Here is a 72,089-nt window from a genome sequence, read left to right as displayed (position 1 = left end):
CTAGCACAAAAGGCCATGGAAAGAAGGTCTACGTGAGCCCAAAACCCATGCGCAGACTCATATGCCACGCGGCCTGATGTTCAGACCTAAGCCATGAAGCCAGCATAACACAGCGCAGCAAGCCCATAATCCAAGCTCCAAAAGGCGCGGGCCCAGCCTCTGGCAAGAGCATACCTCGTCCATGCGCAAGCAGCCTAGCTACAATCAGCGGGTCAAGGTGACTCGGATCCGCGCCTGCGCGCCTATGATCCAAATCCGTGACCCCAAGCGCCCATACAAGCCTATTTTTGGGCTATTCAATTCCATTTTTGGTTGATCCGACCCACTTTTTAAATATTTTGGACCTATTTTATGTAGGTTTAGCGTATTTTAGCTCAAATCTCTCACATCTAAGGTTTTTTATTTTCTTGTCCCTTTGTAGATGTTTTGTACATTCTTATTCTTAGAATTTTTTATTTGCAAAATTTCTTTGATACAATGTAAAAGGAAAGTACAATGGCTAGAAATTTAGAAACTTCAACGAACAAAAATTCCCATGTTCAAGAGATGAGACCACAGCGATCCACAAGGCTAAACCTGATAATAAGTGAAGTGGCATCACCACCACAAATGCCCTCACCGTGGTGGTTGCCATGTTGGAGCCTTGTTGCCACTACCACAGGCCAAGTCGTGTCATCCAAGCTTGCCATGTCATCCAAGGCCCACGACACCAAGACCACGACCCAAGCTATGTCACTTCAAGCCCAATGCGAACCCAACGCGTTGCCAAGCCTAGCCCTAGCCTCGTACCCACGTGCGCTACACACCGAGCAGTCCACTCCTGTTAGGCCTGGCAAACGGGTCGTGTATATCGTGTTCGTGTCGTTTTCGTGTAACACCTGTTATCTTAACGGGTCGTGTCGTGTCACACCCGTTATCTTAACGGGTCCTTAACAGGTCGTGTCACTTTACCCAACGGGTAAAGTGACCCGACCCGTTATGACCTGTTAAGAAAAAAATATATTTTTTTTAAATTTGCACATACCACACATTGCCACGTAAATATTACTTCAAAACATTAAAACATTTCTCGTTCAAGTACTATGTCTACACTAAAAAATAAAAGCCTAATAAAAAAATAATACATACACTACTAATCTATTACAAATATTAAATGTGCAAGGATAAAGAGTTTTTGTTTTTAAGATTGTAAGTCTTTCTCAAAAGTTTACACCTTCATTTACAAAATCTTCAATTTACATCGATCATCATGAAATTGTATTAGAACTTTGGCTTGATTTATTGCCTTCAAGAGTAATGTTGAAGATGAGTTAATGAGAGTGTTGATTACCTACACAATGGACGGCTGAGATTAAATCTCAGCCGATCCAATGGTTATCAATTTTTCAAATTTAATAAAATATATATATATATAATTATGAAATGGACGGCTGAGATTTAATCTCAGCCGATCCAATGGTCATCAATTTTTAAATTTAATTTAATATATATAATTATTATAGTTTTTACTTTTTAGGGGATATAAAATTATTAAATTAATGTATATAATTATTAATATTATAGTTGATTCATACTTTTATTAAGTATATAAATTATAACATAAGATTTTGTGATATCCACATCCACTAGTGTAAATATTCTAAATTGAAGATCGAATTCATTCATTGTATTCATATAGGGTCAAGGAGTGTAGTTATAAAAAATCATCAAAATCGGAGTTAAAATAACCGTTAAATCGTGATTTTTCGTTTATAACCGTCGAAAAGCTTTGTCCCGTTACTTGATCTCTGAATGTTTTTTTTTTTGTGATTTTTTGCTGAAGTGATCTCCAAGCATATACAAACAATTTTGACGGTTTGGATCGTTGAAATTAGTTTTGGAGAATTCGTAAAACGATAGATTGACTAACACTTAGAGTTTATTTATACTTTCATTAAGTATAACATAAGATTTTGTGGTATCCACTTGTGTAAATATTTTAAATTGAAGATCGAATTCATTCATTGTATTCATATAGGGTCAATGAATGTAGTTATAAAAAATCATCAAAATCGGAGTTAAAATAACCGTTAAATCGTGATTTTTCGTTTATAACCGTTGAAAAGCTTTGTCCCGTTACTTGATCTCTGAATGTTGTTTTTTTGTGATTTTTTGCTGAAGTGATCTCCAAGCATATACAAACAATTTTGGCGGTTTGGATCGTTGAAATTAGTTTTGAAGAATTTGTAAAACGATAGATTGACTAATTCCCTCACTTTTCGTAAAATGATAGTTAATAACTTAAAAAAAAAAAAAATTCTCACCACTTCTATTAATTTTCATTTTTCCCTCTCTTTTTTGTTACCTTTTCAACTTTTTCTTATCATTTTCACTTTTTCCTCCAACATCTTTCCCTAATTCCCTCACTTTTTTGTTTTATTTTCAACTTTTCTTAACATTTTCATTTTCCCTCCATTTTTTTTTTCAAAAAGGGCGGCAAAGTTGGCAAATGGCAATGGCAAAAAATTGATTATTGAAATTTGAATGGAAACAAATCACATCTGAGTCTGACGCATCAAATTTCAATGGATGCAAAATCATGCAAATATGCAATGCATGATCATGCATATTAAATTATTAATTAATAATTATTACAGTTTTTATAAAATTTAATATATATATATATATATAATTATTATAGATGGACTTAATATTTTGGGGGTATAATTATTATAGTATATATAATTATTATAAATTTATAATTATTATAAATTTTATAGTTAATTATTTATATATATATTTATTATAATTTTTAGGGGTATAAAATTGTAAAATTAATGTATATAATTATTACAGTATTTTTTTAGGGTTATAAAATTATAAAAATAATATTCTGCTTATCGTGTTTCGTGTTACCCACGTGTATACCCGAACCAACCCGTTATCTTAACAGGTGCTTATCGGGTTACCTGATAAGACCCGATTCGTTATCGTGTCGACTCAAACACCTGTTAATTTCGTGTCGTGTCGGGTTGGGTTATTGGGTCGTGTCAGAAATTGCCAGGCCTAACTCCTGTAGCCCAGCCTGCTCTCACCGAGCAGCTTACTCTCGTGGCTCAGCCTACTCCCACAGTCCAACTTACTCCTATGGCCCAACCTGTTCCCGCAGCCTAGTCTGCTCCCGTGGCCTTCCTAGCACCCCAAATTGATCCAAGATTAGTTCAACAGTCCCAACTCCAAATTTCTGGACCGACGATCAAATTGGGAGCATTTTCACCATATTTTTCTGCGGATTTGATATTTCCCAACTTAAATCTCGCACCCGGAGTCTACCACACTTCAAGGAGACATATTCCTTCCAAGCTATTCCAACCCAAATGGAGAACAACACTTGTCTCAACAAGTTATAGAGTTGATGAACGCCCTCACACAGCAGACGACCTTGGTGAACTAGCTCTTGTAGTGTACCGAGATGCAATGTGCCCCAGATGAGGTGTCCCAAAGTAGGACAAAGGCAGACAAAAAACCTCTCTAGTGGCGTCCCGGCAAACAGCCATTCGACCAGCCAGGAACCGAGCATTCAGGCAGTGTACACTCCCGATTGGGCTCCCGATATAGTGTATACTTCCGTCTTAACGCACGGAGGAGCGTGCATTCTCGACTAGGCCCACGGACGAGCATACATTCACGGTTGGGGTCACACTCCGATAATAAACATGAGAAACTTTTTAGGCGAAGTGTTTATTCGCGACTAAGCCCACAAAGAGCATCATTCACCTCATATCAAAGTAGGCAGCATGACGGGCGGAGAGAAATAGTCACTTAATCCAGCTCAAGTTCAATCGGTAGCCTGCAAAGAACTCGCTCGCCTGCTAGGAACGCGCCATACGTACCGCATCCGCAACATAAATGAGCCAAACACATGGAAGAACAGCCTATACCAGCAAGTTATGGCTGGGGGCAACCGAGAGCTCCGTTGCCCCCAACAAAGGCAAATTCAGGAAGAAGTAGAGAGACTCTTGACCAAGCGATTGTGCAATTTCCAACTCAACGAGGTCACTGAAAAGGCACTACAACGGAACATGACTAACATAAGCAGGTCACCTTTCACAGATGAGATTGAGCAAGTAGAGCCTCCACTCCAGTTCAACATGCCATATTTCACATTTTCAAAGGGGATAAAACCCGAAAAGACACTTAAAGCACTACCGAATTGCAATGATGTTTTATCAAAACAACAACGATCTCATGTGCAAGATATTCACCACCACTCTACAAGGCGAAGCGCAAGATTGGTTCTACAGCCTACCACCGTAATCCATTTGGAGTTTCGATGAACTTTCTTTGGTTTTCACCAAAGAATATTCTTCATCTCGCTCGATCAAGAAGAAGTTTGACCATTTGTTCAATGTTAAGAAAAACCCAAAAGAGTCGTTTGTGACTATGTGAAGAGGTTCAAAGCAAAGAAGGCAAGGATAATCGGATACAATAACTCGATAGCTAGATCAGCATTCCAAAAAAGACTTTTAGTAGACTACCCGCTATTCGAAAAATTGATCATGAAAGAAGATCTAACTCTGGCAGACTCTTTCGCTCTAGCAAAGAAACATGCACTTTGGGACGAGGCTCGCCAATGCACATTCAAAGACTTGAAGAAGTACCCAACATCACTTCCCTACTATCCAAACCGAAAGTAGCGGAGGACTTATTCACATGTTTGACGGTATCTAGAGCATCAATAAGCTCACCATTATATGAGAATAGCTGGGAGCCCGACTACCTGTATTCTATAATTCAAAAGCTCTCCTCGATGCTATCAGAAATTCAAAAGCTAACTTTGGCGATAGTTGTTGCAACCCGAAAACTCAATTTTTACCTTTAAACGCACGCAATCATCCTCATGACGAATTATTCTGCCCAATCCAGATGTGCACAATAAAGGCATAGACCTTGAAAGATGCAAAGTTTTCTAACGAACGCAACAACTCAGTCCAAAAGACAAGCCAAGGGCAGATGAACACTGGAAGGGCACACTCAGAAGCAACTTTTGTCCTCGTTGCCCTAAAAGATTCTACATAGGAGCAACATGTACCGGTAATTAAGCACTACTCATGTTGTCCGTCACATGGCCCTAGTCGACCCTTGCTCCATAATTTAGCTCTAGAATGGTCCAATACCTGCAGTTAAGCATCTCCTGCTACGTGTAACATGGCCCCAGTTCCATGACTCTCTACCATGCATTCACAATGCAATAAAGCAGCCTAACGACGCCCCGAAGGTAGCCGAGCAGGCCCTAGCCGCGCCTACTCTACTCGATGAAGACTTCTGGCATTTATATGTCGACGACTTATCCAACTACAAAGGTTCGAGAGCAAGTGTAGTCCTTGTAACCCAAGATGATTCGATACACGAACAGGCGATTACTCTAGGCTTCAAAGCAGTGTTCTAAAAAAAGCCTTAGGCACCTTAGAACCGAGACGATTTTTTGCAAAACGGCTGGAAAAATTAGGGTGGCTCTAGGCGGCATTAGGCGAGCTAGGCGGTGTTAGTCGGTTGGGTGGTTTTTTTTTTTTTTTTTCGTGAAATTTGTTTTAAGTCTAAATTCTAATTATACCTTGAAATTTTGTTAATTTTATAGAATAGGTGTGTTGTATATCAACTTAAATTTCGAGATGCTAAAGATAAGTATCTTACATTACTAAATTTCCTTATTTTCCTCCTATTTTCCATTGTATGTTGTTTTAAATTGTGAACTTGTTGTACATGTGTCATCCTACAATACTCCTCACTATGGTTATATGGCATATATGCTTAATGTGTTTTTAAATTTTGGACTTGTTGGATACTCTTTTTGCATTTTATCATTCTTTTATTATCTTATCCATGGATTTCATGCAAGTATAATTTTTTGTAAGTGTTAATATGCACTTATTTACAAGATATACAAGAAATTTTCCTAAATCTGCCTAGGCGGCCTAGGCGCTAGCCCACCGCCCGACTACCGCCTAGCGTTTTTTAGAATCTTGCTTCAAAGTACCCAACAACGAAACAGAGTACGAGACCCTACTAGCAGACCTCTAAATGGCAAAAGACTTGATAGCAGAACAACGTTCACGTGGATGCACTAGCCGGCCTAGGCTCTGCCTTCGACCATCAACTCAAATGCTCTATCTCGGAGGAATATCTAGACAAGCCAAGCATAGGGGCGAAGCCAGTAGTCGAGGTGTCACAGGTTAGTACAACTCTAAACTGGCAAAATTCCATTGTAGACTACCTGGTCAATGGTACATTCATCACCGAAAGATTGGAGTCTAGGAAGCTCCAAATTAAGGCATCACGCTACTACAAGTGGAACAACATTCTTATCCGAAGATCCTACACTGGACCATATCTCCACTGTTTAGCACCTCCCGATGACTTGAAAGTTTTATGCTCAATCCACGAAGGTGTTTGTAGAAATCACTCCGGAGGTCGATCCTTAGCACATAAGGCTTTTAACACAGGCTATTATTGTCCCACTATGCACTAAGATGCTAAGAAGTTAGTATAAAAGTGCGACCGCTGCCAAGGCTACAAGTCGATACCAGAACTGTCTGCCAGCAAGCTACACCTGCATATGAGTCCTTGGCCGTTCATGCAGTGGGAAATCGACCTGGTAGAACTTATGCCGCCTGCTACTGGGGGCAGAGGTATGATGATCGTGGCAATTGACTATTTCACCAAATGGGTAGAAGTAGAGCCCAAGATGACCACGACTCAAATGGATATAGAGCACTTCATATGGAGGAACATCATTTGCCGATTTGGCATCCCTCGGTCCATCGTTACCGACAACGGCCCTTGATTTGTGGGCAAAGATGTGGCAAAATTCTTCCAAAAGTATGGCATTAAGCAGCATATGTCCACGCTAGGATATCTATAAGTCTATAGGCGGGCCGAAGCATCCAATAAGATGGTCTTCGACTACCTCAAGAAATCCCTCACCAAGAAGAAGAGAAAATGGCCAGATGAACTCCCCGGATGTCTATGGACATATCGCACCATTAAAGGACGAACAACCGGTGATACTCCTTTCTTTTTGGCATTTGGCTCATAAGCAATCATTCATCCCAATGTCATCAAGCCAAGTATCATCGCTCTACTACCAAGCATTGAGCAAAACAATAAGGAGATGGCCACAAACTTAGATCTGGCAGAGGATAAGCGCGATCAAACTATCACCTGCATGGTAGCCTACCAGCAGCAGCTCCTCTTCAACTACAACAAAAGGGCCAAGATCCTGCAATTCTAGCCCGAAGATTTAGTCCTAAGAAAATGCTTCATCACTGGCCGTAGAGAAGGCTCCAAAAAGATAGATCCCATCTGGGAAGGTCTGTACAAGATCAGCAGAGTAGGCGGCAAGAGTAATTACATCTTAGCCACCATGAAACGACAAAAAGATCAAAAAACAGTGTAGTGCCTACAATATGAAGAAGTACCATGTGTGACCTCTCATTACATCGAAGCCTGAAGACTCAAACAGCTCGATGGGCACCACCTCACAAGCCGAGGACTATCCAGTTATTATGCAGTTTCTACCTTACAATTAAGTTCTCGTTCATTTCACTTGTTTTTAAATAAGGATTTCAGAAGTAATCACAACTTGGCTCGGCTACATGCTTACAACAACTGATCACTCCTGCACTTCAAAAGAAGACCGCGCCATTCTTAGGGACTAACCATGCTCTCTAGTGCAAGAGGGTAAACCAATTCTCTAACACCCACATGGGTTAGCTCTCTAAGATAAGAGGTTAAACTCTACACTCCAAATATTCAAACGTGGATGAGCCTGGTTGCTCTAGTATAACTAGATGCACGATGGCTTGCGTAGGGATTCCTAGAAGTTGCCACAATGGTCTTTTTCAAGGCTGAGCTAACTGAAGGATTTTGGGTTTCTTGGCCTAATTCGTAGGGAATCAGGCCCTAGAGATGGAGGGGGCACATTACATAGTACATCCGATGGATGGCTGCCCCAGAACCCTAAAGCTGCTACCGAGTACACTACGGTAGCCTACGGTTTCCAGAAAACTGCCTACATCTTACCCTTCAAGCAGTAAAGCCATACTAGACTAATACAACTCACATTCTTGTGAAAGGTTAAACAAGCTAGCATGTAGATACGAAGCTTTATCCACTGCTAACATGCTACGTAGTCGATAAGCTTCACCTCTGCCAAGCATGGAACAACTTGCACTAAGTCCTAAAGTGTTGTGATACTTGCTACACAACCTACGGAATTAGAGAAAGCCAAGGTTAACAGCCTAATGGTTACGTAGACTTGTCTGCTTTTGTAAGTAACTGCACCCTATGGCTAACAACTTTGCAAAGTTCTACACCAACACCTATGGCTGCATAGGCTACGCAGGCCTGTCTGCTTATAAAAAAGTAGCATGCCTGCCACTGGTCTGTAAAGTCTAAAGGTTAGGGCATAAAAAAAGAAGCGAAGATGAAGAAAAACAAAGGAAACATGTTTATAAACAACTAGCAAAGGCCGAAGGAGTTCAAGAAAAACAAGAACTACAAGGAAAAACAAAGAAAATCCTACAGGCTACCTAGAAGACTACACTTCAGCAGCTTGGACATCCCACAACTACTCGGTCACCACACCTTCAACAGCAGTGACGCTCTTAACAGCGACATTATCTAGCGCTTCACCCCCGGCTGCCCTAGCCTGGGCACTAACTACTTCACCAATGGAAGCCTCAAAAGTAAAAGCAAGCAAGTCTTCCGAAAAAATAGAGAATGTCTCGAAACCTCGAGCCCATCCTTCTTACCTTTCAACTACTCATTCTCCTCGAGCAGGCCAACACGGACGCGCTGCAGCTCATCCACTTCCTTCTTCAGACTTTTGTTGATCTTCAGTACACCTTGAAGTTCCAACACTTGGGGTTCAAGCCTATCGATGATTCTCTTGAAGTGAATCACTTGATTATAAGCAATAATCAACTCTTCATCCTTTGCATAAAGCAGCGAAATGAAGCTTAGAAACTGCAAACTCAAGATCTTGAATCTGAGGTATGTAACATCCAATATCCTTCTCTGCACTTTCATACTTAACTTAGATCACGTCAAGCCTAGTCTTCAAGTTAACAATCTCTTAGCGAACGGTCTCAAGCTGCAGAGAAGTGGGTGCAAAAATATTAGACCCCTTCAAAGCAACGAGCCCAGAGTCCAACCTTTTAATCTCCTCGGTCGAGGAATAAGCTTCAGCTGCCATAGTCTTCACCACCTCCTTGGCAGTCTTGCTATATATGCATCATAGCAAGCAGAGCAGTCCTTCTATATTGGGTCTTATGCTTCACAAAGGAACTTGGGTAAACAAACCTTTCTAATGCCATCAACAAACTTAGCACAAGCGTCCATGTCTTCAAGTAGATCTAGTTTCAAGAGCACATAAATCTCAACAACTTCCCTAGAAGTAGGCTTAATGGATTTCTCATAGCTGCCCACGAGAGCAGTCTCATCATTCCTAGCAGGCGAATTAGTATTAGCAGCAGATGGAGTGAGCCTTAGCACCACTTTAGCAGCATAGTAGACCTTATCGCTCTTCATAATAACAAGTTTTTCTGAATGAGAACCAGACTTAGCTCCTAACGAACGTCTTGGCACAGACTTCGACATTGGGGGCATGACAAGACCTCTACACTGAGCAATACTATCAGTAATCGAATTAGCCATTCTCGACATAGCATGCACACATGCTCAGATCTAGCAGCCTCATTTTTCTTCCCATTAGAAGAAGTCATGTCAATCATAGGCTTTTTGACAACAGGCGAACCTTCACGAGTAGTAGAGAAAATCTTTAGTTTTTTCTTAACCAGCATCTCTTGAGCAAACGGGGAAGATGTCTTCTTTCCACCTTTATTCATAGTAGGTTCCAGGACAGCGATCAGACGAGCCAAAGTATCTGCCTTAATCCAATTTACCTTTTCTCTCGGGAGCAACCCACATTTTTCCCAGCTAAGAGAATTAAACAGCCAACGCTATTCACAGTAATCAGTAGGGGAACTCAACCCATACTGGCTTTTTCCTCATTTTTTCTCTCAAACCAGTAGGCAGGAGGCCTGCATGCCCAACATTCCAGCAGCCCATGAGGCCCGCGACCTTCTCATCTCTCTCAATTGCCGACCTGGCCTCTGTCAAGTTCAAGAGCCTAAAGGACATAAGCTATACGGCTCGCCTAGCACTGCGCCTCAGCGGCTTAATCCGCGACCCCAGCCGTGCAAGTTGCCTTTGGCTCTAGCCAAGCCGAGCAGCCCAAGCAGTGGTCTCTGCCACAACACCTCATTGGCCCATGCCGAGACGACTTCTAGCCCCTGCCAGCCGACGTGCCGCACCATTCCAGCGGCTGCCCCGCAACAACACTATCCAAGAAAAAGACAAGGAAAATTAATTTTTTTCTTACCTTGGTATGGTGCAGAGAAGACGAAGAAAGCAACGAAAGACAATCTTGTACATGGGCAAAATGTAGAAGATTGCTAGAGAAGGGGGAACAAATATCCTCTAAACTTTCTTTCTTTCTCTCTCTCTCTCTCTCTCTTGTAGGGTAGAATAAATCACTCTCCAAAGTTGATTTAATAACCCACTTAAGGTGGACTTAAATGGGCTTTGAGAGAAATTTATTTCCCTTTTCTAGAAGGATCTAATTTCCTATTAAAGAGGGAATCAACATCAAAATAGGAAACAATCCTACGTTTCCTAAAGCAAGAAGATCTCTACACCTGCTGCCCTTTTCTACGAGCAGCTTAAAGGTGTGGAGGCCTTTGTGGAGCCAAAAATAATCAAGAGGCGACACGTGAATTTTTGGGCTAAAAAGACAAAATTACCCTTGAGGAGTACCGGAATTCCTACGTGCAAGCAGTGGACAAACATCCCACAATCAAGTCAAAAATGCCCAAATAGGTATTTATTTTCAAACCTATTTCATCCATCCTCATTAGATCTTCTCCACAAGGTAACCCCCAAAACATTCCATTTAAAATTATGTTCATTGGTCAATTAATAAATTTATTACCTAATTAATCTATTAATTGTCAAGTAAACTACCAATTACACCTAAAAAACTCCCAAGAGGCTGATTACCTTCTCTCCCAAAGGGGGTCGGTCACCTCCTCTCCCAGAGGGGGCTGGCCATGCACTATATATTCAACCTCATTTCCTCTAAAAACCTAGGTCTTGACTCTTGGTAAACACTCAAAAATTACCCAAACACTTTTGTCTCAAAACTCTAACTTTGGCACCGAAGGTTCTTCGGCCAAAGCCCCCCCCCCCCCAAATTTCATTGTGGGTGCGTGAGGCTCTTGGCCTTGACCAAAGATGTTATTTGTTTTGTAGGTGCAATTTTGTCCAAGATCAAGGAGGAAAAAATTTGCATCCACATATGTTACTTGGTACCTACACACTATCTACTTGTTCTATACATTTGAATGAATAAATGATTTTCAATTAAAATTTGCATGATTGATCTCCTCCCCCCTCCCAAATTTCATCGCGGTTGCGTGAGGCTCTTGGCCTTTACCAAAGATGTTATTTGTTTTGTAGGTGCAATTTTGTCCAAGATCAAGGAGGAAGAAATTTGCATCCACATATGTTACTTGGTACCTACACACTATCTACTTGTTCTATACATTTGAACGAATACATGATTTTTGCATGATTGATCTTGCCCACCCCCCCCCCCCCCCAAAAAAAAATCATCGTGGGTGCGTGAGGCTCTTGGCCTTAACCAAAGATGTTATTTGTTTTGTAGGTGAAATTTTGTCCAAGATCAAGGAGGAATAAATTTGCATCCACATATGTTACTTGGTACCTACACACTATCTACTTGTTCTATACATTTGAATGAATAAATGATTTTCAATTGAAATGATTTTGTATGATTGATCTCCAAATGAAGATTAAGAAATCGATCAAGATACAAAATTCGCAAATGAAGATATGTGCATCTCGTATGAGGGCCCAACTTGTTTAATAAAGTGTAACTTCCCTTATATAGCAAGGAAATACATGTTCTGGTCCCAATGTTGGCCCACTGAGGAATGGTGGAGAGTGAGAAAAGTGGCAAAAAAGACAATAATCTTTATATACACTGGTGCAGGTTCGATTCTCATTAATTCTGTTCCTTTTAACATTAATCATTTAACCCACAAACACTATTATTTGTCAAAATAGAAAACTAATGCACTAGTTGTTGTGTTTTTTTTTTATTGAAAAATACTAATAATAATAATACTAAGCTCATTGTAGTTTCCAATAACTTACAGAGATAACCACATGCAGCATACAATTTATATTAGTACTTAATTATAAGGGTGATGCTAGAGAGAACATTACTTAAATCATATTTTATAGACTATATAATGTGTCGGTTGATGACCTTTTTAGCATTTTCCTAATTATAATATTTGTAGAGAAACCATATTCTTTAAATGACACACCCCGATCCAAAAATTGGGGCGTGCTGACCATGACATGAGGTGATGTAGCCAAGTGCACAATGCGGAAGTAATAAAGTGAAAAAAAACGAGAAAAATAAAGTCGACGAGATAATTTACAATAAAAAGATCAGTGAGTGATAGTGACAAACATGGAAGGAGAAATGCAAAGTAAAAGTTCAAGTATCCTAGGTGCAGTCCAAAATAAACAATACTACATAAGTGATAACTAGAAAATCCTACATGGAGGGTGCTCTGTCAGAACTACCTCGACGCCTTGTTCATCACCCACGTCCTTGCTACCTAAAAACTGAAGGGGCGCAAAACAGAAAACGTGAGTGGGCAAAAACAAAGTTTTCCAAACCATTTCAATATCAAGTAATAACCCCTCTATGTAAAACCCATATACTTTCCAGAAAATATTATACGTGCTCGTATATCAAATCATGCTAAAAATGATAAAGCTCAAATATGCCATGCCATAATATACCGTGTCAGAATATCCAATCAAACAGTATAAGCATCAAGCAGGTGAGATAAAACAAATCATAATATGCCGGTAATATCAGTACGTCAGCCGAAGTCACGTAAAGTGACCTGTATGGCTGAATCTATAGCTCCTTAACCACTATCCTGCACACGAGTCGGAACCACCTATAGTGGTCTATACGACAGGCTGATGTATATTAGTGCTACGATCACATGAAGGCTATGCGATGTATCGTGAGTCACCTATGAGTCGGAACCACCTATAATGGTCTGTACGACAAGCTTGCCACCTGCCTTGGATCCAAAGTGAGCGTACAGTGCGGGAGGTGAACAATCACGTGAAGGCTAAGCCTACTCTGGCGGAGCACAAACACCGAGGTGCAGGAATATAAGCTATAACTTAATCTCATCATCACCACATCTATCACTAACAAACATACTCACCTGACTTACCTGAGCGTCCGTGGTACCAAAGCATAACCAACATAAACACAATAATAATATCGACGATATTCGACATGGCATTTCAATTATAAACCATTTCGATTATAAAATCATTAAAATGTAATTTTTGGAAAGATACCAATCATAATATATATATATATATATATATATATATATACTGAAAACAAAAGCCCACTGACTAATACGTAGAAGGGTCATAAGCCCCGAGCCTCGTGTGGCTGCGCTCGTCCTCTGGATAGTCCTCACCTATATGTGAAACAACTATAAAACCGTCAATTTAACGCATATAACCAACCTTAGGTAATAACTTCTCATACATTGCTCAATTAGGGTGTTTAAATATACCAACATGCTCTACTCAAACCCACGAACACTCCTATATTTTTAGAAAAATTTTCTGAAGCCTCACGTGCCGGCTAAGGCACTGCCACATGCCCATCCCACGGTCAAGCACGTGCTTGGCGCATGGACGGAATCCCTAACGCCATTAGGGAATATTCTGTCAATTTACCAGAATATTCCGTTAACTTTAACCCGACATCAGTTAGTCTCTGTTAGGAATATTCCGTCAACTTTGACGGAATATTCCATCGTCCCTCACCTCAGGTCGCCAAAATCTGGCGCCGGCCGCCGCTGCATCGCCGGATTCTGGAAAAACTTTAAACTAACTTTTCTCACTCAATTCTCAACCAAACTTCACAAAATTTATGTCAAAATGAAGCTTAGGATAAGGAGAAGAAGTTTATACCATTTTGAAGCACCAAAAGGCCAGAATCTCGTCGAAGAAATTCCACAAAATCCGGCCAACCTTAGAACTTGTTATCCTGACGTCCAAAATCCTTCAAACTTGCTCTCTAAGCTTCGTGAGAAAGTTTTAAGACTCCCCGTGATCTTAAAACTCGACAAAACCTCCACGATCATGAGTATGTGAATAGTACCATCGACGGAGTCCACGAATTCAACGGGTTTTTGAGGGTTCCAAGCCAAACCAAGGGTATGAGTGTGTTGGTTAGGCTACAATGAGCATGAAGAAGGAATTTGGAACCTCTATCCGTGCCAAAACTAGGAGAGGTGAAGCTGTCCGTACAAATGGAAGAAAATGGAATAAGTGTCGAGAAGGAGAGAGACAGAACCAGAAAAGAAAGAAGAAGGTGCATGTGTGCATGTGTGGACATGTGTGTGTATGTTTAAAATAATCCCAAAAGCCAACCCAAAACGTAGTCCATTCATGCACACGCAACCACTAACGAGTCAGGGCAAAAACGTCATTCTCGCGCTAACGGTAAATTATTTCGAACGGGTTGTCACATTAAAATCATTAAAGAAATAATCTAACTATGAACTGCTACATCATATAGTTTACAAAATATAGTCTCTCTAGTTTTTTTTTTTTAATTATAATACTTGCATTATTTTTGCAGTAACATCATTGTTAGATTTCTTTTATTTATCAAACCAATGATTTTACATGCAGGATTTATAATTTATCCAAGTTAAATACTTTTATTAAAGTTGAAGAAGAAATAGTGGACTAGGGCCTCATGTGGTTTCATGAGATTTTATGTGCAATGTGTTGCCTGAAAATGTACATAAATAATTTTCTTTTTAATTGATTTTGTTTAAACCTAATTATTGCTTATTGACATTCATGATTAACAAAAATAGCAAAAGACACCGAAGTCTTAAAACGAGAGTAAAAATTAGGACAAGGGTTTTGAGAAAATAATTAGAATAAATTAGAGGTATGATAATAAAATAAGTGATGGGATCCTCAAATTAGAGCATGACTAATAATTCGTTTGAGATTGCTTGTATAGGAAGCACTAATGAGCAGAAGTGCTTTCATTCAGGACACATTGAAATTTTTATTAAAAATTCAAGAGCTTTTAAAGAAAAAGCATTTGATATGTGATTTACATGAAAGTGCTTCTATGGTCTATAATTACTTTTAGTTGTCTTCCAAACACACTATAAGTAGTTTCAGTTATTAGAAAGTATTTTAACCTTTTTCATAAGACGTTCCAAAAAAAAAACCCTAATACAAAATTAACACAAAAGGTTTTTCATTCTTCCAACAGCTTATTAAATTAATATAATTAGTTGAGAGCATTCAAGCGCTAATAAATTAGTAACTTACTACGATGTTAATTATTATCTTGAGCCCAATCCAACAAGTAATCACACCACCTCCTTCCGGTGTCTTTATTGGCACCTATGCTAGTGGGTTTCTTCCCACGGGTTTCTTTCGTTGCGTGGCAGGTGAGCGATAGAGGTGGGCAAACGGGCCCTAGGCCCATAGGGCTGGCCGGTTTCATGCAGTTCGGGATGGGTACGAGGATGGTCTGAAATTTGTAAAGACAAAACGGGGTAGGCCAGGACAGGTTCACAAAATTATCAAGGCGGGGCAGGTGCAAAATCCTAAGGAAACAAGGCCCCCGCTGGATTCGTTTCTCCCAATTCTCACAAAATTATCATAATATCTGTTATGGTTAAAGTGGTATTACACTAGTAGTACTACATTTGGTTTCTCGAGTGGTAGTACATTTGTACTGCATTGTTTTCTTTCTTTATTTCAGTTTGTTCTATTTTTTTATTTTTTATTTTTTTCCATTCTTGAATCCAGTCTTGTTTTCCAACGTGTACGTCACTTTCCATCACAACTCTCTCTCTCTCTCTCTCTCTCTCTCTCTCTCACTTCTTCCTCATTAGAAAGAAATCAAACTGGCGTGTTTCAAAAACCTGAGTTTTAATCCAAATTTCTCAAAAATCCAAAAAAAATGAGCAATCTGAGCTCGAATCTCATTGTCAGCCCTACCCGCGCGTCTTGAGTTTCTTATGGAGCAGGCCACTTTCCTTCTCCCTAACTTGTCTTCTCCTCTCTCCTTGACACGTATTTTTTGGGTTTTTTTTTTTTTATGGTTTTGATTTTGGGTTGGTTGGATGAGTTTTATGGTTCTAGATCGATGAAGATGACGACTAAGGAAGACGACTTGAATGGTCTGAGCTGTATCTAGGTTGACGATTGGGAAATGGTTGCTCGACGATTGAGAAGATGACTTGAACATACGCCGTCCCTTCTGTGTTGACGGAAAAAAAATGCAATAGGAACCATGGACCTGCCCTGAACCGGCCTGTTTCAAACGGGCCGGGATATGTCCGGTTCCAAAACTCAAAAGCCTTTTACCTGACCCGCCCCATTACATTTTAAAACGGGTAAGGTTCAGGTCCTCCAAATTTGTGCCCGGCCCAGCCCGCTCCTAGCCCTAGAATGATGTTGTGCTCTCAGATGAAATTTGGAGTCTTATTCTCATCCATGTATGGGGCTGTGTATGGCTGGATTTTAGAGGTTTTCAGGGGATGTTAGTTTATATTAGGTGGAAAGTGGTATACCAACGATAACGTTGGTTGGAAGCTGTTAGGTTGTTTCGGTGTTTTGTTTGGGCTCAAAAGTCTGTTTTTGGGCTTCTCTTTTTCCTTTGGTGGTCCATATTTTGAATGTGTGTATATTGTAGTTGGACCTCCCTTCTTGTAAATTGTAATTATGTGTTGTTGGAAATGAATTTACCCTTCTTCCAAAAAAAAAAAAATCCAACAAGTAATCTTATCAACCAAACTCTTTATTTTTAGGTCATCTTGGTAAAATTCACTTAAATAACTAAATGATTTTTTTAATATTATTGTAAACATTTCATTGTTTACTAACCATACTGTTTGTCTTTTTAGCAAGTCATAACCACTGTTCTAAAAATCTCCGCCTAGGCGCTAGGCGCCTAGTCACCGTCCCGATTAATGCCTAGGTGTTTGAAAATTAAGAAAGGGCCCACAGACCTACTGAGGCGCCTGCCTACACCGCCTAAGCACCCGCCCAAACCCGTCTAGGCACCCGTCCGAACCCGCCTAGGCATCGACTCACTTAGGCAAAAAATAGATAACTTTCATTTTGCATTTTATTTTATTTTCAATAAATTGTAAGAGATTTGTCGAATACTTAAATAAGCACACATTATATGTTTGTTCCCCATGTTTTCATTATGTACCAATATTTCATAATATATATATATATATGTCATTCTATTTTGTAGTTTATGATGAAATTATATATATTTTAAGTATAAACATACACTTATTTACATGAAATATAATGGAATTAGTTAAATCCGTCTGGTCCGCCTAGGCGCTTGCCTAGCCCCGCCTAGCCGTTTAAGCGCTAGGCTCCAGCTCGCTGCCCAACTAGTGCCTAACGTTTTTTAAAATCTTGGTCATAACAGTTAAATAAGTAAATGATTTTCAATTTTAGTGAGTTTTTATATGGTTGATTTTCTAATGACAACCTTAAAAAATATGAATTTAAATTATAATAATCTACAATTATTATAATTTAAGTATAAACAATTGTCGTATTAAATTACCTACTAATTAGCCCTTAACGCCGTTTAAAGTATTACTTTATGAGTTTTTATATGGTTGATCTTCTAATGATGATCCAAAAAAAGATGAATTTAGATTATAGCATAAACAACAATCGTCGTTGTAAACGACTAACTGATTAGCTCTTGGCGCTGTTTAAAGTACTGGTTTTTTACTTTTGTAGGTGACACGCGAGGCTGGGGCCCAGAGGGTTGGTTGTGGTTGGTCAGAGACTCGCAAAGAAAAAGGAACAAAGATTGCGTTTATAAGGAGTTCCGACTAGCTAGCCTCGGAAGGCGCGGACACACCTCCACGAGAAGCGGCGCCGAATCTCCTCCTACTCACGACGCAACCATGCCTCCTCGTCCTGCGCTCATTTCCTCTGTCAGTCTCTCTCTCTCTCTCTCTCTCTCAAATGCAAACATATTGATTTAGAACAGAAACGAAAAGCATGAGTTTTGTGGGAATACTTTGTTTTTTTATAATCTCCTGTCCAAATTTTGCCATTTTTTAAAAAGAAAATGGAGAAGAACAAGGAGAATAATGGGCTATCTGGTTTTATTTGCTGCTTTGTGGGAAGGCAAATGTGGTTATTGAGTTCATAATTTACCCTCTTTTAAACATTGAAACATGGTTGTTGTTACCTGCTTAACTCAATTGCAAAAGTATGCTGTCGGCTATAGGCTAGGATTTGAAAGAGAAGTAATTGGTTTTGGAAATGTCATTAATTCGTATACTTAAAGACGGACTACCCGATTTCTAAATTTTTTGAGGGAAAGTTTTCCTTGGAATCAGCTTTTGCTCATACACCTTAAGGATGATAAATTGTTATGATACTGTAAGAATCAATACAAAAGAAGAAGATTATTTGATCAAATTCTCTCAAATGAATATATATAACCCAAGGAGAGGTCCAATGTAAATCTATAACTCCGCACTTATCATTTCTGCATTCTACACATAATTAGAAAATTGGGTTTGCATGTTCGTCTTAAACTGGGGAGTTTAACTTGGTTGAGGGATTGTTTACAGAAAAGAAAAAAGAAAAAGGGAACTACACAATTGGATCGGGGGTAGGTGATAATCGACAAGGCTGTGTTACCGTGGCTTGTATGAGATATGGAAAGATATTTTTCTTTGGCCCATCGTTACACAGCCTAATGTGTTCTGTGAGCTTGTCACATGATTTTATTTCTTTTAGTACCGTAACTTAAAATTTATTTTGTTTTTCAGGGATGATGCTCCCTGATGAATGCCTATTCACACACTCACCTGAAGTGTGATCTATTTGGTGTTTCACACTTCCATGACCGAAGTCATTGCTTGTTTAACAATAGAACATGGAGCGCAAGTCACGTGCCAGATATTATAGGCACAAGTCATCTCAATAGACGTGGTAAGTTTATTTCCAGGCAAACTGGATGTTCAGAATTTCTCATATTACATATAATCTAAGATCAATGATTTTGACAAGTTAAGCTGAAACGCTGTGATTTGGAGGTTCCTCAACTCAGATCATGTGTGATAATCCCAATCTATGGGTGAAATCTCGGAATTGGATACCCTTAGTTGTTTTGTCATCCGTTAAAAATTTACAACCTCATTGTTTGAAAAGTCCTATTTCTGCAGGATTGAAGAGACTTGAGTTGATTTTCTTTCCTGGCTTATTGTTTAGGTAATACATCTACAACAATATCATATCAAGTTATGGAACATATGCAAACCAATGTGGTTGCCAAGGAGTACTCAGATGACTTACCTATTACATCTTCATATGAATCTGCCATGGAAGCACTTTCCTCCCTGATTACACATAAAAAGCGCGGAGATACATTATCCGTAGGTGGTAAATATGGGAAATTGGAAAGGATGTCGATATATCTCAAGGTAGCATACTGACACAATACATTTAGACCAGCATAGTCCGAGTAATTATAACATAAATTAGACTTACATGACTGGGAGTGTTGGTGGTATATCAGTAGCATCTTTGTAGTGACATGTATTGCTCTTAAATTTTTAATTTCATGCTTATGGATTGAAATGCAGAATTCTTGGTTTCTTTACAGATATTAGGCTTGGAGGAAAAGATAGATGGACTCAGGATAATTCATGTAGCTGGAACGAAGGGCAAGGTGTTTTCCTTTTAAACAATGATCCATATATTCTCGATAAATCAGACTAAAGCTTTTAGAAGCTTCTCAACTTCTAATTAATTAATTATGATATCAACCTAGTATTGTCAATGAGCCCAATGTCACTTGCTAATAAGGTCCTTCAAGAAGAACATGTTTTATTACTTGTCAGGATCAGATATGAACAGCCGAGATGCATCAACCATGTCTGATCCAAAGATTGAAAAACATATTAATGAAGGCCTCACCAGATGTGCATATTTGTATACTTCGAAATGCAGTATAATATGTCTAAGGTTATTGAAGAACACACAATAGCTCTCTCTCTTTCTCACTCTTTCTGTTGTTCTTTTGGGCTTTCACATTTAAGGGTTCAACATGCACGCTTTGTGAGGCTATTCTACGGGAGTGTGGTTTTCGAACGGGACTGTTCACTTCTCCTCACTTGATTGATGTGAGAGAAAGATTTCGGATCAATGGGTTGGTATTTTAACATCAACATTAACTGTATGGCTAAATTATTTATGGATACGTTAGACTTGACCTTATCTCTCTCTCTCTCTCTCTCTCTCTCTCTCTCTCTCTCTCTCTCTCTCTCCATTGACTGTTAATAGAACTCGATGGCCAAAATTAACCTTAGGATTTGTCATGTTTTTACAGTTGCACTTGTTTTATTGAATTGAAGATACTTGTCTGATTGAACATTGACTGTCAATGTAACTTTTGGGTCTGAGTGTAATGTTAAATTGCATGTGTAGGTTGGACATAACTGAAGATAGGTTTCTGCCATATTTTTGGAGTTGTTGGAGTCAGCTGGAGGTATTCTTCCAAATTGTAAAAAGTTATTACTGAAATCTAATACCAAGCTTGGTTCATCAGCACCTCCATGAACGGATGATATAGTGGTTCCGTAATGCACATAGATAGTGTTAATCACATAATATTCCTAATTGTTATTGTAAAAGAGTTTCTGTTCAATCTCATACGGTCATACCGCAGCGGGGTTCATCAGCACCGCATGAATGGATGTCGTCCATTTCAGTAGTGTTCTTGAACCTGCTGGTAGTCGGGTAATCACTTTAGATAGTACTGGTCATATACATCAAAACTCAAGATGTTTTGGGTTTTCTGATCACTTTTAATTTGAAGTTTTGCTTTTCTTTGTTGGGTTTGTCGTTCCCTGCATAACGTTTTCACTAGACTGAGAGCCTTGATATGTATTATATTTGTTCAAATTGGTGGAGAAAAATGTCCATACATATGTGTTGGGACTTGTGATTTAATAGGTTGCATATGCATCAGATGGTCTTTCGTTATTTTTTTATTGCTTGATAACATACTAAATACTTTATGAAAATAATGCTTTATGTATAAAATCCCAACTTATAAATCCCAGTTTGTTGATTTTTGAAGCTTGAATTTGCAGGAAAAGGTTACAGAGGACCTGCCAATGCCTCCATTATTTCAGTTCCTCACTTTATTGGCTTTCAAAATATTTATCTGTGAACAGGTTATTCATAGGCCCTTAATTCCACTGAAAGCATCCCATTTTGGAATTAGGCTGATTGCTGCTGCAAGGAGTTCCTTTTCCCCGGTTTTTGTGTTTTGGTTCCTCGCCTGTTTTTTCCCTTATATATTGCATGTAGTTGTAATGAATCTCTATACTCAAAATATTGAAATCCAAAGCTCTAGACTGGTTTTCATTTATGCCTGCTGGATGGTGTTTTTCTTCCTTTGGAATTGGCCGTTCCACCGTCATTGTAGCCACCGATCTCCGATCATCCTTGCATTCCCTCACTTCTTAAGCTTTTCAAGCAATGTACCCTATGTCTATATTTGTACTGTCCCTATTCTGTATCAATTTTGTATTTGTGTGCTCTATGTGACGCTTGATATGTACTGTCGCACTAATTCATATTAGGATACTAGCTTAAGATCTTGGGTCGATGAACATAGTACTAAATCCTGCGTCCTGATGTTTGAATCTGGTAACCTTGTTTCCGGAATAAATTTTTTCTAGTTGTGCTCATATAGTCCACATTTGATTACCAGTTGTTGTGCAGGCTTCCATGGGGGAGCTGTTTTTCTTCCCCTTAGCTTTATTTATATTGTTATATCTATTTTTTCTTCCTGTTAAACCTTCGGAATCACTGTTAAATTAACAATCTGTTGCAATTAGTGGTAGCTAATAGTTTCTCTTTGACTTATTCGGTGCTATTTGACATCAAATCATAAATCATGAATATTATTTTTGATACATCAATTTTTGTTTGTTCTCTTTTTCTGATTAATCGTGACTGAGAACGGTACTTTTTTTATAGGTTGATGTTGCTATTATTGAAGTTGGTCTTGGGGGAAAAAGAGATTCAACAAATGTGGTATGCTCTATGGAACATTGGAACTACAACTTTTTTGAAGTGGGTTCAAATTTCAAACTGTTTTGTTTTCTTTTGGAAGCCCAATTCACATTTTATAAATGAAACTTTAGCATTCTGTGTACTTTTTTGCTGAAAGAACTGTAAATATATAAGTGGACAGATGGAAATACTTATTGTGGTAAATCGTGCAGATCAACAAACCTGTCGTTTGTGGGATAACTTCACTGGGGATGGACCACATAGAAGCATTGGGTGCACCTTTGTGACTCAACAACTTAATTTTTTCAGATTTTGGTTTCTGATAGTTATAATTATATGATATCCATTTCTGACAACCACTTATCAGCCATTAAGTTTTCTCTTTTGAATTTTCTTCATTTCTAGCATTATTATGGAGCTATGAGGACTTTTGATATTTCGAGCTAAAATTAGGAAGAATTGTAATATTATGCAGGAAATACACTTGGGCAGATAGCCTCTCAAAAGGCTGGAATATTCAAGGTATAAATCTCCTACATTATTAACTCAAACTATCATGGATATGATTTCTTTGATATGAGTAATTTATCGCAATATTTCCGTTTTGATTATACAAATTCACAGTTTCTATATTGTCTGAATTGGGTTGATGTCTTCCCTGCACTGAAGCCTCATATTCCTGCATTTGTGGTACCTCAACTTCCTGAAGCAATGGATGTTATACATGAGGTGGCTGAAGGATTAGCAGTAAGTCATCTTTCCCAATTCCATTGAGTAGAGGTCATAATTTGAACATGTGCGTAAACAGATACATACTCTTATAATGTGCACATGATACACAAGTATGTGCACTTGTGTATATATTGTTCCTCAGATCATTGTGATTCACCATATTCCTCTGATCATTGATGACATACCTCCAAAAGCCTTTTATAATGGCCTGCTCGTATGGACAAGCACGCACCCCAATTATAGATTGAGATTATGATTTTTTTCTTTTCCTTCGGATTTTTTTTTTTTTTTTTGACATAAATTGTATCAATTTTATCTACAAATCCAGTATCTGCATTTGATACTACAGCTTTCAGATCTTGTTAACATGTATAAGAGTGTCTTAATACATTGAAATAAATAAACACTGACCTCATGAATGCAGTTCTTAATGGATATAACTGTTCTCGTTATCCCAAATTTGAGATGAAATGCAAATTGGGTAATGTTTGTCAAATGAAGACATGTTACACTGCACGCATGAAGTCTGTTCCTTCAAGAAGCCTGTACTAGGTTGAAAGTTGTTTGTCATCCTTAAGTGTTCAGCTAGGCCTGATCAATGCCACTATTCTGCTAGGTTTTTTCCTAGGTCAATAACTAAAGCTTCATTAGGTGCACGTGCTCACGCCAAGAAGAAATTATGGATTGTCTGCTGGATTGCCTTTTGACCCGTCCTTACCAATTGCAGGTTCCATTGGGAGTAGTGCCACCACTTGACTGTGAAAAGATGGATGGTTTTAAGCTTAGCTTGTCTGGTGACCACCAGTCCATTAACGCCGGTCTTGCCAGTTGCCCTTTCTAAATGTTGGCTTCAAAGAACCGGGAATTGGGAAAAACTATTCAGAAAACAGGAAATCCTGGAAGGTGATTTACCAGAGCCATTTCGTAGAGGTCTTTCAACAGCGCATCTTTCTGGGAGAGCTCAGATTGTTTATGATACTTCTTTGAAGTCCTACAACTCATCAAAAGAGCCTGAAAGTTCTTCTGGAGATCTAATTTTCTACTTGGATGGAGCTCACAGTCCTGAGAGCATGGAGGTTTGTGGCAGATGGTTCTCTACTGCTGTCAAAGGAAACCAGAAAACATCGTCTCGTTTGAGGGTTGAAAATGCAGAGCAGGTTTTGGGGAATGATCACATCCAATATGGATCAGGGAAAATGGAGGAGCCTTATGAAACATCAAAGCAGGTAAAACCACTACAGATTGCAATTTGCTTTAAGTGGTAGATGTCTTGATGTGTTCCCGGACAGCTTTTTGTGACCTGTGTCTCAGTTAATGGCTTATTTAACCTACTCATGGATTCCTGTTTACAGTTAGACTATGTTTGATCTAATAATTCGGTTCTTATACATAATTCTCATGCCTTATAGATTCTTTTATTCAATTGCATGGAGGTTAGAGACCCTCAAGCACTGCTTCCGCAGCTTGTAAATACATGTGCTTCCTCAGGTATTGCAGATTCAAAAACATTTAGTTGGTCGATTCAATTCTACCTTTTTGTTTCTTCAAAAAGTTCTGAGGTATGGGTGTCAACTGGTGTCTTTTCCTTTATAAAGGGAATGTTGTGTGAACTTGTCGGCAGAGTTGGGGATGGGGCAAAAGAAACAGGCAATTGCCGGTCTCCTTTCTAGACCTTACATATGATATCAGTATCCTAAAGTACTACAATAATTTAAACATTTAAAGAGCGTACATCTGTTAACTTTAAATATCCAATTAAACAGAGTCAAGATCAGAGGTGGTCATTTGAAATTCTGAGAATAACGTCATGTAAACAAAGTTTCATTTTTGTTCATTTTATTGCTTATTCATTTTTATGCCTTTTTTTTCAAGGATATTGATCTATGGTAGATCTGACACCGATGCCTTCACGACGTGTTGCAATTTTTTGCTCAGGTATTGATTTCTCAAAGGCCCTTTTCGTCCCAAGTATGTCAAGTTATAGCAAAGTTACTTCTGCTGCCTCAGGTCATTCCTGAAAACTTTAGCCGAGACCTGTCTTGGCAATTCAAGATCCAGAGATTTTGGGAGAAGATGATTCATGGGAAGGGTATATACTTTGGCTTCCTTTATATTGCATGTTATTGGAATATTACATACCAGATAATAATGAAAGCATTTATGTATATATTCTACGTGTATATTTTGGTTTACTTTTACTATGTTAGATACATCCAGCACCAATACAATGTTTTTTCTGCTCGGATGCAGAAGTCGACATTGTTATGGATGCAGAACTAGAGATTGATGCTGCAAAAGTTTTACCTTATGAGTTTCTTTATGAGGATGCTTCTCATTGCAGTCCTGTAGATAATCGTTTTTCCCACAGTGCTGTAATCCCTTCACTGCCATTGGCAATAAGTTGGCTCCGGGATTGTGTAAAACATAACCCTTCTGTTAGAATCCAGGTAAATTCCTGGCTGAAACTTATACTTTCATTGAGCGCATAAAGCTTTACCATTTGCTTCGTATAGATAAACCAGCAGACCGTGGAATTAATATTGGAATTTAAAAGGATCTAAATAGGGATTCATGCATCTTAGTGAACGTATTCATGTAGGTTAAATGTCGTTCTTTCAGTAACTAGATGAAGCCTTTTTCTTTTCAGCTTGAATTCCTATAAGAAAGAGGCTATATCATTGTACAAAAATAAGGTGTCATGTATGACCGATATAGATATAAGATTAAATCGTACAAGCCTACTTAGATGAAGCAGCAAGGCGTATAAAGGGGGTGACGACCCTTCTTGGAGATAACTCCAAAAGCCAAACCTATCCCAACCTAGACCATTAATGACTAGTTTGAACACCAAGAGCGGTCTGATCAAATAAGGGATCAGACCGCTCTTAGAAACATGAAACAAAAGCAATCTCTCATAGTTCAGTCACATACAGTCCCACATAAGTTCTCCATATGTAGCGTCGTCCTTCAGAATTATTTGGTAACTTTTGAATAGGCTGCTAGACAGATATACTGAATGATGTGCATTGTGATATTATACGCAATGGCCATTGTTCGATTACTGAAACCACGGAGCCATAAAATTATGTTCTTGTAAGTGGGAATAGTCTGGATGATGGTAGAAATGCATACATGTTGAATGCTTATTGTGGATGTGCAGGTTCTTGTAACGGGATCGCTGCATTTGGTCGGAGATGTACTGAAGCTGTTGAAGAGATGATTCCAATATTTTTCAATCAAAACATTCTTAAACTACCCCAACATTCTTAAACTACGTTTCCGTTTTGTACCAGTAACTGTTTGTATTACCCCTTAGTGCTGTACCATAAAGAAAATTTGTTCTGTTCTTTTGGCAGTCCTTGCGTGATATAATCATATAATGTCTTGTTTAACAGTGCCGGAATGAACCGTATGTACGCATACTGTCATGATAGAATTACACTATGTTTGGATGAGGGAAATAAACATGGAATTTTGGTAAAAGTCAGAATTTATAAATTAACAGGCATCAATTCTCTTGTTTGGATTCATAAGCATAGAAATTTAGAATTTCCGCATGGAAAAAAAACTTGGAATTTGGGACCTCCAAATCCCAAGTTCAAATTCCATGTAAATAGATGTCATTTCTCAATTTCTATGATTGAGAGTTTAAAAATAACAAATTCTGTATTCAATTCCATTGTTCTTTTAGGTTAACCAAACAAGAAAATTTACAAATTCTAGAAAATAAAATCTCGTCATTTCAATTTCTGTCATTTTTAAATTCCTTAGTAATCTTAAATTTCTTCACCCAAACATAGTGTTAAGGAAACATTATTATTTTTTGGGAGCTTTAATGAAAAGGACTTGGGCCAACAAATATTTAACCAAAAACCATCCCAAAATGTTATTTAACCAAAAGGGTTTAAAGTTTAATAAAAAACCATCATCTTCTCACCCTTATCTGGCTTTAGCGGTGCAAGCTCCGCACAGCACTTGGGTTTTTTCAACTTCTCCAAAAACAACAACCCCAAAAACATCTTCGGTGTTGAGTTTGATGTCTTCGAAAACCAAGAGTTTCGGGATCCTAATGACAACCATGTTGGTTTGGACATCAACTCTCTTATGTCTAATGCTTTGAGCACCACTGGGTATTGGAGTGGCAGACTTGATCAAGATTTCAACGAGTTGAAGCTCAACAATGGAATTAACTATCAAGTGTGGATTGATTTTATGGGCTCAAGAATTAACGTGACCATGGCTTGTGTCGGCGTGGCAAAAACAACTAAATCGAATTCCTCCATTTCTAAAACAACCAAATCAAAGTTGAAAAAGGAAGCATTCATTGGAACAAAGCTGCCGAACACAAGTTCAAAGAAGTTTAATGGCGGAAATTAATGAAAAAGTGTCGGAAAAAAAAAAAAAACATAAAGCTGTTTCTGGAGAACCCAAAACATAACACTATTTCTGGAAAAAAAAATCAAATACAATGTTTGTTTTGTCTCGCACAAATAAACACTGTATCTGGAATGAAAAGAACCAAAATCCAGAAACAGTGACTTAAATTTCAGAAACAATGACTTAGATTCCAAAAACAGTCTATGTTTTAACTTTTGACTTTTTTTTCCTTTCATGCATCAATTGATTATATTTAAGAAACAAGGTGCTTAATTTGCTTGGAATCCAAATACAGTGAATTTCACTATTTCTTTTCTAGCTAACATTTAAGAAACAGTGTGTCTATTTCATTTGGATCTAGAAAGAGCGACTCGGATTCAAGAAGTAAAGTGACTTAAATTCCAGAAACAGTGTTGCTTAAAATTTGAAGACAGTTTATTTTTATAGTCTAGAAACAGTGACTTATCATTATTATTGAATAGCATGCAGATCTCAAATTTATTTTCTAGAGAAACAAACGATGAACTTCACTGATGAAGAAAAATTGAAAAACAGTATTTCAAATACACTATGAATAATAACGACAATCACATTTCAAATATAGCATGAGGATCTATATTTTTGTTTTAAAGAAAAATAAGGTCTGCAAAACAACGATGAACTCCATTAACAATGAAAATCTGGAACTCAACCTAAAAAAGTTAGAGATAAAATCGACAAATCATAATTTATTATAGTTGGACCATTTTTAGTTGGACTACTTTAATATGGGCCTTGTACTAATTATTAAACAAAATTTATAACATGATTTTTTATTAAAACTAAAACTTTTCAAATCATTTTTTTTCCTTTATTTTTTCCCTTGTTATCAACTAAGGGATAAAAAGTTGAGTAGTTTGAAGCCAAACTCTTTTATTTGATTTTTTTTTGTCAAATAATAAATTTTATTAGATTAAATATTAAATTAACCACCGATGAAGTTCGAATTTACATCGTCGTACAAAGACTCGATTACTTTTTTATACCGTAATAAAGGACCGCTTGCTTCTGAAGCTGGAAAATGAGTTTCAAAGTCAAACTGTAAAAAAGTTGGCGTGCACGTTTAAGTTTTGGAATAATTCTTGAGTAGGATTCGTGGCCAGACACCATTAGAACAGTTTCGATCCAGTCCTAGTGTAACAAGTGAGAATTCTCTCCGGATCCTTTTTAAATCTTAGAGATTTTTTAATCGTGTACGTTCATCATACATCATGTGGTTAGTTTTTTTTCAGTTACTGTTTGTCTTCAATTTTAAATAAAAAAATTTAAAATTATTTTTGACTTCATAATAAGCAATAAACAGACACAATTAAAAGATTCAAAAGATGATTTAGAGATGAATCCTCATTCCAGCGTAGCCACCATTTTTTAGAGTAGCCGCCTTCTCTCTTCAATGTCGGTTTTTGTAGAACAGTAGGTGGGGACGATAAGTACAATTTACAAACACATATGGCAATTTCAATGGCGAGGATTGCTACCCTGATATGTAATTTGCTTAAGCAATACAGAGAGCTCATAAATGGTAGCAGGCACAGCTAGGCATACCAAATTTGGTACTCTCACCCTCCTATCATTCTCTCTCATGTTCCCACCTCAACAAATACAAGCATGATCGTATTTATGTTTCGGTTTGCAAGATCCTTCTACTTTGCAGTTAAGGGCTAATCTAAGAGTCTTGATTCTTTCTAATTGATTTGTGCGAGTTTAAAAAGTAAGATTACTATTGTAATTCAACCACCAAAATTTTAGTTAGTTCGTTTGTTTTAATTCATTATCATCTTTTCATTTAAAAAAAATAAAAATAAAAAGTAAATTGGCAAGAACGTTGGCTATTGTATTTGCTTTCTTATAAGTACGTTGAGATTGGAGATTACGAATTTTGATTTGCAAATTTAGTTTTAAATTTTGGTTTCCTTAACATTATTCATTTGGATTAGCTTTTTATGCAAATTGATCATTGAGATTGGCATAACTCTTCACTTTGGTTATTGAAATTTGAAATCAATACTAGTGGTCCGTAAGATCGTCCACCATTAATCATTTTAATCATTTTATGAAAAATCTTCATTAAATAAAGATACAATGACAAAAATATCCTCAATTTTTATCAAATTAATTTAACCCATTATTTATCAAATTAAAATATTTTTATTACTTTAGTTCTTATTTAACATAACACTTTTGAATTTAGATCAAGAATTTAGAGTCACCTTCAATAATAACACTTTTGCTTTTGTAATTAGTGCACGAAGGAGTCGCTTTTAAATACATAACACGTGATATGTGGTCTCTTGGGAGCAATGCCTAAGTACAACCCCCGTCTCTTTCTTTTGTCTAAAGAGAGAAAAAAACGCTGAATATAAAGTAATTACTTTTTCTTTTCCTCTTTCCAAAAGCTCTAGAGAATACTGACCATTTTTGTTTACATTTTATTAAATAACTGAATTCTAAATTTTGACATATGTTACTGGACCAAATGGTTATCGACATTAATGATGCGTTTATTGTATCAGACTATTTTGGACTGAATTAATTTTAAGGACTAAACTGAACTGATTTATAATAAATTAAGCTGAATTGATTTAGTAAAGCGTTTGATGAAATATCAGACTAAAAAACCGAATTATAATATTATATTATTTAATCTATATCTATTAAAAATTGATTATTAATTTAATCTATATCAATTAATAATTTATTATTTCTTTATCATTTTCCATTTGTGCTAGATTCATCGTCTTCTCCGATAACTATATCTCTCATTTTTTTAAAATCTCATTTTTTTACTTCACCCACTGTCTCCTCCTCCCCCTTCCTTTTTCTACCGTTTCACATCTGTACCACTGTCTCCTCTCCCCTCTCGCCCCTTGTACTCATTTTATTTCACCTCCAAGGAAGCGCTTGGCGCAGGAGCTACAGGTAGCAGAGGGATCTCAAATTGCGAATATCGTTTTCGGATCCAAAGTTCTTCAGGCGGTGACCGTTATCTCCGTTTTATGGGTCTAATTCTAGTTCAATCGACGAAAATGGAGAACCCATTTCCGCATATTGATTAAGTGTTCCTTCGTCGGTTCGTCGGGAAGCAAATAGGGGGTTGGGTTGGCATGACGATGGAGATCGGCAAAAAGGCTGGATTTTGATGACTGGGTTCGCGGGATGTTGGTGGTGGAGACGGGATTAGCAATCCCGTAGTTTTCGAGGGGCTTAGCTAAGATCAGCTAGCGAAGGACTTAGTCGGCACGAGCCCGACTTAGTCCAGTCCAAGCGCTTCCAAACACGGTCTCAGTCCAGTCCAATGAATTCTAACGAAACCAAACAAACGCGTCCTAAGCTTTAGCTAAAAATTCTGACAACCCGACTTTGTTTTGACACTTATGTATTGAATGAAAATAACAAAACGATTGATTCATTTTTTATCTTAAATAAAGATATAATGCTCTACACGAAGATGAGTCTGATGAGTAAGAGACCCAAGTAAGTTTTCGAATAAGAGAAATGCTTACATTAACCTTTGCAAATGAAATTTCTCAATTTGACAAGTGTCCTGTCATTTTTTATACAAAATAAAAAGACATTTAATGCATTGAAATTATATTATTTTTTATTTTCCTCCTTTAATTTCTAGCCCGAAGCATTAAAAGTCTTGCTTTTCTGTGTATATAATGACCACGTGTTATTTGTAACAGCAAGAAAGTTCGATGCAAAGGTTAAGTTTAGGGCTTATTTTTAGCTACGTCCTCTAACACTTTATTTTGATATTATTTGTTCATGTAGCTCAAAAGACAACACTTTATTTATTGAAACTTAAAATTCGTTCCACTTTGACTTGTGAGCTCTTTCTTTTTCCTGAACATGTGTGGGACCCAATACCCAATAGGACTATGTCACACAAGCAATAAATTTTATTATAAATCTCCATTATGTGTTAACATTCAACAATTAAAGAATATTAAGTTTAAAAGCAATTGAAGAGATGAAAAAAAAAAAATTGATTGGCTTAACACACCCAAATCAAACCCACATAAGAAATTAATAGATCTAAGATAATGTGGAATGAATTTTGAGTTTTATATAGACGACTTTCAAGTTTCAGAAAGCAAAACTGAATCAAAATCGAGTCCCATGGGGCAAATGGAGAGCATGATGAGTCTCAGGAAGTGAAGTGACGACTTTTGAGTTACAAAGAATAAAATGAAATTAAAACCGAGTTCTAGAGGGCGTATGAACACATATAGCATGTGACAATTACTATTTATAGTTCAAATTAAACACATAAAAAATAGCTCAAATTAAACGTACTTACAATACTTAGAGAAATATTGCATTTTGAAATGAGAAGTGATTTTCGCACCCAATTGTTTTAATCTTGAGAAATTAGGCCCTTTTACAGATACAACAACCAAAATTAGGTCTCTTTGACAAAAACACTCTAAAGAATGTATCAATATTAAATAGAAAACGTATTATTTTAATATTGTATCGAAAATATATTAACTTGAAGGTATTTTGTGTTGGTAGCTTTGTAAAAGGGAAAAATATAAGAAAAGAAACCTTTCCAAAAAAATTAAAAAAAAAAAACTGTGAAGGCCGGCAGTACATTGTCGACGCAAACAACAAAAAGTCTGTCAGTCTGTCTGTCTTTCCGGAGGGATTTCCAACTCCCTTTCCTCCCCTTCGGTTCCAAATTACAATTCAAAACTCTCTCTCTCCTCCCCCCTTCTCTCTATCTCTCTCTATACATACACAATTTAGCCGTTAAATATATATATGCACAGACCAGAGACGTCATCTCTCTCCTGTCCCTCTCTCGTCAACCTCCCATGGCGGGTCTCTACTCTTCCTCCAGACCCACCTCGTCTTCCTCCTCGTCCTCGTCGTTTGCATCTTCTTCTTCCTTCCAGACCTTCGCCTCCCGCCTCCTCCTGCTCCTCACTGTCCTCCCCCTGACTCTCGCCGCCTTCGCCTTCGTTCTCCAGTGGCGGGGCGGCCTCAATGACCCCGTTACCCGGTGGTCGCCTGACCGCCACGAGTTCCCCGGCATGATTGGGATGGTCCAGACGGGTGGGCCTCAACGCCAGGCTTTACGTTCTTCGGGTTCTGACTGTGTCGATGTTCTGGGTCGGAGCCACTCCCCCGCCTTCCCTTACTACAAGGATTGGAAGTTCGATTACGCCTCCGATCTGAGGCCCAAGGTCTGTGTGTGCGTGTTCGATTTGATTTGATTTTTTTATTGCGATTGGTGTTTGTCGAAATTTGATTGATAGTGTTTTGGATTTGATTTGATTGATTGTGTTTGGATCTTGGGATCTGATTGGCTCTGAGAATCTATGCTTGGGGATTTGTTCTGTAGTAGATTACTCTTTTGGTTGTTTTGGCATTTACATTGTCATTTCTGATTAAACCATGTCATTGTGCCATATCTTTTTAAATATGATTGGATTCTATTATTTAGTTGTCAATGTCTAAATTCTACGGCGATTTTCTGGTTTCATGATGTGATTTAAAGTTGTACTAGGCATCGGTACATGAAGAGGCAATGTTACGACTGATGAACTAGTAAATATTGGCGTTATGACTTGTGGATGGAAGCACGAATTGAACTAAATTTAAAGGAACAACACCGATCATTTTACATTGAAGGAAAACCGGAAAAAAATGTTCAAGTAGAATTTTATGTCACGGGTGCATTAGGTTTTATGTGTGTCGTGGATTTTCCAGTTTGCTATTTGTATAAATGATATGGAATCGTGTTTCCAATTGGTCTTAGATCTTTGATTTTGCATTGATTGCCATGATGTATGTTTATAAATTTATACAACCATGGCATTGGAGCCATCTCACGACCCGTCTGTATTTTTGTGTGTGCCAGATATCCATTCAAACAAGCACTTCAGCTGGTTTAGAGCAAACTTTGCCATGGATCTTTTATCATAAGGTTATTGGAGTAACAAACTTTTTCCTTTTCGTGGAAGGGAAGGCTGCATCCCCTAAAGTATCTAAAGTTTTAGAAACCATTCCGGTGAGTTCTAGTTCAATGCTTCACTTAAATATATTACCAGTGAACAAAACTCAGTTGATGTCTATAAGCTTAGTTTCTTTTTAGTTTTGGTTTGCCAAGTTCTCATGCGATACAACACCCGTGTTATAGGGAGTGAAGGTTATATACAGGACAAAGGAATTGGAGGAGCAGCAAGCTAAAAGGTTGGTACTCTTTCATTTTCACTAGGCTGTTTTATATCTTTGATTCCCCTCTAGAATGGGTAAATGTAAGATAAAGAACTTTACTTTCAAGATGGTCTGTCAAATGTACGGAACGGACTCCTCTTCCACAATTTTTTGACGAATGAATAAATAAGCTTAGATTAGAGCACTTTTTTGTCAAGAGAAAAATTCAATTTAATGAAAAAAGACAGTCCTGCAGTTCTCTCATACTCTTACTACCATGATCTGATGGTTTATTTATGCCTTTTGTTTTGTTTACTTAGCCGGATTTGGAACGAGACTTGGTTGTCTAGCTTCTTCTATAAGCCGTGTAATTATGAGTTGTTTGTGAAGCAGTCCCTTAACATGGAGATGGCTATTGTCATGGCAAGGGTATGAAGTTTTTTCTTTCATTGCACACAGCACAATTTCTTCTTTTTCCAGCTTGATATAGTTTGTAACATTTCCTTCTACTATTTTAGGAAGCTGGCATGGATTGGATCATCCATCTTGACACTGATGAGCTAATATATCCAGCAGGCACTCATGAGTACTCTTTGAGACAGTTGTTGTCCGATGTACCTGGAAATGTTGATATTGTTATCTTTCCAAATTATGTAAGTGATTATCTAGATATAGTTTTTTTCCACACATTTTTTGTCATATGGGTTTTTAGGGTATACAGCAAAGAGTGGCCGTCTTCCATTGTTTGAAGTTTGAACTCCAACTGTAAAGACAAGTTCAATATTCATTCTGTAGAGGAATGCTACGCTTTACTGTCTAAAGCTAGACTGCGCCCCTGAATGTGGATTTTGGTCTTTTTACTAATGATGCATTTTATTGATTTCAAGAAATTATAGTTGATCAGACTTCTAGTCTATTTGCTTTTTTAAATTTACCATTGACACTAATATGAGAATAAGTTTAATTTATGGTGACATCTGCTTGTGTTTCTTCAGGAAAGTAGTGTAGAGCATGACGATATCAAGGAACCTTTCAGTGAGGTATAATTACTGTAAATAATTTCAAATGCTCATGAAGAGAAAGTGAATCAATTTTGTGGAATCATTACATTATTTGCTTTTATGAAAAAAGAACACAACAAATTTTTGCTGACCATTATCATTTATCGTTTATGTTCTTGTAGGTGTCAATGTTCAAGAAAAACTATGACCATCTTCCAAAGGATGTATATTTTGGAAATTATAAAGAAGCAACTCGGGGCAACCCAAACTACTTTCTAACATATGGAAATGGGAAATCAGCTGCTCGAATTCAAGATCACCTTCGCCCTAATGGTGCACACAGATGGCACAATTATATGAAGACGCCAAAGTATGGCTATTCTATCTAAAATATTTTATCAACCTTTTAAACATGCGTCTATATAATACTTCTGTCCTTTTGCAATTGACTAATCATTCCAGTATATTCCCAATTTACGAGCATTGTAAACAGTCCTTCTGCTTGTAGTTGATTACTAGTGTTCTCCTTGGTTATATGTATTTACTTAGCCTTCATCCTTATGATATTTTATAGTGAGATCAAATTGGATGAGGCTGCTGTTCTGCATTATACGTATCCCAAATTTTCTGATTTGACCTCTAGACGTGATCGGTGTGGTTGCAAGCCTACCAAGGACGATGTTAAAAGATGTTTCATGTTGGAATTTGACAGAGCTGTGAGTTCTGAACTTCTTAAACCTGTGTTCTTATTATGTTCTTTGTTGCCTCGTATATTATTCTACTTTTCCCCCTTGACATTTTACCATCTAATTTAATCTTGATATATATATTTGTTTTTTGGTCGAATATACATTTATTATGTTTGACGACTAACCTTGATATTACATTTGTTATGATTGTAAATTTATTAAGCTCGTTATTGTTGTGGTAATATTTGAAGATTTGTTGGAGATGTCCCAGGACTACCTCCTATTTTATTTTTGTATGGTTTTTATTATTGTAAAAGTGTAATTCATGAAAACAAATTTTGTTGAAGTCTGAGGGACGAGAAAGTCTTTGAGGTGTCGCCGTATTTCCGATATTAGATTTTCTTTTCAGCGCAGTTGTCTCGACAGTTGGTTAAATTTGATTTGTCATGCTTACACTTCTTCCTCTCATCTTTTGCAGGCATTCATAATTGCTTCCACTGCAACAGAGGAGGAAATGCTTAGCTGGTAATAGTTATTATCACAATCACCAATAGATTTTCTTATCCTTGTTATGTGGCGGTGCAGAAACATTTAGGCATTAAGTTACGTTGATCACTTCAATGTGGGGTTTCTAGCTTTTGCTTAGTAACAATTGTCTCTCCACTCCTACAAAGAAAAGGATTTCTTCTAACAAGAAATTGTTGGAAATCCTTGAGAGTCGGATGTAAGTAGGTCTCAAAGTTGAAATTTGTTTAGGTTCCTAGTCTTAAAGTCCCTTCTGTGATTTAGGTACCGGGAACACATTGTGTGGACTGACAAAACTCTAAACTTAAAACTTCAAAGGAAGGGCATCTTGACTCGGATTTATGCACCGATGGTTAGTTCTATACCATGGCGGCTTGCCTTGCTTTTCTTTCTTGGTTCAATCAATATGGTAACTAATTGTGAGATGATACAATTGCTGTGAGGTTGGACTCCTGACTTGATTTCATTCTGTTTCAGGTCATCATTCAAGGATTAAGGGAATCGGGTGTTTTCAGCTTGGTAATTGCATCAGCTGCACAAACAAATCTCTCAAAAAATCAGTTTTTGTCATTGGTTGAGAGTAGCAACTCCTCTAGGGAATCAACGTCTGGGGCAATTACTTCTAGAAAGATTGGTAAACTAATAGATTCTCAAGCAACTGCAAGAAGGGTCTTGGAATTCACTGACGATGCCTCTCACCCGTTGGCAGTTCCACCATTATCTCCTCCTGGCTTGGATGAGGATGATTTTCAAATTGACGTACAACTCTCTTCCAAATCACAATGACCGATACCTCATCAGAGGGAGTGAAAGAAACGGACAGGTTTGGCTGCTGTTGAGATGTGGTGTATTTTCGTTTCTCGGTTTTCTATAGGGTTCTTCCCGATCATTGCCCAAGCGCTGATGTACATTACAGGTTTAGATTACGATTTTTCACAGTTTTAGAGGTTAGAGGGGATTTCCTTTGGCAGTGTCTTAATTTTCTTACTTGGTAGCTATTCAAGAACCCGCCGTATTGCCGGCGACTGTAATCCATGTTCTTGCTCCCCTCATATTCGTTCTGTTTATACAACATTGGATGGGGGTTAATACAGATATGCTTTACCTAGAACCTTGTTTATTTTTTATTTTTTTAATAAAGGATATTATCTAAACTAAAAGCAATTCCACCCCTAAAAATCTCCGTAGGCAAGAGTTTCTTCAATCATTGACTGCAATGAATAGTGATGCCTTGCTGGCTTGCATTGACAATGGGCTTGCTAACGTGATTATCGAATCTGATGCTAAGGTGATTATCCAGATGCCTAGGAAGGAAGTGTCTCGTGACTTTAGTCTTGAATGCATTCTTCATTGAGCTTCTAGCACGAAGGTTGACGTCAGTGACGTTTGCTTTTGTGTCTAGGGAGAGTAACCGTGCTGCTCATTAGGTGGCTAAGTTTGTTTTTAAGGAGGGTCGAGCTTTTGTCTGGGATTGTATTGGCCCAGAATCTTTGTTTAACATTTTTGCTAAGGATGTAAACATTTCTATTCATCTTTAATATAAATGTATCTTCGGGAAAAAGAAAAAAAAAAGTACATTTCCATCTCTAAACTGAATAGCCTAGTCAACTCGTATTAAACTATTATTAATTTTATTTTAATTTCGGATAGGATTTTTAACCAATTTTGTCATGCCACGTGTCATTATCTAAAAGTACAATATTTGTGGAAGATAGTTAGGTATTTATATATATATATATATATATATAATTAGTTTTATTTTTGCTGTATTTTTAAACAATTTTTACAATTTTTTTTAAATATTAGTAAGTTAATTAATCTGGACCATTGGATTTTAAAAAGATTGAAATCCAATAGCCCAAAAGTGGAGACGTGGCCAACAGTAAGATTTTTGACTTTTTTTTTTTTAAGTCCGGAATCTGCACCCACGCGCTAGCCGCAAAAAAAAATTATTTCACATGGCTGACATCATGCTGACGTCAGCCTGAAGTCACATGGCCTAGTTTTTGGGTCAGTTTATTTTGTGCTGGGCTCAAAGTTGGCTTCCAGTTTGGGCCAACTAATTGGATGGGGTGGAGTGGGTTTTTGGGGGTGCTAGGCTTAAAAATAAGCTATTGGCCAGCTCATTTTGGACAGGGTGGAGTTGCTTTAAAGGGGTGGGGGGAAGGGGGGCAAGCTTCACAATAGGCTAGCAATAATGTAATTCAAATTTGCCCTTATCAAGAATCAAATCTAAGATCTCTCATTTATAAATGGAGAGGAATACCACTAGACCATGATACTAACTTGCCCTAAAACCCGTCTTTTGAAGACGTCAGTTTTACATGATATTGACCTTTTATTCTTTTCTTTCGTCCCAATTAGGTCAAAACATTTTGATGAAAGTGTGTTTAGCCGAGCCAGAGACCGAAACATAACTTAAAATTATTTGAATCAGCAACGATACTCTATTACTTTTAACTATTAGATCTTAAGTTTAAAATTAAGATCAATGGTTGAAACACTTGTAACATCGTACAAGTAAAACCATAGAGAATGAGGAATCAGTTTTAATTGCTAGTGATGCCTTGAAATCTCAACCTAGTTGTCACAACGCTTTGAAATTGGGTATCGAATTAACCAAGAATTTGATATGGTGCTCTACTTTGCTCTATTAATCCCGATAGAAATTAGTTATTAATTCTGTTTTAATCTTCTTGTTGTATCTCCTTGTCAGGTGAGGAGTTTGAACAAATTGTAGTCAACAACTCAGGGCTTATTGGTGATTAGAATTACGTGTTAAATGAATGTGGGTCTTGCCAATAAATGATGGCATTCCCGTTATTAGTGAATAAAAGTATGTGTCAGCTTCAAGATTTTCTGAATTATTTTTTGCTCCACAAATGGTCGCACACCTATCATGCTACGCGTAGGAGATGCAGGAGGTTAAGAACCTCAAGTTGAGTAGGCTAGCGAAATATAGATTCCTTGATTGGATTGAATTCTGAGCTTTGACTTGTAGTGTAAGTCTTATGGAGATGAAATCCAATTGCCTATAGAATTTATTTATTACTATAAATACATGATTAAATAAATTTAGTGAGCAATTATTATTCATATTTGTCTTCTTAGGTTGAAAAAGAACAACTTTAGGAAAATTATTTTTAGGCAAGTTATTGTTTGACGAAATTAAATTAATCTTGATAGAATTACCATTGTCTTGCATGATAACATCTTGTCCTCTTGCCTCTTCCTCTACACGAATGCGTGTAATCAAGGTCTTCAATAAAATCTTGTTTTGCTTGTGACTATGCCTGGCAAACGGGTCGTGTCTGCCGTGTTCGTGTAACACCTGTTATATTAATGGGCCGTGTCGTGTCACACCCGTTATCTTAACAGGTCCTTAACAGGTCGGGTCACTTTACCCCAACCCGTTATGACTCTCTATGACCCGTTAAGAAAAATGTATTTTTTTCTTAAATTTTCACATACCACACAATGCCACATAAATATTACTTCAAAACATTAAAGCACATTTGTCGTTTAAGTACTACATCTACACTTGAAAATAAGAGCCTAATAAACAAACATCCATACACTACTAGCCTATTACAAAATATTAAATGTGCAAGGATATGCAAAATGAAAGAGTTTTTGTTTTCAAGGTTGTGAAGCCTTTCTCAAAAATTTAAACCTTGCCAATGAAACTCAAAGCTTGCATATATTCCTTTTACAAAATCCTCAATTTTCATCGATCATCATGACATAAGAATTTGTGGTATCCACTAGTGTAAATATTTTACATTGAAGATCAAATTCATTCATTGTATTCATATAGGGTCAAGGAGTGTACTTGTAAAAAATCATCAAAATCAGAGTTACAATAACCGTTAAATCGTGATTTTTTGTTGATAACCGTTGAAAAGTTTTGTCTTGTTACTTGATCTCTGAATGTTTGTTTTTTGCGATTTTTAGCGTATGCAATCTTGAAGCATATACAAACAAGTTTAATGGTTGGATCGTTGAAATTATTTTCATAGAATGCGTATCCCATCAAAATGATAGATTCACTAACACTTAAGTTTATTTTTACTTTCATTAAGTATAACATAAGATTTTGTAGTATCCACTAGGGTAAATATTTTAAATTGAAGATCGAATTCATTTATTGTATTCATATATGGTCAAGGAGTGTAACTGTAAAAAAAACATCAAAATTAGAGTTAAAATAACTGTTAAATCGTGATTTTTCATTGATAACCGTCGAAAAGTTTTGTCCCATTACTTGATCTCTGAATGTTTGTTTTTTGCAATTTTTGGCGTATGCCATCTTGAAGTATATACAAATATGTTTGACAGTTGGATCGTTGAAACTAATTTCGTAGAATGTGTATGCCATCAAAACAATAGATTCACTAACACTTTAGAGTTTCTTCATACTTTCCTTTAAGTATAACATAAGATTTTGCGGTATTCACTATTGTAAATATTGTAATTGAAGATCGATTCATTTATTGTATTCATATAGGGTCAAGGAGTGTAGCCGTAAAAAATCATCAAAATCGGAGTTAAAATAACCGTTAAATCTTGATTTTTCATTGATAACCGTCAAAAAGTTTTGTCCATTTACTTGATCTTTGAACGTTTGTTTTTTTTTTTAATTTTAGTGTGTGCGATCTCGAAGCATATACAAACAATTTTGAAGGTTGGATCGTTGAAATTAGTTTCGTAGGATGCGTATCCCATCAAAACGATAGATTCACTAACACTTAAGAGTTTATTCATACTTTTATTATAACATAATATTTTGTAGTATCCACTAGTGCAAATATTTTAAATTGAAGATCGAGTTCATTCATTGTATTCACATAGGGTCAAGGAGTGTGGTTGTAAAAAATCATCAAAATCGGAGTTAAAATAACCGTTAAATCATGATTTTTCAATGATAACCGTTGAAAACTTTTCTCTCGTTATTTGATATCCAAATGTTTGTTTTTTGCAATTTTTGGCGTATTCGATCTCAAAGTATATACAAACTTGTTTGGTTGGATCATTGAAATTAATTTCATAGAATGCGTATCCCATCAAAACGATAGATTCACTAACACTTAAGAGTTTATTCATACTTTCATTAAGTATAACATAAAATTTTGTAGTATCCACTAGTGTAAATATTTTAAATTGAAGATCGAGTTCATTCATTGTATTCACATAGGGTCAAGGAGTGTACCTGTGAAAAAATCACCAAAATCGGAGTTAAAATAACCGTTAAATCGTGATTTTTCGTTGATAACCGTCGAAAAGTTTTCTCCCGTTACTTGATCTCAAAATGTTTGTTTTTTATAATTTTTGGCGTATGCGATCTCGAAGTATATACAAACATGTTTGACGGTTGGATCGTTGAAATTAGTTTCGTAGAATGCGTATCCCATCAAAATAATAGATTCACTAACTCTTAAGAGTTTATTCATACTTTCATTAAGTATAACATAAGATTTTGTGGTATCTAGTAGTGTAAATATTTTAAATTGAAGATCAAGTTGATTCAATGTATTCATATAGGGTCAAGGAGTGTAGCTGTAAAAAATCATCAAAATCAGAGTTAAATAAATTGTGATTTTTCATTGATAATCGTCGAAAAGTTTTGTCGTGTTACTTGATCTCTAAATGTTTTTTTTTTTTTTTTTTTTTGCAATTTTTGGCATATGAGATTTCGAAGTATATACAAACATCTTTGACAGCTAGATCGTTGAAACTAGTTTCATAGAATGTGTATCCCATCAAAACAATTGATTCACTAACACTTAAGAGTTTGTTTATATTTCATTAAGTATAATATAAGATTTTATGGTATCCACTAGTGTAAATATGTTAAATTAAAGATCGAGTTCATTCATTATATTCATATAGGGTTAAGGAGTGTACCTGTAAAAAAAATCATCAAAATCAGAGTTAAAATAACCGTTAAATCGTGAATTTTTTTTTTTATAACCGTCGAAAAGTTTTGTACCGTTACTTGATCTCAGAATGTTTGTTTTTGCAATTTTTGGTGTATGCGATCTCGAAGTATATACAAACATGCTTGACGGTTGGATCAATGAAACTAGTTTCGTAGAATGCGTATCCCATCAAAACAATAGATTCACTAATACTTAAGAGTATATTTATACTTTCATCAAGTATAACATAAGATTTTGTGGTATCCAGTTGTGTAGATATTTTAAATTGAAGATCGAATTCAATCATTGTATTCATATAGGGTCAAAGAGTGTACCTGTAAAAAATCATCAAAATCGGAGTTAAAATAACCGTTAAATCGTGATTTTTTTTATAACCGTCGAAAATTTTTGTCCCGTTACTTGATCTCAGAATGTTTGTCTTTTTCAATTTTTGGCGTATGCGATCTCAAAGTATATACAAACATGTTTGACGGTTGGATCATTGAAACTAGTTTCGTAGAATGCGTATCCCATCAAGTTCAATGGTGTGTGTGTGTGTGTGTGTATATATTTATTAAGTAGATTTAAATCTATTTATTTTGTACGTATAATTGACCGGTACACGAAGTAATACATCACGTGTCATTATAAAAATAGTGGGATATGTGTGATTAAAAGTTAATAACTTAAAAAAATAAAAAATTAAAAAATTCTCACCACTTTTATTAAAACACATGATGTACTATTTGTGTTTCCGTTACAATGAAAAATTTCTCAAGAAAAAAAGGAGAGAGAGAGAGGTAAATGACGTACATGTGTCAGGAACACAGTTGTAAGATTTTATCCTAACAATAACAAGTGCACACTTGAGAGACCACGTTGGAAAAACCCACCCTACTAGTAGCAAGCAAAATTGAAAATACCACTAGGTCCCATCTTTCCCTCTCTTTTTTGTTTCTTTTCAGCTTTTTTTTATAATTTTCATTTTTCCCTCCCTTTTTCTTCAAAGGCTGGCACGATGCATATTAATTATTATAGTTTTTAGGGGTATAAAATTATATATATATATATATATATATATAATTATTATAGTTAATATTTTGGGGGTATAATTATTATAGTATATATAATTATTATAATTATTATAGTTAATTTAATATATATATATATGTATTTATTTATTTATTACAGTTTTTAGGGGTATAAAATTGTTAAATTAATATATATAATTATTATAGTATTTTTGTAGGGTTATAAAATTATAAAATTAATATTCTGCTTATCGTGTATTGTGTTACCCACGTGTATACCCGAACCAACCCGTTATCTTAACAGATGCTTATCGGGTTACCCGATAATGACCCAATTCGTTATCGTGTCGACCCGAACACCTGTTAATTTCGTGTCGTGTCGGGTTATTGGGTGGTGTCAGGATTTACCAGGCCTACTTGTGACGCGTTGTTTTTGGGAACTCTCTTCAAGAAGGTGGAAATTTGTCTACGAGGCCAACTACAATGAGATTGTCACCAATTTTGACATCTTCAGATGTGGTTTTCACTACAATCATATAGAAATTTTTGACTTGCTCCACAACTAATTTCCCATCAACCATTTGGTAACGGAAAAAAAGGTTTGTTGCATATTTGTTTGCACATGCTTCCTTGGTTTCATATTTACCCTACAAAGCTTTCCAAATCTTTAGAAGAGTAAGTGGTATCATAATAATCATAGAAATGATCAGTAAGACAATTCAAGAGATAATACCGGCCTTTTACTCATTTTTTCATATTGTTAAACATTTTCTTCATGGTCATAGAGCTCATCTTCATTCATGTTCTCCATGCTTTCTTTATCTTTGGATTATCTTTGGATTTTGTTGGTGAGAATGTAGGCCACTTTGGGAAGATTGAGACAGAAAAGGATTTCCCCTCCACTTCTTGAAATGAGTTCCCTTGAAACATAATGGCTTGTTGAGATCTCCAACATTATCAAACGGCTTCTCAGGTACATGCTCCATAAATCTCCTTAAAATTGTTGGGAGAACTACAACGAAATTATGATAAAAAGGTACAATAAAATAATATTCTTCTAAGAAGCATGTAGGCAATTAGGTTGAGGCATGGTTATCTCGCTCTCTTAAAGGGGATTCAAGCCGGTTTGACAAAGTCCATGAACCGATGTAATAGTATATGCCTTGATTTGTCCCCTCCAGAATAAAATAGCCCAACAAAATTGTTGTGTGATTCAAACCTACTTGCACAAAAAGAAGAGAATACCCATATTTAGCTAGTAAGTAAAAACGTAAAAGATGGAGAAATTGAGAGAATAATTGTTGTAGAAGAAATTGGGGTAGTGGGATAATTAATAATAAGTATGATGGAGAAAACGCTACTAATCTACTCTTAGCAATGTATAGCTGTCAAATAAAACCATTTTCTTTTGGAGATCCTTTACTTTTTTTCATCATGTGGGAGTTAGAATTAAATCCAGTTAATCTACTTCTATCCATGAGGGGATATGAATTGGGGAAAGAGGATTTACAGTCCTCCACCTTACTGCTCGGTCATGCAGCCAAAATGATACAAAATATATGAAAAAATTTGCTTTTTGCCTAGTATTTTGAATCATTCAATTTATCTCTCTCAACTTGGATACCATGAGGTGGACTCTAGAAAGTTTTAACATAAGCAGAAGGGATTCGCAAATCCTCCAGACGTAGTGCGTGCAAGGCCTTGAACCCAAACACATTACCTACAATGGAAGTCTATAGGAATCATCAAATCAATACCAATAAGTCATATTTGAAAAGGCTCGTATACGAAATGTCTCAAAATAATTCCAGGAAGAGATCTCTCGAAAAGTATTTAGTGCCCATTTCTGTCAACTCTCCATCATCTTCCTTTGGTTGAGTGGTATGGGATTCGCGATCCCAAGTAAGATCGGTTCAGGATCATGAGATCCTTTTCTATTAGATAGGAAGGGTTGTATAGATCCTATATCTTTCTATATGCAGAAGAAATCATGTAACGCAGGGGATACTTATTTGTACAAATGGTACTTCAAATTTGAAACGAACATGAAGAACGATATTTCTTTATCTTTTGAGTTATTCTGTTGGATCGGGTCAGGGTAGAGACCAAATTACGAGTGAACCAACCACGCTTGCTATCAAAAGAAATGATGATTCGAATTAGGGAATTGGCACGGCCCGAACCCCTAATTCTTCATAAGATGTCTTTGGCTTGAGCCTAAAATGGATTAAGGCTATCCGACCTCACAAAGATTGCTTTATTTTCACAAATATAGATTCTTGAGGAGGCTATTAGTGAAGGCTTCTCGAAAATGTACTTCAAAGTATCCATCCTTTCCATAAGCATGTTGGTGAAGTTTAACAAGTAATGTCGTTGCCAACTGTAGCATCACCATATGCTAAAATTTTCCATTTTTAATACATTTACCTCGCCGAACCTGGGCTTTTTGGTGCATACAAGTATTTTGGTTAGAACGTTGATATATAACTAATGGAAGGGGGATGTTCAGTATCGATTCTCGGGGCGATGGCCTAGACGACCACGCATCGCCGCACGCGTAGATTTAGGTTGCCAGAAAGTTGGCCGGAAAATTCGCCGACGCCGATTTTGGGTGGCCAGTACCTCCGGTGGAGATGTGTGTGCTCTATGGGCTGGCTATAATAGGTGCCCACGCATGCCCAAGCACGCCCTGGATTCTAGGTTGGGCTTGGTTGGTATATGGGCTTGGGTTTGTGTTTGGGCTTGGCTTAGTGGATTGGGTCTCTGAGTTGGGCTTGGTTAATAGGCCCAAAGTTTGGACCAGATTTGGGGATTTGGGTTGGTTTTGTAGGTCGTGTCGACCCGGTTTCAAGCTAAGGTTTGGCCGAATTCTGTGCACAAATTCAAACGCCCATAACTTCTTTGATACTCAACCAAATCAAGTGATTCAAAAACCAAAGTTGTAGTACTCAACAAAATGAAGAGAATGGTACCTTGCACGCCAGCTAACTCACTGTGGTTTGGCAGGAAAGTGCCTCAAAAGTGGCGGTGCTTGCTAGAAAATTGGGAAAAGCTACTTCGAGTTGTTTTATGCAATTAACATGTATGTACAACTTAAAACACGCTTTAACTTGACCTTAAAACACATCTCAAGGGTTTGAGGGAACTTACCAACGTCAGAAAAGTCACAAAACATGTAGGAATCCGAAGGGGAAGATGGTGAATAGTGACTCTGTCACTGTTACGGTTCCCCAAAGGTTTGCCTAGGATTCTCGAGGTCCTTACGTCCAGTGGGAAGGGTTGTGGTTGATGTGGTTAAGCCCAGAGTGGAGAGGGAGAGTTTGCCGAGAAAGAGAGAGTTGGGAAACTAGGAGAATGAGAGAGAAATGTGAGGAGAGGGAGAGATATGAGAGAGTTATAAGAGGGAGAGTGAGTCATGGGTCCAAAGGAAGAGATGAGAGAAGGCCAGGGGGACTAAAAAGGAAATGGCTTTCTGTTCCGTAAATTCCGAGACAGGTCGTCACAATCTACCCCTGTTAAGAAAATTATGTCCCAAAATTTGAAATAACGTACTATACATAAATACTTGAAGATAGGAAAGACTCAAGTCAAAGTGGTAGAATCAGAGAGAATATGCCACCTAAGATGGACAATCATGGGAATTTATTCCCACCTCCAAACAAGAATTGAAGGAAATTGAGATAAGTCCCATGGCTTCCATCTCACCGCTTCCACTTACCAATTCGTCAAACATCTATTCACATATTCAGCAACATCCCATTCATACAATGCTAGTAATAAAATGGATGAAAACAGTGGTACAATTTAATATTGCCACCATGCATGGCATACGCTAAAATGTGAGCTTCACAAAAAATTTTCCTTTGTTTTTTTGTCCAACTTTATCGCCCCTGGGCAAAAGTAACTAGTTTCATATCAAGAGAGTTCAAATTTCACAAAGAGAAAATGATAGTGGGACATGGATAGCTTGGATGGAGGTAAACTATCCATGAGATTTCTGACTAAGAACATTAGTTACGATAGTTGTCTGACCATGATGGTACTCAAAGGTGCAATCGACTCACCGATGAGTTCTATCCACCTCTTCGGTCGCCAACTCAACTATTTCTGTATGAAGACACACTACAACTTCTTTAGTAAAAAAGGATGCAACATTTCTCACTGTAGAGAAAACGTCATCAGATTTTACAGCAAGAAAGATCATTATCAACTCTAGGTCAAAGATAGGATGGTTCACATCATGTGGTTCCAATCATCAAGAACTACACGCGTTACTTGATCATATTGCATCAACATACATCCAACATTAAATAACACACCATCGTAGAAATTCGAAAAGTGTAAAAGCTACGATTGAGACAATACCCCATTGTCAGAAACTTCGTTCGCCGTCAGCACCGCAACAAGGTTGACTAGTTTCTTAGCCAAGCTCAAAGAATAGTTAAGAACTACTGATAGGATTTGACAAGACCAAAGACATTTTGTATTTCACAACATCTTGTGAGGATTTTCAATTTCCAACGGTTATAACGCTTTTTGGAAATTGATGAGAATAGCGTCTGCTACCAAAGAAACTCCTAAGAAGAGTATCTACTCTAAACAAAAACAATGTTCGAAGAATTTAACGTACAACTGACTGTCAATGTTTAGTGAACTTGATCTCATAGTTAGAGTAAGCGAGAATGTTATTGATAGAACAATCATCAAGATTTGTTCTAAGGATCCACACGAATTTTCTCAGCGGGAACGAGTCAGAGGACATTGATTTGATCCCACTAACACACACTTACTAAACTTCGTAATGTTTATTGCTTACTCGACTTATCCAACACGAACTTAAAATGTTTCAAAAAATTTCCGTACAGATATCACTCTGCTCGCCATTCCTAGGGAATGCATGTCACAGAGTGACATCCTGATTCAGTTCTTACAAATTCAAACCACTTAGATTTTTCTGTTTCACACTTCTATGTAGATACGACTCTGCCAGCAATTCTTAAGGAATGCATGTTGCAGAGTAGCATCACCGTTTCAGATCTTTATTTGGTCTTAACCAACTCATACCACATAGATTTTTTTGTTTCCCTACACTCTTATATAGATCCGACTCTACTTGCAATTCCTAAGGAACCCATGTTGTAGAGTGGCATCACCAGAATCTTCAGCTGGTCTTAACTAGACTTCCTCTTATTGAAATTTATAAATTTAGGTCACTTCGGTGCAAAACTAACTCTATCCGCACTTCCTAGGGAACCCATGTTGCAAAGTATCGGCCTAGTGTCAAAAGTCATCTAATAATCCATCACGTCATCGATGAAGCACAATCCCAACACAAAATTTGTTATTCTCTAATAGGATGTGACTATTCATGCATAATGAGGGTTGCACAACTATGTCGAATGACAACAAATCCAGAAGTCGTGACATCCAAATGATGTCATGACCGACACACTAATACAGTAATAGAAGATCCTAAGTATGCTCTGAACAAACCATGCTCTGATACCAAATTGACACTCCCAACCCTGATATCCTCCAAATACCAAGGTAGACACGTGCTGGCTGACACCCAAAGATGACAAAAACATATTAGAATGCATGAGAACAAGAAAGAAATAACTAACATAAATAAAACTTATAAATTTAACTATAATGAATATGCAATTGTGGAATGTGTTCAGATCATACAACTAATCCGAGACACTAAAAAGGAATACTATAAAATAAACAAAAGGATGGGTCCTACACCGAGAGGACTCGAAGATGCTGATGTGGAAATGCCTTCCTGCCGGGCTTGTACGCCTTGATTCTATGTCCTGAGTAGACCAAGTTGATATATAAGTAATACTAAAACAGTTAATCTTTAATGTACTGACCCCAAGTTTAGAAAACTCATATATCATAATAAGTAATAGGTTTTTTCGAAAACCCTAGCATGCCACAAAACCTTTCATAAGACATATCGTATATAGGGTGCTTAGTAGTAGTAGTACAAGGCGCGCGCACACACACACACATATAACTTCATTCACCTGAAGGCACTACATTTCCCTGCATAAGCCAATATAAATATCTTCAGGCTGAAACCACCAACCTACGCTCGGCCGAAGCCAATATAAGTATCTTCCGACCGAAGCCACCAACCTACGCTCGGCCGAAGCCAATATAAGTATCATTCGCCCGTAGGCAGATCGTATGAATAACATCTAAGTAAGCACATAAAAACATTAACATAATACTTCTAATATATATATATATATATATATATATATATATCTCAAATCGGGGCTCAGTAACTAAAACATCATATCGTAAAACCACATTCATAAGTAGGTATATAGTCATCAATCATATATACCACAAAGAACGTAAAGTCGAATAAGCATGATAATTCATAAAGCTTGAAACCAATTTACTCATAAACATTTCATAAAATGTAGACATAAAATCATGGTTTTCATGTATGCATTTCTAATAGTAAAATATGCATTTTAGAAGGGGTCGACTCACATATACTTCGCCGTCGAAGGGCCATGCAAACAAAAGAGGATGGAAATGCCATACACAATTGCACCTAAGCACATAAAGGTACCAATTAATAAAACTATACTAAAACGATTGAATTTCGGAAAATGAACATCGTAAACAGATTCAAGACGTCAAAAACATAATGGGGGACCTCAGGTACCTCTATGCGTCATCGTGGACGACGGCAAAGCATAGTACCTCCTATGGAGGCACGTGTGCTCCATGCACCAACCAAGACAGGTGCCCACGAGCGGCCCACGTGAGGCCTGGATTCTGGGTTGGGCTTGGTTTATGGGTTGGGTTGGGATTTGAGCTTGGGTTTGTGTTTAGGCTTGGCTTAGTGGATTGGGTCTCTGAGTTGGGCTTAGTTACATAGGCCCAAGGTTTGGGCTAGATTAAGGAATTTGGGTTGGATTTTGCAGGTCGGGTCGACTCGGTTTTAAGCTAAGGTTTGGCCGAATTTTGGGCATAAATTCAAGCGCCCATAACTTCTTCGATACTCAACCAAATCAAGTGATTCAAAAACCAAAGTTGTAGTACTCAATGAGATGAAGAGAATGGTACCTTGCATGACTGCTAACTCACCTTGATTTGGTCGAAATATGCCTTGAAAGTGGCGGTGCTTGTAAAAAAACTGGGAAAAGCTACTCCGAGCTATTTTATACAATTAACACGTATGTACAACTTAAAACAAGCTTCGATTTGACCCTAAAACACATCCTAAGGGTTTGAGGGAACTTACCAACATTTGGAAAAATCATGAAACAAGTAGGAGTCCAATAGGGAAGATGGTGAATAGTGACTCCGTCACTGTTGGGGTTCCACAAAGGTTTGCCTAGGGTTTTCAAGGTCCTAACGTCCAACGGGAAGGGTTGTGGTTGAGCCCAGAAATGAGAGGGAGAGTTTGACGAGGGAGAGAGTCGAGGAACTAAGAGAAATGGGAGAGAAAGGTAAGGGGAGGGAGAGATATAAGAGAGTTGTGAGAGGGAGAGTGAGTCACGGGTCCAAAGGAAGAAAGGAGAGAGGGGCGGAGGGACCAAAAAGGAAATGGGCCCCAAGTGGCAAACAATTTAAGACCCAGAAAGCAACAATTCAAAATGTCTAGCCAAATCCTAATGAAATTACCCAAATGCCCTTTCGTTCCGTAAATTCCAGGACGGGTTGTCACACTTGATAAGCTAATTCATGTAGATGTCTGTTTGTCGGGCTATCCACCTAAACCAGAGGCCGTTATAGATGCTATGACAAAACTTCATAAGGAAATTTCTTGAGATAGGAAAATCAGCGTTTTACTACCAGTCATGAGTTTCGTGCTAGACGCAGTACTCATACTGGAAATTATGATCAAAGATTGCTTTATCAACCACTGTCTAACGTTTTCTCCATCATACTTATTATTCATTATAGATTTATTCACCCTTGATGAATAGGTTAATAAACACAAATTAATAAGAAAAAGTTACAAGAATTACATAAGTTGAAAGGCATAATTTTTTACTAACAATTCATTATTTATTTATCTAATAATAAAAATGCACCAACACATTGTTTTTTGAACAAACAATATTATCTAGACTAAGGGGGTGGAGGAGTAGCTAAGCCTTATATTGGACTTACTATAGTAATTTGATTCAAAATCGCCTTTCCTGATAGTAACCATATGTTAGTTTAAGATGGCGAATAATTCTTGCCTTTCCTTTGTTTGGCAACAAGGCGAAACTAGTTTGAAGATACTGTTGGCAAGTTACAGAGATTAAATTAGGGCTGTATTTTGATAGTTTTGATGTTTTTGTTTTCTCTAATTTTTCTTTTTATTTGCAAGTGTTGGGTATTAATTAATTTGAATTAACTGTCAAGCGTTATGTGTATTTGTTTTATCAAAGAGAATTATTATTAGCACTCCAAAAATTTCATTTGGCACTCCAAACTTTCTATGATTAGAAAGAAAAATACACTTGTGACGGGTGTATAATGAATTTTTCGGAGTGTTAATGTAAGATCCCACATCGCCCAAGGGAGTGATCCTTATATGTATACTCTCATCCCTACCTAGCACGAGGACTTTTGGGAGCTCACTGGCTTCGAGTTCCGTTGGAACTCCGAAGTTAAGTGAGTAGCGCGCAAGAGCACTCCCATGATGGGTGATCCACTAGGAAGTTTTCGTGTGAGTTCCTAGAAACAAAACCGTGAGGGTGTGCTGGAGGCCCAAAGCAGACAATATCATGCTACAGTGGAGTCGGGCCCGGGAAGTGGTCTCGCCCGGGCCAAAATGTGACAATTTGGTATCAGAGCCTAACCCTGGCCGTGATGTGCCGACGAGGATGTTAGGCCCCCAAGGGGGTGGATTGTAAGATCTCACATCGCCCAGGGGAGTGATCCTTATATGTATATTCCCATCCTTACCTAGCATGAGGCCTTTTGGGAGCTCACTAGCTTCGAGTTCCGTTGGCACTCCGAAGTTAAGCGAGTAGCGCACGAGAGCACTCCCATGATGGGTGACCCACTGGGAAGTTCTCGTGTAAGTTCCTAGAAACAAAACCGTGAGGGTGTGCTGGGGGCCCAAAGCGGACAATATCGTGCTACGGTGGAGTTGAGCCCGGGCAGTGGTCCTGCCCAGGCTGGGATGTGACAATTTGGTATCAGAGCGGCGCAACAGAAGTGTGGTGAACCCCGGGCCGGGATGTGACAGCTAATAACAATTCCTTTATCAAATTGATTTTTATTATTTATTTACATTTTAATCCTCTAATTTTTTTAGTGTCATTCGAAATTGGTCTCAAAACTCTCAAACATTTTAATTTTACACATTTTAAGCAAGCAGCTAACCCATTGACAACGTCACATCCATTAAGCCTCAGTTAATTTTTCCCCTAAATATACATATGGCAACAATGGGTTCCACTTTTTAGCTTGCTTGAATAAAAATTAATAACTTGAAAAAACGAAATAAAAAATGAAGACTGGGAAAAATCAAGCTGTCGTCGGGCTGCCACCACCAAGCTCAACCTACCACCACCAAAACCACAGCCTAACCTTTACATTCAAAACTTGTTGACCAATTGGATTTTTCATGGTCAACATTAATATTAATAACCTCCAAATCTAAATTTCACACAAATTATATAATATGGAACCCATTGATTAAAATGGTATTAAATTGAATCAAAATGGACCCAAATTGCTTTACATTAGGAGGCAATCTCCTAATAAAGAAGAGGGTTAAGAATTCATATAGGGTTTCAAGGAGCCTTTTTCCGCTTATGAAATTTCCTCATTCGTCGATTCTCGGCTCTTAAAGCTTGTAGTTCTTCTTTGTGGACGGTGAAGATGGTGGTGACCCGTAACCACATCATGGCAGTCCATACCATGTTAGCAACAAAACACCCCACAAATATTCATCAACTTAATACACCCGCTTAACCTGTCTAAACAACTCTCTCACAAAGTGGTCTTCGGGAACTCGTCTTTAGTACAAAAGAAAAATGTTCAAAAAACTTTTAATTGTTTATTCTCTTCTGCACATCTAGGGTTTTGTCAATTTAGGGTTTTAGATTTTTGTGAACTTTGGGGTATTAGGTTTCCTTAATGACCTTAGGAAAAAAAAAAAAAGTTCAGAGAACTAAAGAGCATGAGAGGGTAATTCTACGGTTCACAAAGATTAGAAAAATAAAATAAAATAATTTTGAAGTATATGCATATTCTACATATATACAAGTTCTTCATGCTCCATCATGTACCGGTGAAATATCAAACATATAAAATTCTTAATATTAGAACTACATAAAATGCTCGATCATGTACTCGTAATACCAGAACTATTTCAACATATCAAATTCTTTTGAATTGTGTCAACGATGCACTAGTGTGGTGTGTCTAAAGAACAAAATCTTATTTAAAAAATATTCAAGGTCTAAATAATCAATATAAAACAAGTAAGTCTTTTAATATTAAAAGTAAACAACCCAATTCTAATTGTTACTTAAAGTTAAACCGAATTGAATTGTTAACAAGGGTATACTAGTAATTTAACCCCAATTGTAATTGTTACTTAAAGTTAAACTGAATTGAATTGTTAACAAGGGTATACTAGTAATTTAACACAGAACCATAAGCGCCAATTTGACGCCAAGTATTCAAATTGGAGGGAAAACGGTAACATGTGCTTGCGGAACCCTAATAATAAAAAATAAAATAAAATAAAAAAATAATAAACGAATCTATACATACTGCAATTGGAGCGCAGTGAGAAAATTAGAAACTTGAAAAACGAAAAGTAGCAAATATCACAGAGAAAAAGTGACCGTTTGAAATTTGAATCTCTCCCTCTTCTTTCTTCTCCGACCTCCATTGATTCTTCATCATTCATCGCTACACAGAGCAATTGATTTGTTGTGAAAGAGATGACCAACAGATTCACGGCCGTTTGGGCCGACAATTTTGCACAGGAAATCGCCGCCGTCGATCGCTTTCTCACCCACTTCCCCATCGTCTCCTTCGACACGGAGTTTCCCGGATTTCTCCGCAACACACCCAGAAGTGCTTCCGACGCTCTCCGCTACCAAGATCTCCGCTTTAACGTCGATTCCCTCAAACTCATCCAATTGGGTATCACCCTCTTCGACGATCTCGGCAACATCGGGGGCACCTGGGAGTTCAATTTCCGGGGTTTTGACGAGGAAACCGACCCGCACGTTGCCGATTCCATCACCCTTCTCAAAGCCAACGGCTTGGATCTCGAGAAATTTGGGAAATTTGGAATCGACCCGGAGGTTTTCGAGGAGGGTTTTGCTGAGGTTTTGCGGATGCACAGAGGGCGCCTCTTATGGGTGAGCTTCCACGGCCTCTATGACTCGGCCTATGTGATGAAGCTCATGACCCGGAAGGCCATGCCGAGCTCACCTACCGAGTTCGCCGCGATGGCGGGAAATCTATTTGAGAGGGTTTGTGACCTGAAATTTATGGCCAAATTCTACCAGGGCCTGCTTGGGGGCGAAATTGGGCTCGAGAGGATGGCGAAAATCCTCCGAGTGCAGCGTTATGGCGATGCCCACCAAGCGGGTTCCGATAGTTTGTTAACGGCTGATGCATTTGTGAAGATGAGGGCTCAGTTTGGGTTGAAGCCAGGGATGTATGAGGGGTTTCTATATGGGTTAAGTCCAAAGATTTGTGCTTCTTCTGTACACAGGGTTAGAGCTCCTCCTGGTCAGGTTATCCTTGTCCCTGTTGTACCCACTAGACCTGTCATTCTCGCCCGCCGCGCCTCCTACTCCTCCCGTGATCAGTCCTTCCAGAGCCATCACCAGGCTTCGCCTATGCTCTATCCATATCCTTCTCCAGCTCCGATGTTTATGCATAGGCCTATGTGCATTCCTTTTCATGCCTTGCCTCAAGCCCCTCCCCACTATCAGATTCACATGTGAATTTGATGATGCATATAATGTGATAATGTCTCTGTTAGTTAGAATAGGTATATATGTTTTGGTTAGATTAGTCAAATGTAAATTAGTTCATATGATGTCATTTTTTGTAACACTCGTCTAATTGTTCATACATGATTAATTCATTCATTCAATTAATGAAAATTCTATAGAATAGAAGCTGTTTCAGTCAGTTATTTTCTTATGCAGCACTTTCTGTTTTAAGTAATTATTGTTTTTATGTTTATTTTCACTTTGCCACTACTCTTTGTAATGTGTTCTATCTTTTGATATTTGGATCATCGAATGTTTGTTTTCAGGGAATCTCTACTTTCCAGCTTTCCCATGTTGAATTTAAGCTTTGTGAAGATTTTGATGTGTTGTGTTTGCATGAGACCAAACAGCAGGCAAGTATTTTAGTTCTTGTTGTTCTTCACAAAGCTTAAGTTCTTGTCAATAATACAGTTAACGTCTTGTTGTTCTGCAATCATGTTTTATTATTCCGACATCATATCTTGACCTGTGATTGGCAAAGAAATAACTCACTATTTGGCTTCTGAAAACTATTCCCTTTTATTGTGAAGAAATGGAACAAATTGCTTCTTTTATTTTTTGTGTTTTAACATGATGGGCTATCTAAGGCTTAAAGTTCATTCTCAAGAACGCTCGCCTATGAACAAGAATGAGTTCTTTTTAGTAAATAATGCTGGATAACCTCTGTCCAATCTCTCTTTTATGGACAACCGTGTATCAAGTTTCTTCGCTACTGTCACTTAATGTAATTTTGAGCATTATATAAGAAAACAAAATTCTTTGGTAGATTTATTAAAAAATAAAAAGGTGATCTTGTAGTGTACTTTTATGTACAACCATGTATCAAGGTTTCAATTTTATAGCAATTTCAGCTACATTAGTGATTGATGACCAGAATAACGTTGGTGGCTTCACAGTAGCTCCAAGGAATTCGAGAAGTGGAGGAGCATTGGTCTCTCTTTTAGATTGTGAGCAAAACCCAAGCGGTCCCTTAATGACTCATATCGATTTCAATTACAACAAAGATGTTCAAAGGATCAATGGGAGCTGGTGCGTACAACCAGGTCAACTCCTCATAAACCTATTTTCTTGGTTATACTTATATATGTCATGTCTCTATGGCATCTGCACTGATTTTATTCATCATTTTTTGTGGGTAATTTGCAAATACTTTGTTATTATTTGATTGAATTTTTCAGGAAGAATGTGTCGAAAGCAATGAGTTTGAGATGTAGAGTGTCAAGTATGACCGACATGAGTCAAGGTAATGACAGTTCAGCAACTCAGAACAACCCTGAGGTAAACATTCCAAGTCCTAATTTTTTGTCAGTCAAATCGGACTGTTCCTTTTATCAAGTATATGGTATTGACCAATATGAAATGGTGACTTTGAGTTGTAAATGCTATGTTTACACAATGTCTTATAATGGTTTGAAACTTTAACTTTACTGCCAGGAACTTTGGGATCTCTGCCAAGTTCGTAAATGTGAGCTTGTCTCTGGCTTGAAGCAGCTTTCCCAAAGGGAAGATTATGATGCAGGTGTTTGCAATAGTCAAAACTACAGGCAAGGATTTTAGTTCTTATTTTCTTTTTAAAGATAAAATTCTTGCTGATAATACAGTCGACAAATTGATATTCTGCAATTACTTTTTATTACTATGATATCATATCCTGTTCTGTGATTGGCAAAGAAATAACTGACCCTTTGGCTTCTGAAATCCTTTGCCCTTTTACATGTTGAGCATTGATTGAATCTAACGCTTAAAAGTTCATTATCAAGAATGCTGACCTAAGAATAGGATTCAATTTTTGTGGCTAAACAAAGGTCAAATTTTTGTGTTTATTCAATACCTCTTTTATGTATAACCCATGTTTTAAGGTTGCTTTGCTGCTCGCACTTATATAATTATGATCAATTTATATGAAAAAAGAATTCCTTGGTGGAATTATACAAGAAATAGAAAGTGAGCTTTCAGTGTAATGCATGCCAGTTACTAGTAAGCATTCCCTACTTTGAACTCTTAGGTGGTTGGAAGATACCATGCAAGTTTGTTGTATGAGGTATATACTTTTGTTTTGGCCCCTGTTCTATGGTAGCAGCCACAATTTCAAAGATTTAGAATATTTGAAATGGGAATATCCTCATGTGTGTGTTTTAGAGCTGATATAGAATATTTCTTTCTAGCTAGGACAACCTTATGACATTAGAGTCCTTCTGAGATTGACTACAAGACATGTTTTGAGCCCTTCTTTCTGACAGCATATTGTGAAAAGGTTGCTGATAGTTATCCATGAGAATAGCTTCTGGGTATATGGTATTTGCAAGCTCGGTTATTCAGGAAGTGCGGTTATTTCTCGGGTATGTTGCATTCTTTTTTCTTACTGGCAGTTACGTGTGTTTAAGAAATCAAGCATTTAACTATCGTTGCTTGTTAAATGTACAACACTCAGCATTGTGCTTTGTTTTTGGGTAAAGCATTGTGGCTCTTTAATGTCCTGTAAAGTTCATTTTTGTGAAAATGCTTTAACCAAATGTAGAATCAAATGCGAAATGTCTTTTGATTGAAATGGCGGGGGATGTCGTTTGTTATTGCTGTAATGAGAAATCACAGACAGTTTGCAATGAAGAAGAGTTGGCAATGGAAGGTAGCACGAGCACAAGTAGTGATGGTAGCAGGAATTCGAGTTGCAGACACAAACGCTGATTATCATTTACCAGAGAAGAAGGATGATGAAGACTTTTAAGGCTTGGCTGAAATTAATTGTTTACATATTCTCCTTGTGAACTTTTGCTAAAGGTTGCTATTTTTTTATTGAGATCCTAAGATGAAGCGTGCATATGTATAAACTGTGATTACAGGCAAGTAATCTTTGGATGAATTTTCATGCTGAGCATTGATTGAATCTAAGGCTTGAAAGTTTATTCTCATAAACGCTTCTCTAAGAATAGGATTCCACTTTTGTTAGTAAACAGAGGTCAATTGTTTGTATTTATTTCAATCTCTCTTTAATGTATATTCCATGTTTCAATGTTGCTTTGCTACTCACACTTAAATAATTTTGATCAATTTATATTAAAAAGGAATTCCTTGGTGGAATTTATACAAGAAATAGAAGGTGACCCTTCAGTGTAATGTATGCCAATTACTAGTAAGCATTCCCTACTTTGAAGTCTTAGGTAGTTGGATCATACTGTGCATGTTTGAGGTCTGCAATCCGCTCTTTCGAAGATTTATTCTATTCAAAACTTTGGATAAATATCGTGATATGTGAGCAGGTGATATAAATATTTCTTTCTAGTTGGTACAACCAAGATAAATCTGACGACCTCTGTCCTTCTGAAATTAACTATGAGACGAGTTTTGAACCCTTCTTTATTATAGCACATTCTGTGAAAATTTAATATGTTTGGTACTAGGAGAATGATGTTGAAGATGAAAAGGTGTCTGATAGATGGCTATGAGAATTGCTTCTGGACACTTAGTGTTGGTTATTCAGGGACTGCGATTATTTCTCAGGTATGTTGCATTCTTTCTTCTTGAAGGCAGTTATTTCATGACTTCAGAAAGTTGGGCTTTTATTATTTCTGTTTGTTATAATGTATGACAGTCTTGATTTATGCCTGTATTGTGGATCTTTACTGTTATCTCCACTTAATGTTTAGTTTTGATCACCTATTTATTTGTGTGAATTTTTTTAACAAAATGTAGGTTCCAGCCCAATAGTGAACCAAAAAAATTGATAGAAGCCGATAAGTTTAATGAAATCTGGTCTCTAGGAAGTTCAAGAACATTTTAAAGGGAATGTGATTTTGAGGGTAGCTAATGAATGATATGTCTGCATCAAAATTGAGGGTAGCTAGTTTAGCCTTATCCCAGTTTGGAAATGTTTCAAGCAATGACTGCTTATTACTAAGAATGATATGGTTACGATTAATTATATCCATCCCTACTATCAATTGCTTCTTTATTTAAATGCCACTATTCATTTTTGCTTTTATAGTGCCATTTAAATTGGCTTTTGTCCTTTGACAGATAAAGCCATGTTCAGTCATACATGGCCTTTGCATACCAATCGTGATAGTGAGGGGCAGGTTGTAAGAGAAGAGTTTGATTCAGTGGATATGTTCCTAATTCTGGAGATGGTTTGAGAAGCTGGTAAATAATTTTAAGCCATTTGCAGATTTCGAGGATGTAGTATTAAAGATGCCTTGTTGACTAACAGTTATGTTTTCTTTTTTAGTAAAATAGGAGTACGGAGTAGGATCATCTCTCAGCAGTTGCATGACAGTAAGTGTACTCACATTTTCCCTTCTATTGGGGGACAAATACTCTTTGATTGATTCATTCAATGCATGAAGCAATTTTAAATGCTTATGAGCGCCTTCATTTTAGAAGCATCAACACGTACATAAAATGGGTGTAGCGGAGATGAGAATGCTTTGTTGGATGTGTGGGCACACGAGAAAGGATAAGATTAGGAATGAGGATATCCGAGGTAAAGTAGGAGTAGCCGAAATTGAAGGAAAGATGAGAGAAATTCGGTTACGGTGGTTTGGACATGTGAAACGAAGCTTACTCATGCTCTGGTTAGAAGATGCGATTACGGGACAGAGGTTCAGGGCCTGAAGGGTTAGAGGAAGACTTAGAAGGACTTTGGAAGAGACTCTAAGAAAAGAGTACTTGGATCTAACGGAAGACGTGACACAGAACTGAGTGCAATGGCGTTTTAGGATTCATATAGCCGACCCCACTTAATGGGAAAAGGCTTTGTTGTTGTTGTATGAGCTCTTTCATTTTAATTCAGGAGCTAGAAAAGTCAAAACCTGTCATTTTAAGGTTAAAACATTTGTCAGTTACGAGAACTTTTCTAGGAGAACAAGGGTGCCACAAAGAAGGAGAAGCTGTCAATTGAATCCGGTGAGGTTTCAGCCTTTCAGGTGCTGTGAATTCAGTGGATTCTCATAATTGAGTGTCCATTCATATGTTTTCCGGTCTAGGTTAAACATAATGAAGATGACTGGTTCTACTTGTACCGTTGTTATATGTCTAGGGGAGAAGCTTTTATAGACTTGGAGGACAGTGTCTTCAGAAATTATTAATACTAATGTCAAACTGATGATAATGCATCTGAACCATGGATGGTTTTTGCGCCCTCGAAACCTCAGAAAGATTGCTTTCCTTCCTTATAATCCAAGAAACATGAAGCTTATACTACTTACTAGGGATGCTAAATTTGTTAAGCTTATATTTTGGAATTTCAATGGTTAAGTGCATTACTGAAGTAAGAAGGATATTTTGCTTTGCAGCTCCACAAAAGGGAAGATTTTGATGTAATGTGTTTGCAGGAGACAGACCAGCAGGCAAGTATCACAGTTTTTATTTTTCAATTTTCCATTTATGCATACTCCAAGTATCAAGGTTTGCTTCCCTACTGCCACTCATCTAAGTTCAATCATCTTGTAAAAAAAAAAATATTCGTGGTTGAATTTATCAAAAAAATATAAGGTGATGTTTTAAGGTACTGCAATGCTTTACTGCGAAACCGCGAAATATTCATGTCAAGTACTAGCCAAGCATTCTGTGCTTGTAGCATATTGTGAAAAGGTCGCTGATAGTTATCTATGAGAATAGCTTCTGGATATGTAGTATTTGCAAGCTCGGTTATTCAGGAACTGCGATTATTTCTCGGGTATGTTGCATTCTTTTTTCTTACTGGCAGTTACGTGTGTTTAGGAAATCAAGCATTAACTAGCGTTGCTTGTTAAATGTATTACACTGTGCATTCTGGCTCTTTTTTTGGTAAAACATTGTGGCTCTTTAACCAAATGTAGGTCGAACGCGGAAAGTCTTTTGATTGAAATAGCAGGAGATGTCTTTTGTTAATGATGTAATGAGAAGTCACAGGCAATTCGCGACGAAGAAGAGATGGCAAGGTACCACGAACGCAAGTAATGACGGGAGCAGGAGATGGAGTTTGCAGACACGAACACTGATTATCATTTTCCAGAGAAGAACAATGCTGAAGACTTTTTGTGAACTTTTGTTACAGGTTTTCTATTTTTCGAGTTTCGTTGAGATCTTAAGATGTGGCGTGCATATGTATAAACTGTGATTACAGGCAAGTAATCTTCGGATGAAATATAACTAGATTTCATATTCTTTGTTCAATCTTTAATTTTTCAGCATCGTACGTAAGATCAACTCTACCCCTGATTCGATATTCAAAACCGAGAGACGAAGGATATTCTATGTTCCAATTCGAGCAAATTTTTCTCAATGACATTACCATAGAAGCCATCGCGATCACAATCCTTTCAGATATTATTAAGTACCTTCCAAAGTTTTGAGCATAAGCATACAAATTTTGTCAAAAATGAGGACTCGGTACAAAACATACCGAGTCCCGAATATCTTGTCTATACGGTGAAACTACAAGATGACAGCGCTTGGACAGTTTGGAAATGAAATAGACTCAAAGGGGTGTGGTATCAACGATGGCTTCTAAAATCTTCTTTTCCAGTTCTTGTTCATCGATCCACATGGAACTCTTGTGTCGCAGAAGTTCTTTCTCGTCTTTTTTCATCTCTTTTTTCAGTTTTTCCTTCATCTTCCAATTCTCAAGCTTCTCTGCTCTTTCTTTCAACTGTGCATTAAGACAAATCAAAACACGTAAGACAAGTGAAAGAAACATAGAAGCAGTGTCGAACAAGAAAAGAAAAAATAACCAGTTCTCTTTCCTTCCTCTCGACGACATTGATTGGATTTCAATCAAGTACAAAATTGTCATTTATTTATGTAACCCGCCAAGGTAGATTTGCATGCCACAATTAATCATGTGAATTTACATTAGATATTCAAAACTTGCGTACTTAACAAAGAACAGATTCCACATGTCCCTACCAAAACCACATCAAAGGAAGTTGCATCTGCAACTGATACACTTAATCTTTTCATCTAAGCGGTGAAATCTTGACTACACAAGGAGAGAGAGTTGGAAAAGCTTGAACCCCGTGTGCACTCTAAAAGGAGAACTCTACCAAGGAAACTGAAAACGGCGACTTCACCTTCTACCCCAAAGAAAACACCACTTTACCACACACCACTATGACTATATGTTCTTTAAATGATCAAGGAAATCTGACAATTGATACATTTAAGTTCACCCAAAATTTGTTAATCATCATTATTCACGTTATTACAGTATGAGCTCGGATTGTCAAACAAAAAATATGAAGACACCAGTATCAAATATTTTTTATAGTTCATGAAATCAATGACAACGAACATTTTCTTAAGTTTAAGTTGGTACAGGAATGGAAACTAAACGGATAACATTCTAAGATGCCAAACCAGAATTTCGATCAACACTTAACAAGGAAATTTATTAATTCTTGCAGAACATATTTCACCACTGAACATTTATAGACTATCAGCCTATTGTTCTAATCAAACACTAAGTTAAACACATTGATTTGGACTCAAAATCTGAGGACCTTAAAAGCTTTCTTTTTTTTTCCGTAAGAAACAATTTGTTAAAAGGAAAATGAAAGAGTACAAAACAGGGGTGAAATAGAAACATGAAATTAAACCTAAAACTATCTCAAGGTTTCCCAGGAATAAAAATCAATGTCTGGTTTTACTTTTTACGTAATGAACTTCGTTTTGAGATCAGGGTCAGAATGCACCATGCACGTTATCAATGAATAGACTGAAGTACTGTCCGAATAGTTGGATGCACAACAGCACAAATCAATCCATTATGAATGTCTTACTTGCTAATGCTTTTTATGGGTAAACATCTCAACATAAATAGAAAGACACTAACATATTAATCTATGCTAATTTCTAACTACAGGACCATTACTTATTGCCCTCAAATTTCATATCTTCTTAATCTGCATCTAAATTCAATAAAACGAGGAAAAAAAAACCTATCATCTAGCTTTTCTCCTATTAAATCTTCCCAATTTCTCCCAGAAAACAAACTGAAAAACCAAAAAACAAAGGATTCAAGTGTTCTCATTTTTTTTTCGTCTTTCCATCCACAAAACTGATAATCAAAAGTTCAAAACGAAATGGAAGATTTGAATTTGAAGCAAACACAAACCCACTGAATAATGTTTTGACTCAACGCCAAACTCAAATGATGTACTTTTCCCTTTTTCATATTTTCTCTGAAACTTAACCAATTCAAATTCTACTCTGCCCTCCCATTTGCACATGACAACCCCTAAAAAGAAAACCCAGATCCTAGATTTCAAAATCAATTCAAAACCCATAAACTCCATTTCACACACTCTCAGAAACCAAACACCGGAGCAAAATCAAAATCAGAGAAAAATCAGATTGCACATACCAGCGTTTGCCGGAACTCCTGCTCGGCAACCTCGCGCTGTTGGGCGCGGACCTTTGCAGCCTCCACCTTGAGCCTCTTGCGCTCCTCGTTCTGAAGCCTAAGGGCTTCTTTACGAGCCTCGTCCTTGCGAAGCTTATCAAGCCTCATGAGCTCGACCTCCTTGATGTACTCCTTGCAGACCTCCTTGACCTGCTTGGCATAGTCTCGGCGGAGCTGTGCAAGCTTGGCCTCCGCCTCCTTGGGGTCCTTCGGGGCCTCCCAACACCCAATGAAGGAATTGGGTTCCGTGTACTGGTGGTTCTGCTGGTGGCTATTGTGATGCGTTGGCTTTGTGTTTGTGGAGAACGACCGCAGGCACAGTGTGCGGTACAATGAGCGAGAGGTGGTTGCCATTTTTGTGTGCTTTGTCACTGTTGAGAGCATAGTTAGTTAAAAATACACATCTGTATGTATTTTTTTAAAATATGCCTGTATTTGGTATGGTTCAAAAGACATGAAAAGAAATCACAATTTCTTCAGCTCAAATGTATAATACTGTATTATACAACTTAAAAAAGGGCAACAAACTGGGAAAATAAAATCAAATTGGAACACTACATCATTATATAGATATGAAGAGACTAACCTGCAAATGAAATGCTGTTGAGTCCTGCAGAATAAAGAACAAACTATTATAAGCATGCATTTGATGGTATTAAAAATCAACTAATAATTTAGGTAATTAGCTGACTGAAGTTGCTTTAAAAATCCAAACTTTATGACCTGAATGTTGAATATTCTAGAATCTACATGACAGTATAGCTAATATACAGATTAATTAACTTAATTTCATTAGCAGAAATCTAAGAGTTTTAGGGTTTCAGCCACAAATTCGTAAGAAATTTGATGACATTTGGTACACACTCATACATATTAAGGAACAAATTGACTAAAAATTGATTATGTTAGAAACTTTTCAAAGCCCAACAAGAAAAAACCTAAATTGATATGAAACCCTAGAAAAATACCACCAAATCACAGCTCAAACTTGACAAAAATCATGATCAAAACTTAAAATGAAACAAAAACCCCCAACAGATTTTAACCCATAAAATAACTGCGTGAGAGAGTGAGAGAGTGAGAGCAATCATATGAGAGAGTGGAAGAGAGAAAGAGAGCTCTGGAGAGGGAGAGGTTCACCTGAGTGCGTGTCTGTGTGAGCAGAGCTCGGTCGCAAACCAGGAAGCGCTTGAAAGCGCGGAGTACCAGACGAGGCCTGGATTATATTGGGCTAATCACATAGAAATCTTGGCTTGGGCACCCCTTTTTTAGGCATACTATTATAAACATTTTGTTTTTACTTTAAAATGAAAAAAAAAAAAAAGGAAAAAAAAAGAAATTTGTTTGAATGCTATTTTCGTTTCTCAGTTAAAAATATTAAAAAAAAAAAAAAAGTAGTCAAAGTTAATTTTAAAAATTCAAAAACAGCATTTTTGTTATGAAATGTGGTGTGAATGTCACACATGTGTTTATGTAAGAAAGCTAACCAAAGTAGACTTTGGTGAAAGTCATTAAATGCATTAAATGAAAATGTCATAGAAAGGTGAAATATTTTCTTTTTGTATGTAAGAAGTTATCGGATCAAACTCCTATAAATAGAGGCATATCTGTAACTTCATTACAACACACCAGATCAAGAGAGAAAGCAATAATACTATTATCCCCCTCATCTCTTATCTATCTTTGTGTGATACATTACACCTGCTCTGCTTCTATCTCTAGCAAATGTTATCTCTCTCACTTTTACCTATTTATAACAGTTTTTAATTGGTTTCATTTTTTGTAAACTGAAAGTAGTTAGCAAGATGAGACTTACTAGCATAAAACATACTAGATTGCTTGGCTCTAAGATGGGTGTGGATGTAAATTTCCACCTCAGAGCGATCAGTTAGTCTCAGTTCTTATCGACTCAATTAAGACGTGCTATATTCTTTAAAGAACTTACAACCAACAAAATGTTGGCAATGTGCCCTAAAGTCAATTATATGATGATACTTTACGAACATTTCATATGTTAAACTAATCTAGTTTAATATAAAAGGCAAAAATTATTATTTGAAGCCGTCTCATATAAATGTTATATGCTTAAACGATAAGTCCAAGGAAAATGTAATTGGGAGAATGTGATCTAAAGAAGTTAGATTCATGAGACCATTCTCTTTCGTATACCTATTCTAAATGTTCCTGATAATAGGATTGCCAATTGAGCATTGACAATTCGTTAAGATTAGTACGTGCTATGTCTTATCTTAAAGACAGTAACTGGTCTCGAGTCATTGGTGTGACTCACATCAAGACAAGCATGTAGGTGCTCAATAGAGAATGAGTCCACTGAACGTGATCACCAAGGAGTTCTTATACTCATGTCACATGAAAACTCATGGTTGGGATAATGCAAAGTAGTCCTTTGACCTGAGGCATCATAGTTGTCTTATGGTTAGGTTCTTGATCTTTGACTATGTCAAAGTCACTCCGTCAAAGGGTGTCCACGACATAGTTGGGGTTAAGTCACTTAGCCGTGGAGGCAAGTAAATGCACAACAAGGGATCTCTAACCTTCAAACCGTTTAAGGAGAATACTCTATGATGTGATTAAGAATCTCTGGCCAGAGTATGAATGAGATTTATGAATTCATTCTAAATCCCATTGGATAGTAAACATGAATAAACTATCAAATCAAACAATGTGATCAAGAGTATTGTATTAGAGAAAAACTGTATTGCATTCTAATCTCAAACTGAATAGGTTCTCCACCATTTCTGATTAGTTTGGGTAGTCATGACATACTGTTAGGTGTCACTCATAGTTTGTGGAAGCCCTAAAGGTGTATAATCACTAAAGGGAGAATTGAAAAGTAAGTTTCAATTCACAATCAATTTGAAGAGTTCTAATCGCCCATTGCCTCGCTAAAAGGAACCTAAGGATCATACACCGTGTAAGGTAGAGATTGAAGAAACAACAGAGATGAGTAAGGATAATTAAATGGTTTAATTATTTATGGTTAGGATTAATTAATATGTTAATTAATCAAACAAATAAGTTCGTTTTAGACCTCGGGGCCCAATCAGTTTCGAATGTCAAGTCCAATAACTCAAGTTGTATAACAACTTGAAAACACAAAGGGCATGAAAGCCCAATGAACCCACATGGCCGGCCATAGAGAGTGTGAGGGAGAATTGGTTTTAATTTCAATTATGCCACTCAATGTAAGTGACTATAGAAAGGAAATTATAACCCATTCCCTCATAAGGGTTTTCTAGAGAGAAAAGAGAAAAACACAAAAAGGCTTTCTCTTTTCTTAGAAGGCCGGCCACCCTAGGAAGTATGGACTAGTATCCATTTCTTCCTAGGTCACTCATCACTTCCTCAATGCTCTCCTTGGTGTGGAAACTTAAAGGTTCCCTTTCTTGGGAACTTGGAGAATCCATTCCTTCATCCATATCCAAGAAGTCATGGAGCCAAGAAGCAAAGTTCCTCCATCCGCATCCATGGAGCCAAGAAGCAAGGAGACTAAGGAAAGAAGGCCCTCACATGGGTGAATATCCTTTGCTAAGCAAAGAGGTGGTTCAAAAGTATAAAAGTTTCTCAACTCTTTCCTTTAAGATTTGAGTTGAGCCTTGGTTCACCACAACTACTAGGCCTTAATTTCATAGGTGAAATTTTGTTTTTGAGTGCATAAAAGCATGATTCCGCTTTTAATTGTTAATTGTATGCATAGATGTTGCTCAAATGAACTTGTCATCACAAATTATTCCTTCACAAAACGAAGTTAATGAGACAACACATCGTTGTCTGCCAAAAGATCTTTGATGCCTAGGTCATTAACGTTAAAGACAAAAATACCCTCATGCGGGTTTGGGGTACATTCTTAACAAATTAGCCAAATAAGAATATCAAGATCATTGGGCCTTGCGTGGCAACTACATTCAAAACCTAGTACATTAGACCTTGCGTATAATCCTAATGGCAAGTGGGGCAAGACAACTATAAATAATCTCGGGCTAGGTCTCAGCTCATTATTGGAGTTTTTCCCTAAAAATCAATTTCGTAATATAGGATATTAAGTAACAACTTCATATTAATTAATAAATAAATGGGCAAGATTTATTCATTCATGAGTTTGGCTTTATATTATAGAGATAATCTACTATGAATGTGTCCATATAATTTAAGGTAGGAAGCAATATCCGAAACGAGGTTTGGGTAGGGAGACTTGTATTCCATAGTCACTTAGTCTTTAAATAAACTTCCTAGCCATTTGGAAAGTCAACTGGACATTGACTATCTAGAAAGCCCGGTGTAAATCACATTAAGATTAGCATGGTCTCATGCTACGTGTGTTAGACACGTGGTGAATATACATGTACTTGTCTGTTGAACAAGTTCACTAAACACTGACGTCCAAGAAGCTTAAACATATGAATGCTTACCACATGTCAAACGTTACAAAGCTTTTAGTTGCAGTATGCAAATAGTTCTTAAACCTGAGGCATCATAGGTATCTTATATTAGTAGATGTGAACTTTGATTTTACTCGCAGGGCCCAATAATGTGATATTCAGGTCTATATGTATGAATATGAAGATACATGAATGCGCAAGAAGGAATCTATTACCTTCTAGTAATGTTCAATAGAAGAAGATATCCTTCAAAGCCCCTTGAAGATCCATCTCAAAAGTCTTCGGTCGAAGTACTTGTTGATAAGCTATGATTGTCAAAATTGCTTCAACATGAGATGCATCATTTCGATCATAGATTACTACATGTGATTTGACATAAATCCATATCTCATACATCTTAATTGGGATATGAATGATAGAAGAATCGAATTGCATTGTAACTACAATCAAGGTTCGATAAAGTATCATGACTTGTTTGCGTTGTTGGAAATGTGCCTTAAAGCCGTTCATATGATGATACTTTAAGGACATTTCACATGTTAAACTAAACTAGTTTAATATAAGGGCAAATATTATTGTTTAAAGCTGTCTCATATAAATGTAATATGCTTAAATAATAAGTCCTATGAATATGTAATTTGGAGAATTTGATCTGAAGAAGTTAAACTCGTGAGACCATTCTCTCTCGTACACATTTCTTAAACGTTTTAGATCATCAGATTGCCAATTGAGCATTGATGATTTGGTACTTGCTATGTCTTCTTTCTGTGAGAGTGACTAGTCTCGAGTAATTAGTGTGATTGACATCAAGACAAGTATGTAGGTGCTCATTAGAGAATGAGTCCATTGAATGTGATCAAATAGGGGTTCTCATACTTATGTCACATGAGAGCTCATAATTGGGATAATGCAAAGTAGTCATTTAACTTGATGCATCATAGTTGTCTTGTGTTTCGGTCCTTGATCTTAGACTATATTAAAGGCACTCCATCAGGGTATCCATGACATATTTATGGTTAAGTCACTTAACCTTAGAGGCATGTCATGCCTCGGACCCAGGGTCGGTGGAAAAATTAACCCCACACTCGGCGCGCGAGTACAAATAAAAATAAAACGAAAAACTAAACTTCTCTTATAAAAGTAACTTCAATATCTTTACAGGGTGTACAAAAATAAATAAAATCCCTTAAATCTCTCTTCTAATACAACCTTAGTTTGTCTATCCTTAGTTAATTTTGTACTGAACCTGCAAGGTCTAAAATGTATAGAGTGAGCGAAGCCACAGCTTAATAGGGACTTAAGTCTTACCAAAGAAAATTATCAAGGCTAAACCAAGTGTTAGGCAATACGTAATCAATTACATCATGTCAAAAAATATCAACAACATAAATTATATTTCACGAATGCAGCCTAACTTCAAATAACCAACTTGTTAATCTATATAATTAAACATGTGGCCCTGCACGTCCCACAACATGCATTTTACTACTGCAGTGGTGATCTGAATGCTCTATTACACAAACTAACCCTGTAACTTAATCATCCCAATTTTCCCATTTTGTTGGTCATCTTGTTCTTCTCTCAGTTGCCAGAGTCCCCACTACTTCATACCATTCCTATAATTTCACGTTTGCCACGCTTGTTGGTATCTACTAGAGTCAAACTCAGCCACACAAAAATATATTTTCATTTCCATATCCTAATCTCAAATATTCCAATAAATTCCATCCGCTCCAATATGAATGATATACGCACATAATCAACATTATCATAATAACCACATTATTGAAAATAACAATAATCAAGGTTCTAAAAAACACTAGACACTAGTCGGGCGGCGGGCTAGCGCTTAGCGCCTAGGCGGTCTAGGCGGATTTAGGTAAATTTCTTGTATATCTTGTAAATAAGTGCATATTGACACTTATAAAAAAATTATACTTGTATGAAATCCATGGATAAGATAACAAAAGAATTATAAAATGCAAAAAGAGTATCCAACAAGTCCAAAATTTAAAAACACATTAAGCATATATGCCGTATAACCATAGTGAGGAGTATTGTAGGATGATACATGTACAATAAGTTCACAATTTAAAACAACAAAAAATGGAAAATAAGGAAATTTAGTAATGTAAGATACTTATCTTTAGCATCCTGGAATTTAAGTTGATACACAACACACCTATTCTATAAAATTAACAAAATTTCAAGGTATAATTAGAACTTAGATTTTAAACAAATTTCCAAAAAAAAAGAAAAAAGAAAAAAAAAGCCACCCAACCGTCTAGAGCCACCCTGATTTTTCTAGCCGTTTTGCACAAAATCGCCTAGATTCCAAGGCGCTGGCTAGGGTGTTTTTTAGAACAGTGACAATAATACATCAGTGTTCCAATACAAAACTGTTATATCAGTTATAAGCATAATAAGTATAACATATATTTCACAAAGCTTAAACAAGACAAATATCCCATGGTGATAAGTTTCCAAGGAACCCATACCCTGATTCCAAAGCCAAAACAAAGATCCACGTCATTACCGCAATAGCTAGGCTCCACGTACTTGAGCAAGCTCCTTGATCACTTCTAACACCAAGTCTTCCACTCTTTCTTATTTTCCAACCTCTCTCTATGCACATGTGTGTATGCAAACTGCGTGAACCCCAGAGCATACACTATATGTGAGCTCGTGAAGGGAAACAAATGGAGCTTAGCTCTTATTTATAGGGACATAAAAGGTGGCATAACTAGTGTTTTATGGCAGCTAAGATGAGATAAGAATGCATTTGATGAATGATATGTTGACAAATGACTTCCAGGTGCCATTGTGCATGAGATAAATAACTTGGCTTTAACTAGTGGCTTGTAAACAATGGTGGAAGGTGGAGGTGTCAACTTAGTTACGGAAGAAGGAACTAATAACGTGACAGGTGATTAGGTGATAATGCTTATGGTTAAGTTGGAGTGTCATGATATTAGGAAATGGCGGCAGCAAAGGTCTCTTCTAATAATGATCATGCAAAAGTACTTTCATAATAAATGCATTAACATATCTAACTAGAAGTAATATAAATACTACTATACAACAAAGCATAAGCTAATATGTAGATAATATTAAAATACAGGTTCTCACAAAGCAGGTGAATGCACAACAAGGAATCTTTAATCTTCAAATCGTTGAGGGGAATACTTTATGATATGATTGAATCTATGGCTAGAGTATGAATGGGATTTAAAAAGTCGTTCCAAATTACATTCAATGTAATCCTATAAGTAAGAGAATTACACTGGATAGTAAACATGAATAAACTATCAAATCAAACTATGTGGTCAAGAGTATTGTATTACTTCTCACGTTTCTCCTTAGTCTACGGGTTTTTCATCTACTTTGGGTTTTACCATAACAAGTTTGTGAGTTCTACTACCAATGCATGCTTTCATTAATTTGAGACTCGCATTCGCCCGTTGTGTTGATGACTTCATAAGCTGATCTACTTCATCCATTGAAGACCTGATGCGATGTTTTGTTTGAGTATTTACACACTCAAGGATGAGTATTGTAGTCCTATTAGATTAATAATGTAATCACGTAAATCTATCGTATCTTAGGATATCTTTGTGGGATTCTATAATATCTCTTAGATTAGATATTAAGGACTATTATTAGCACTCCAAAATCTCATTCTACACTCCTCGTAAGTGTATTTTTTTTTTTAATTATAGAAAGTTTGGAGTGTAAAAGTAAGATTTTTGGAGTGCCAATAACAATTTTCTGATATTATCGTATAAGAGTTGTAATCCTATTGGGGTAAGGAATTTACCTTCCCTATATAAATAGAAGCACAATGGGGTGAGTTAACTCACACCTCATAATCACACATCTCTTTCTTGACGATGCACCCTTTCTCTCTTTGTTTTTTATATTGTTTAGTTAAATCGGCCTAAAATAGTACATTAATTATTATGATTTTTTATTTATTTTGAACTACTAAAACCAATGTTCACGAGGGTTCAGAGGGGTAAAAATCCAAACGACAATGCACTATCGTTGAAATGTAGAGAATGCAATCGCAAGTGTTTAAATATTTTTTTAACATTTTTCACACTTGTCAAATTAAATATTGTAAATATTTTATTGTATTCTAGTATTTTGTAAGAAGAATCAAATTACCTTAAAAAAATTCATAATAAGCGGCCAAAGTTGACCACCCTTGATCGTTGATCGCTGTTGAGTGTTATTTTTTGAATAAATGATATTATCTACATTAATAAGGTGGGAGAGTGAACAAAGTCTTACAATGAGTTAGTAATAATGTGGTTCAAATTTGTCTTTGGCGAGAATCAAACCTAAGACCTCTTAGTCTCACTTACAAGTGAAGAAGAATATTACTAGACTATAGTACTAAGTGACAAAAAGAATGAAGAAAGTTGAGGTTCCACTGTAAAGTCAATTGACAATATAGGAAGTAATCCTATGACTATTGTAGTAAAGTTTTTCTAGCAATTAAAAGTTACTAAAATAAACTTCTTCTTAA

At 37.0% G+C, this 72,089-nt stretch overlaps 4 protein-coding genes across 4 annotated transcripts; 3 read left to right on the top strand and 1 right to left on the bottom strand.

Annotated features, from left to right (window-relative positions):
• The first annotated feature begins 17,978 nt into the window (after positions 1-17,978).
• Positions 17,979-26,431, top strand: LOC125473531 (folylpolyglutamate synthase-like). Its single transcript, XM_048576443.1, is given in 18 exon segments — positions 17,979-18,197; positions 19,047-19,209; positions 19,489-19,700; positions 19,883-19,948; positions 20,319-20,428; positions 20,707-20,767; positions 21,375-21,458; positions 22,270-22,326; positions 22,518-22,578; positions 22,781-22,827; positions 22,975-23,052; positions 23,765-23,863; positions 23,865-24,263; positions 24,447-24,525; positions 24,973-25,043; positions 25,045-25,126; positions 25,288-25,484; positions 26,198-26,431. Coding segments are annotated over 17 exon segments (1,911 nt in total). The 5' UTR covers positions 17,979-18,197; positions 19,047-19,061; the 3' UTR covers positions 26,258-26,431.
• A 5,838-nt stretch (positions 26,432-32,269) lies between these two features.
• LOC125468261 (glycosyltransferase-like At3g57200) lies at positions 32,270-36,944 on the top strand. The gene is made up of 11 exons (XM_048576546.1): positions 32,270-32,645; positions 33,323-33,472; positions 33,602-33,654; positions 33,939-34,047; positions 34,137-34,271; positions 34,614-34,658; positions 34,802-34,989; positions 35,194-35,335; positions 35,787-35,833; positions 36,098-36,185; positions 36,311-36,944. The coding sequence occupies exons 1-11, from the start codon at positions 32,274-32,276 to the stop codon at positions 36,617-36,619; spliced, it is 1,638 nt and encodes a 545-aa protein (XP_048432503.1). The 5' UTR covers positions 32,270-32,273; the 3' UTR covers positions 36,620-36,944.
• A 16,617-nt stretch (positions 36,945-53,561) lies between these two features.
• LOC103941187 (putative CCR4-associated factor 1 homolog 8) lies at positions 53,562-56,390 on the top strand. Its single transcript, XM_048576686.1, has 2 exons — positions 53,562-56,059; positions 56,216-56,390. Exon 1 carries the CDS (start codon positions 53,711-53,713, stop codon positions 54,728-54,730), a length of 1,020 nt encoding a protein of 339 aa, XP_048432643.1. The 5' UTR covers positions 53,562-53,710; the 3' UTR covers positions 54,731-56,059; positions 56,216-56,390.
• Positions 56,391-61,064: 4,674 nt separating this feature from the next.
• LOC103941186 (stress response protein NST1-like) lies at positions 61,065-64,440 on the bottom strand. Its single transcript, XM_009351382.3, has 4 exons — positions 64,299-64,440; positions 63,745-63,768; positions 63,120-63,529; positions 61,065-61,406 (listed from the first exon to the last, which is right to left on the bottom strand). Exons 3-4 carry the CDS (start codon positions 63,510-63,512, stop codon positions 61,236-61,238), a joined length of 564 nt encoding a protein of 187 aa, XP_009349657.2. The 5' UTR covers positions 63,513-63,529; positions 63,745-63,768; positions 64,299-64,440; the 3' UTR covers positions 61,065-61,235.
• Positions 64,441-72,089: the final 7,649 nt, after the last annotated feature.

The sequence above is a fragment of a genome, unplaced genomic scaffold (assembly GCF_019419815.1).
Source record: "Pyrus x bretschneideri cultivar Hongxiangsu unplaced genomic scaffold, Pyrus_bretschneideri_v1 Contig9, whole genome shotgun sequence".
Classification (NCBI taxonomy): domain Eukaryota; kingdom Viridiplantae; phylum Streptophyta; class Magnoliopsida; order Rosales; family Rosaceae; genus Pyrus; species Pyrus x bretschneideri.
This window is presented reverse-complemented; position numbering and strand designations above follow the sequence as displayed.

Bases quoted from the DNA above. Each gene is read 5' to 3' on its own strand.
- LOC103941187 (XM_048576686.1), top strand. From the start codon at position 53,711: ATGACCAACAGATTCACGGCCGTTTGGGCCGACAATTTTGCACAGGAA.
- LOC103941186 (XM_009351382.3), bottom strand. From the start codon at position 63,512: ATGGCAACCACCTCTCGCTCATTGTACCGCACACTGTGCCTGCGGTCG. The intron at 61,407-63,119 runs GTATGTGCAATC...CTTAATGCACAG, and splicing joins AGGAGTTCCGGCAAACGCTG to TTGAAAGAAAGAGCAGAGAA.
- LOC125468261 (XM_048576546.1), top strand. From the start codon at position 32,274: ATGGCGGGTCTCTACTCTTCCTCCAGACCCACCTCGTCTTCCTCCTCG. The intron at 35,336-35,786 runs GTGAGTTCTGAA...CATCTTTTGCAG, and splicing joins TGTTGGAATTTGACAGAGCT to GCATTCATAATTGCTTCCAC. The intron at 36,186-36,310 runs GTTAGTTCTATA...ATTCTGTTTCAG, and splicing joins CTCGGATTTATGCACCGATG to GTCATCATTCAAGGATTAAG.